The sequence below is a fragment of the Salvelinus namaycush genome, chromosome 20 (genome assembly GCF_016432855.1).
Source record: "Salvelinus namaycush isolate Seneca chromosome 20, SaNama_1.0, whole genome shotgun sequence".
In the NCBI taxonomy this organism is placed as follows: Eukaryota; Metazoa; Chordata; class Actinopteri; order Salmoniformes; family Salmonidae; genus Salvelinus; species Salvelinus namaycush.
The window spans coordinates 55,980,557-56,043,015 of record NC_052326.1 but is presented as its reverse complement, the minus strand read 5'-3'; the positions used below and the strand labels follow the sequence as shown (position 1 = coordinate 56,043,015).

At 44.3% G+C, this 62,459-nt stretch overlaps 1 protein-coding gene across 1 annotated transcript; it reads left to right on the top strand.

Annotated features, from left to right (window-relative positions):
* Window positions 1-19,196: 19,196 nt before the first annotated feature.
* LOC120065514 (acid-sensing ion channel 1-like) lies at window positions 19,197-44,429 on the top strand. The gene is made up of 2 exons (XM_039016571.1): window positions 19,197-20,325; window positions 44,113-44,429. Exons 1-2 carry the CDS (start codon window positions 19,958-19,960, stop codon window positions 44,363-44,365), a joined length of 621 nt encoding a protein of 206 aa, XP_038872499.1. The 5' UTR covers window positions 19,197-19,957; the 3' UTR covers window positions 44,366-44,429.
* Window positions 44,430-62,459: the final 18,030 nt, after the last annotated feature.

Here is a 62,459-nt window from a genome sequence, read left to right as displayed (position 1 = left end):
TGGAGAGATGACAGTTGCAGGGTCATTTATGTCTATCAGAGCAGAGAGAGGCGGAGAGATCATAGAATGTAAATCTCGTTCGAGAGACACAGGCGGCAGCTCACACAACCCCGTGTTGGTCCCAAACATAGGTTACAATGTTGCACACACCATAAACCCCGGCAAGAGGCTACTCGAATGAACTTTGATCACTTTTATTCACATTTTAACAATGCAAAAATGTACAATTTATTGTTCATGCCATGAGAGGTACCGGATCTGGCGAAATAGATCCCTGTACAAAACAGTACAAAAAGGAGAGGTGCAGGATCATGTTCCAGCAGGGTCCACCTCAAATGAAGCACTGGGTATAGCTGACTCTGCTCATTCCTGATTAATTTACTATTTTAGACAAAACAGAGTTGACCAAATCTCCAGACATCTTTTACGTTTTGAGAGAAATATAATTATTAATTGCTCAAGGGCACAGCGACAGATGTTTCAACAAGTCAGCTCGGGGAGTCAAACCAGCAACCTTTTGGTCAAACACTCTTAACTGCTAGGCTACCTGCCACCTGCAGTGCTCAGTTGTCTCCACCAAGTCTGTCCTCAAACAATTTGATTTGCTGGTTTTAAGCATTAAGCTTTCAAATAGATCTTTGTTGACTGGTGCTGGGTGTTATCGTCCTCCATCAACACCGGCCTGTACTCTACCTGCCCTAAGCTCTCTCCTGGCCCCTTACACTAAGTCTGAATGTGTCCTGCTAGGTGACCTAAACTGGGACATGCTTAAACCACCTGACCAAGTCTTAAAACAATAGGACTCCCTAAATCTCTCCTTGAGAGATTATTACCAATCCCACAAGGTATGACTCCAAACACCCAGAAAAGTCTACTCTCCTTGATGTTATCCTCACAAATAATCCTGATAGGTATCAGGCTGGTGTTTTCTGTAATGACCTTAGTGATCACTCTTTTACAGCCTGTGTTCCTAATGGCTGCTCAGTTAAATGACCTGTCCTGATTTGTCATAGACGCTTGCTGAAAAACTTTAATGAGCATGCCTTCCTTCATAACCTGGACTCTGTAAATTGGCATAGAATCAGCTTGATCACCTCTGTCAAAGATATATTTTCAGTGGTATTGTTACCAAACACGCCCCCATAAAGAAAATTAGAATTAAAAACAGGTTCAGTGCCTGGTTCGGCCGTGATCTGGCAGTGTTACTCCACCTCAAGAACACAATTTGGCGAAAGGCTCTGCACACCAATACTCAGATTGACTGGCTGTCATTCAGGCATATGAGAAACAATTATACTCAGGCTGACTGGCTGTCATTCAGGCATATGAGAAACAAGTATACTCAGGCTGACTGGCTGTCATTCAGGCATATGAGAAACAAGTATACCCAGGCTGACTGGCTGTCATTCAGGCATATGAGAAACAAGTATACTCAGATTGACTGGCTGTCATTCAGGCATATGAGAAACAAGTATACTCAGGCTGACTGGCTGTCATTCAGGCATATGAGAAACAAGTATCCTCAGGCTGACTGGCTGTCATTCAGGCATATGAGAAACAAGTATACTCAGATTGACTGGCTGTCATTCAGGCATATGAGAACCAAGTATACTCAGATTGACTGGCTGTCATTCAGGCATATGAGAAACAAGTATCCTCAGGCTGACTGGCTGTCATTCAGGCATATGAGAAACAAGTATACTCAGATTGACTGGCTGTCATTCAGGCATATGAGAACCAAGTATACTCAGATTGACTGGCTGTCATTCAGGCATATAAGAAACAAGTATACTCAGGCTGACTGGCTGTCATTCAGGCATATGAGAAACAAGTATACTCAGGCTGACTGGCTGTCATTCAGGCATATGAGAAACAAGTATACTCAGGCTGACTGGCTGTCATTCAGGCATATGAGAAACAAGTATACTCAGATTGACTGGCTGTCATTCAGGCATATGAGAAACAAGTATCCTCAGGCTGACTGGCTGTCATTCAGGCATATGAGAAACAAGTATACTCAGATTGACTGGCTGTCATTCAGGCATATGAGAACCAAGTATACTCAGATTGACTGGCTGTCATTCAGGCATATAAGAAACAAGTATACTCAGGCTGACTGGCTGTCATTCAGGCATATGAGAACCAAGTATACTCAGGCTGACTGGCTGTCATTCAGGCATATGAGAAACAAGTATACTCAGGCTGACTGGCTGTCATTCAGGCATATGAGAAACAAGTATACTCAGGCTGACTGGCTGTCATTCAGGCATATGAGAAACAAGTATACTCAGATTGACTGGCTGTCATTCAGGCATATGAGAAACAAGTATACTCAGATTGACTGGCTGTCATTCAGGCATATGAGAAACAAGTATACTCAGGCTGACTGGCTGTCATTCAGGCATATGAGAAACAAGTATACTCAGGCTGACTGGCTGTCATTCAGGCATATGAGAAACAAGTATACTCAGGCTGACTGGCTGTCATTCAGGCATATGAGAAACAAGTATACTCAGATTGACTGGCTGTCATTCAGGCATATGAGAAACAAGTATCCTCAGGCTGACTGGCTGTCATTCAGGCATATGAGAAACAAGTATACTCAGATTGACTGGCTGTCATTCAGGCATATGAGAAACAAGTATACTCAGGCTGACTGGCTGTCATTCAGGCATATGAGAAACAAGTATACTCAGGCTGACTGGCTGTCATTCAGGCATATGAGAAACAAGTATACTCAGGCTGACTGGCTGTCATTCAGGCATATGAGAAACAAGTATACTCAGGCTGACTGGCTGTCATTCAGGCATATGAGAAACAAGTATACTCAGGCTGACTGGCTGTCATTCAGGCATATGAGAAACAAGTATCCTCAGGCTGACTGGCTGTCATTCAGGCATATGAGAAACAAGTATACTCAGGCTGGCTGGCTGTCATTCAGGCATATGAGAAACAAGTATACTCAGATTGACTGGCTGTCATTCAGGCATATGAGAAACAAGTATACTCAGATTGACTGGCTGTCATTCAGGCATATGAGAAACAAGTATACTCAGGCTGACTGGCTGTCATTCAGGCATATGAGAAACAAGTATACTCAGGCTGACTGGCTGTCATTCAGGCATATGAGAAACAAGTATCCTCAGGCTGACTGGCTGTCATTCAGGCATATGAGAAACAAGTATACTCAGGCTGACTGGCTGTCATTCAGGCATATGAGAACCAAGTATACTCAGGCTATCCAGAAGTTAGTTACTTTAAGGTTGCTGTTCTCTCTCTGTGGGTCTAACCCCAAGAAGTTCTGGAAAACGGTTAAAGACCTGGAGAATAAACCCTCCTCCTTACGGCTAGCTGCCCATGTCCCTTAATGTTGATGATGTGGTTGTTAATGAGAAGAAGCACATGGCTGAGCTCTTTAAATCACCGCTTCTTGCGGATTAGTGGGACTCTAGCGTCCCATTTCGAAAACTTCCGGTGAAATTGCAGAGCGCCAAATTCAAATTAAATGACTATAAATATTAAACTTTCATGAAATCACAAGTGCAATACATCAAAATAAAGCTTAACTTGTTGTTAATCCAGCCGCCATATCAGATTTCAAAAAGGCTTTACGGCGAAAGAAAACCATGTGATTATCTGAGGACAGCGCCCAGCACACAAATCCTTAACAAATCATTTTCAACCAGGGAGTTGCAACATGAAAGTCAGAAATAGCGATTTAATATATGCTTTACCTTTGAAGATCTTCTTCTGTTGGCACTCCAAAAGGTCCCAGTTACATTACAAATGGTCCTTTTGTTCGATAAAGTCCTTCTTTATATCCATAAAAACTCAGTTTAGCTGGCGCACTTCAGTCAATAATCCACTCGGTTTCCCTCCTTCAAAATGCATACAAAATGAATCCCAAACGTTACCAATAAACTTATCCAAACAAGTCAATCAACGTTTATAATCAAACCTTAGGTACCCTAATACGCAAATAAACTATACAATTTAAGACGGAGAATCGTTATTGTCTTTACCGGAGAAAAATACCAAAGAACGTGCTCTCATTCACGCGCTTGGAAACACTACAGCCAAAATGGGAGCCACCTAGAAAAACTACAATTTCTGGCTCATTTTTCAAAAACCAGCCTGAAACTCTTTCTAAAGACTGTTGACATCTAGTGGAAGCCCTAGGAACTGCAGTCGGGCACGATTTCGCCCTATTATAAAAGTGCCAGCCATTGAAATCTATTTTTTGGGGGGGGATGGTTTGTCCTCAGGGTTTCGCCTGCCATTTCAGTTCTGTTATACTCACACACATTATTTTAATAATCTACCAATTATATGTATATCCTATCTTCTGGGCCTGAGTAGCAGGTAGTTTACTTTGGGCACGCTTTTCATCCGGACGTCAAAATACCACCCCCTATCCCAAAGAAGTTAAGTCAGGATTCCTATTTGACTCAGCCATGCCTCTTTGCCCGTCCAACACTTCCTCATCTCCCACGCCTTCTAATGGGACTAGCCCTGATGCTCCTCCCTCTTTGCCCCTGCCCCGCTACACAGCTTCTCCCTGCAGACGGTCACTGAGTCTGAGGTGCTAAAGGAGCTCCTTAAACGTGACCCCAAAGAAACATCTGGGTCAGATATTTTAAATCCTTTCTTCTTTAAGGTTGCAGCCCCTATCATCGCCAAGCCTATCTCTGACCTTTTTAACCTGTCTCTCCTCTCCTTCCCATTGCTTGGAAGGCAGCCACAGTACATCCATAACTGTTATAGGCCAATTTCTATTTTGCCCTGTTAATCTATTTTAATCCATTTTTTTATATTTTGCCCTGGTTTTCTTGATGTCTATAGTGTTCTCACTGGTATGCAATCTGGTTTCCGCTCAGGTTATGGATGTGTCACTGCGACCTTAAAGGTCATAAATTATGTCACAATTACCCTTGATTCTGAGCAATGTTGTGCTGCTATTTTTATTGACTTGGCCATAGCTTTTGATATGGTAGACCATTCCATTCTTGTGGGCCGGCTAAGGAGTATTGGTGTCTCTGAGGGGTCTTTGGGCTGGTTTGCTAACAATCTCTCTCAAAGGTGCAGTGTATAAAGTCAGAACATCTGCTGTCTCAGCCACTGCCTGTCACCAAGGGAGTGTCCCAAGGCTCGATTCTAGACCCCACGCTCTTCTCAATTTACATCAACAACATAGCTCAGGCAGTAGGAAGCTCTCTCATCTATTTCTATGCAGAAGATATAGTCTTCGACTCAGCTGGCCCCTCCCGAATTTTGTGTTAAATGCTCTACAACAAAGCTTTCTTAGTGTCCAACAAGCTTTCTCTACCCTTAACCTTGTTCTGAACGCCTCCAAAACAAAGGTAATGTGGTTTGGTAAGAAGAATGTCCCTCCCCACCGGTGTTATTACTACCTCTGAGGGTTTAGAGCTTGAGGTAGTCACCTCATACAAGTACTTGGGAGTATGGCTAGACGGTACACTGTCCTTCTCTCAGCACATATCAAAAATGCAGGCTAAGGTTGAATCTAGACTTGGTTTCCTCTATTGTAATCGCTCCTCTTTCACCCCAGCTGCCAAACTAACCCTGATTCAGATGACCACCCTATCCATTCTAGATTATAGAGACGTAGTTTATAGATCGGCAGGTAAGGGTGCTCTCGGGCGGCTAGATGCTCTTATAGGAAACAAAGCGGCACTCTATGCTCCTCTGTAAACTGGTCATCTCTGTATACCCGGTGCAAGACCCACTGGTTGATACTTATTTATAAAACCCTCTTAGGCCTCACTCCCCCCTATCTGAGATACCTACTGCAGCCCTCATCCTCCACATACAACACCCGTTCCGTTCTGCCAGTCACATTCTGTTAAAGGTCCCCAAAGCACACACATCCCAGGGCACTCGTCTTTTCAGTTCGCTGCAGATAGCGACTGGAACGAGCTGCAACAAACACTCAAACTGGACCATTTTATCGCCATCTCTTCATTCAAAGACTCAATCGTGGACACTCTTACTGACAGTTGTGGCTGCTTTGTGCGATGTATTGTTGTCGTTCGTGCTGCTGTCTGTGCCCAAGAATGTTCGTACCATGTTTGTGCTGTTGTGTTGCTACCGTGTTGTTGTCATGTTGTATTGCTACCATGCTGTGTTGTCATGTTCTGCTGCCATGTTGTGTTGTTGTCTTAGGTCTCTCTTTATGTAGTGTTGTGGTGTCTTTCTTGTCGTGATGTGTGTTTTTCCAACATTTAAATGTTTTATCCCAGCCCCTGTGCCCGCAGGAGGCCTTTTGCCTCTTAGTAGGCCATCATTGTAAATACGAATTTGTTCTTAATTGACTTGTCTAGTTAAATTAAGGTTAAATAAAAATGTATTATGCATCTTCACGTAATGCCGTACATTTTATACACCAATGGTAGCGTCTTATAATCTTAACTCATTTAAATATGTATGGTCTTAAAACCGTCATCACATGTGCACATCATACGGCTTTGTTTACAAACTTTAAAATACAGTATCTCAAGCAGAACGTGGCAGAACAATACTGTTAACTAACCCCTTTTTATCCATAAAAAGCACACTGTGTTGTGACTGGATGACATAGTGTTAATTTAATGTTACACTATTTTCAGAAGAATGAAGACATTCGACAGCAGTGGCTGCTTTTCATTCCGGGTGGACAGGCTGCACCGATAATGACTGTCATGTTACGCGTGTGTAGTGAACATTTCCAGCGAAGTTACTTTATCAATTGGGGAGAACATTCCATGGGTCTTGCCAGGACACTAATGTTGAAGACAGATGCTGTACCACCATTAACAGTGGATCAGGGGCCTCTCGAGTGGTGCAGTGGTCTAAGGCACTGCATCGAAGTGCTTGAGGTGTCACTACAGCCCCAGATTTGATCCCAGGCTGTGTCACAGCCGGCTGTGACCGGGAGACCCGTGAACCGGCGCATAATTGGCCCAGCATCGTCCGGGTTAGGGGAGGGTTTGGCCGGCTGGGATTTCCTTGTCCCAGCGACTCCAGGCTGGGCGGATGCAAGCTGACTTCAGTCACCAGTTGTACTGTGTTTCCTCCGACACATTGGTGCGGCTGGCTTCTTGGTTAAGCGAGCAGTGTGTCAAGAAGTAGTGTGGCTTGGCAGCGTCGTGTTTTGGAGGATGCATGGCTCTCGACCTTTGCCTCTCCCGAGTCTGTAGGGGAGTTGCAGCGATGGGACAAGACTGTAACTACCAATTGGATACCACGAAAAAGGAGTAAAAAGTACAATAAAATAAATAAATAAAGTGGATCAGTGGATCTGGCAAGCGCTAACCATAATGTAAGTATCAAAGGTTGATGAGTCTGACATGGTGGCTGTAACTGTGGCTATTTTGACTTGTGAACAGTATATTTTCTGTAACACACCTGATAGTCACTATATGGTTTTGGTTCTTCCATCCTTCCATGGTTCTTCCATCCTAAGCCCCCTAAATTGAGTCTGAGAACTGCCAGCACACAGCTGACACGAAGGAATGTTGTCCACAAAAGTACTTAAGGTGGGTATAGTATTTGTCATTTACCCGTGAAAATTATATTTAGCAATTCCATTGTGTGGGTTGTTGTCTTACAGTTGATGTATTTGTATTTATTATGGATCCCCATTAGTTCCTGCCAAGGCAGCAGCTTCTCTTCTTTGGGTTTATTATGGATCCCCATTAGTTCCTGCCAAGGCAGCAGCTACTCTTCCTGGGGTTTATTATGGATCCCCATTAGTTCCTGCCAAGGCAGCAGCTACTCTTCCTGGGGTTTATTATGGATCCCCATTAGTTCCTGCCAAGGCAGCAGCTACTTTTCCTGGGGTTTATTATGGATCCCCATTAGTTCCTGCCAAGGCAGCAGCTACTCTTCCTGGGGTTTATTATGGATCCCCATTAGTTCCTGCCAAGGCAGCAGCTGCTCTTCCTGGGGTTTATTATGGATCCCCTTTCCTGCCAAGGCAGCAGCTCTATGTGTTCTATATACATCTGATTCTACTGCTTGCATCAGTTAATTTATGTGGAATAGAGTTCCATGTAGTCATGACTCTATGACTACTGTGCGCCTCCCATAGTCTGTTCTGGACAGTCATTGGGGCTAATCATGATGATCAGAGGGTAAGGTATTATTATTGTTACACTTTCCACCTCCTTTTGTCTTTCCACTATCATCAAGCTGCAATGATAGACATTTTAGAACATTTCAACAGCTACTCTCTGTCTGCACAGCTTCTCAGGCAACCACCTCAGCAGGAATGCTGTGGTACAAAATTATCTTTCCCAATGCCAAGAAGAGGGGATATGCTGTGAAGACTGTGAGGACAGACTAAAGAAGGGGGGATATGCTGTGAAACCTGTGAGGACAGACTAAAGAAGGGGGGATATGCTGTGAAGCCTGTGAGGACAGACTAAAGAAGGGGGGATATGCTGTGAAGCCTGTGAGGACAGACTAAAGAAGGGGGGATATGCTGTGAAACCTGTGAGGACAGACTAAAGAAGGGGGGATATGCTGTGAAGCCTGTGAGGACAGACTAAAGAAGGGGGGATATGCTGTGAAGCCTGTGAGGACAGACTAAAGAAGGGGGGATATGCTGTGAAACCTGTGAGGACAGACTAAAGAAGGGGGGATATGCTGTGAAACCTGTGAGGACAGACTAAAGAAGGGGGGATATGCTGTGAAGCCTGTGAGGACAGACTAAAGAAGGGGGGATATGCTGTGAAACCTGTGAGGACAGACTAAAGAAGGGGGGATATGCTGTGAAGCCTGTGAGGACAGACACAACATGCTGTAAGTCATAGTTATTCATTTCAAATCAATTGAGGCTTTCAGGCACACACAGTCCAAATACAAACATTGAAAAGTTTCACCAAAAAGTGCACAACCAAATATTTCATACTTTCCATCGTTTTTTTTTTCAAGCATTCGGACGGGAGATGAGTGTTACAAATTGTACGAATCAATGGGGTCCTTCACACTGTAGGGTGGCCGGGTACCTATATGACTCTAATGAAAACAATTCTGTCAAATTATGTCTCACCATTATTTCTCACCTTTATTTCTCATCAGTGTTCATGCTAATCAATATTTTTGCTATGCTGGCCTATTGTAAATGATAAAAGAAAGGTTTGATCAATACATACAATTGTGAACATATTATCATTTATAATGCTAATGTAGAGGCACCAATAAATTGTCCAGTACACTTATCGTATGCTGTTTTCGTGTACATTCCCTTATGTGTAAACTTGTAAGATGACTCAGGCTTTACTGATGTGTTGTGAAGAAGTGCATCAGTGATCTGTATTCTGTATTTAGTTACAAAACAATAGAAATACAATTGTGTATTTCTGCTGTTTGTCTGATATCCAACAGTCCGTGACCAGCTCTGTTGACCATGACAGCATTTTGCAGAGAAAAATGGGTTGAGGCATACTGACACGGTATTCCTATTTACGCTCGGAATGACATGTGGTCTATTATTTACCTTGTTACCTGGCAACGACCACAAGGGTGTTTCAAAGAACTGTCAGTCAAGGCGAACTCATGAATATAAGATCCCCGCCCACTCAGCTTGTTCTTTCAGGCTTCCTGATAATTAGAGATGAGAGAAAAGTTAACATTTCTTAAATTCTGAGCATTTTAATAGTGTACAATTATTATAGGTGTTTTGGTCATTCATATTGACTGTGCGGGAACTTTAATGGACAATCCATTATTGTCCATTTTTAGAATTTTAAACACTTTTTTGAAAAGTTTGAAATTGGGATATTTTTCTCCGGACAAGGGCATTTCCAGGCATAGAGCTGACATGGAAATGACTAATATTTAAAGTACTTTGAAAATTGTAAAAATTAATCTTTCCCTTATAAAATTCCCCTGTACGTAAATTTTAAGCTCAAATAATGCAACAAATTCTGAGTTTTTTTTTTACTATAAAAATGTAGTTTCCCTGCTGGACAATGATTGTCCCGACTTTCAAGAATCTGAGCAAATTTTCTGCTATTCTTCACATTTTGCCATGAGAGAAAATGTTGCAATTTTAAAGCTAACTTCCTGTAATTCTAAACATTTGTTTCATGGCATATTATGTGTTCGGGCTCGACCACTGGGGGGCCCCCAAAGCTTCTGGGTCCCCTGGCCTTGCTGGGACTGCAGGAGTGTCTGCTTTGCCAGTGCTGTCCTTGTGTGTTTGTTGTGATTGAATGGCAAAGACACACCCAAGAAACACCCACATTAAACCACACCCCAAAGACAACTCTTGTTTGTGCTTCAGTAATGGCCGCTGCATTTCTCAATGAGCCCCGGAAGAAACAAGAAACACATACTGAATCGGTGAGTGTAGTTCACCTTTAAGAACTACCTTCACACACACACACACACACCTGTTCCTGATTGAAAAACAATTCCTTCTTTCTATTTACCAGAAATGTAGTTAGCACAAATGTTGACAGCTTTACCTTTTTACTTCATCAAAATATTTCATTTTACTCCTAATATCAGATACAATCTAATTGTATTTGTCACATGCACCGAATACAACAGGTCTAGACCACACCGTGAAATGCTTACTTACAAGCCCTTAACCAACAATGCAGTTTTTAGAAAATAGGAGTTAAGAAAATGTTTACTAAATAAACTAAAGTCAAAACCCACAAAAAAGTAACACCGTAAAATAACAATAACGAGACTATATACAGGGGGTACCGGTACTGAGTCAATGTGGAGGCTATATACAGGAGCTACCGGTACCAAGTCAATGTGGAGGCTATATACAGGGGGTACCGGTACCAAGTCAATGTGGAGGCTATATACAGGGGGTACCGGTACTGAGTCAACGTGGAGGCTATATACAGGGGGTACCGGTACTGAGTCAATGTGGAGGCTATATACAGGGGGTACCGGTACTGAGTCAATGTGGAGACTATATACAGGGGGTACGGGTACCAAGTCAATGTGGAGGCTATATACAGGGGGTACCGGTACTGAGTCAATGTGGAGACTATATACAGGGGGTACCGGTACCAAGTCAATGTGGAGGCTATATACAGGGGGTACCGGTACTGAGTCAATGTGGAGACTATATACAGGGGGTACGGGTACCAAGTCAATGTGGAGGCTATATACAGGGGGTACCGGTACTGAGTCAATGTGGAGACTATATACAGGGGGTACGGGTACCAAGTCAATGTGGAGGCTATATACAGGGGGTACGGGTACCAAGTCAATGTGGAGGCTATATACAGGGGGTACCGGTACCAAGTCAATGTGGAGACTATATACAGGGGGTACCGGTACCAAGTCAATGTGGAGGCTATATACAGGGGGTACCGGTACTGAGTCAATGTGGAGACTATATATAGGGGGTACCGGTACCAAGTCAATGTGGAGACTATATACAGGGGGTACCGGTACCAAGTCAATGTGGAGACTATATACAGGGGGTACCGGTACCAAGTCAATGTGGAGACTATATACAGGGGGTACCGGTACCGATGTATGATGTGAATGGGGGCCTGTTCGGCCCTCCATTTCCTGTTGTTTATGATCAGCTCCTTTGTCTTGCTGACATTCAGGGAGAGGTTGTTGTCCTGGTACCACACTGCCAGGTCTCTGACCTCCTCCCTATAGGCTGTCTCATCGTTGTCGGTGATCAGGATCTCCACTGTTGTGTCGTCAGCAAACTTATTGATGGTGTTGGAGTCGTTCGCGGCCACGCAGTCGTGGGTGAACAGGAAGTACAGGAGGGGACTAAGCACGCACCACTGAGGGGTCCCCATGTTAAGGGTCAGTGCGGCAGATGTGTTGTTGTCTACACTTACCACCTGGGGGCGGCCCGTCAGGAAGTCCAGAATTCAGTTGCAGAGGGAGGTGTTCAGTCCCAGGGTCCTTAGCTTAGTGATGAGCTTTGAGGGCACTATGGTGTTGAACGCTGAGCTGTAGTCAATGAACAGCATTCTCACATAGGTGTTCCTATTATCCAGGTGTGAAAGGGCAGTGTGGAGTGCAATAGAGATTGCATCATCTGTGGATCTGTTGGTGCGGTGTGTGAATTGAAATGGTCCAGGGTTTCCGGGATGATGGTGTTGATGTGAGCCATGACCTTTCAAAGCATTTCATGGCTACAGATGTGAGTGCTACGGGTCGGTAGTCATTTAGGTAGATGGTTACTGCTGTTCGTTTTATTAACCATTGACATGACGATGTGAGTGGAGTAAGAGCTACAATCTTAAAGCAAATACTATGTTGAATTTGAAAAGAAATACTGTTCGATCAAATCAACGTTTTACTTTCTTCTAAAATCGTTGTAAAATGGTTCAATTATTGCTGAAATAACGAATGGCAAACACTGTGACAGCCAACCACATATTGTGTTACAACAAACCCCGTTATGGGGCTGGTTCTCACAAGTGGACAGAATGTATTTGACGATGTATAACTCCATGTTGGAATAAGATATGAGGATAAAGGGTTCCTATTTCAAGTCCTTGGTCTTTCTTCTAATATTGAAAATTGGTCTTGGAAGAAATACTGGGGCTGAGAAATACACAAATTAGTCAAAAGTGTGACAACCAACCCAGGTCTCCCCTACCTCCTCTACAGGGACTGGAGTCTAGGTCTAGGGGTAGTTTCTGGACAGGGCCTAAGGATCTTGAATGTCAGTGTTACCTCCATCCTCCAATCTTTCCTTTCAGCATATCTACAGGGAACCTAGGTGGGCATGAGAGCTAATAGTCCATCTGTCCAGGTATATGGGGCAAGCGAACCCTCTGACAATCTTGTGTGTGTGTGTGTGTGTGTGTGTGTGTGTGTGTGTGTGTGTGTGTGTGTGTGTGTGTGTGTGTGTGTGTGTGTGTGTGTGTGTGTGTGTGTGTGTGTGTGTGTGTGTGTGTGTGTGTGTGTGTGTGTGTCCGTGTGCGAAGACAAACAGTTGTTTGGAAGCAGGTGTAGGCTCCACAGTTAAATCAATGGGAGGGTTAGTGGGGACAGCTTAGCAACAACATGAGGTCAAGGAGTGCCTGAAGCCTGAAGAGAAAGGTACGACCTGGCTGTAGAGAGAGGTACAAACTGGCTGTAGAGAGAGGTACAAACTGGCTGTAGATAGAGGTACAAACTGGCTGTAGATAGAGGTACAACCTGGCTGTAGATAGAGGTACGACCTGGCTGTAGATAGAGGTACAAACTGGCTGTAGAGAGAGGTACGACCTGGCTGTAGAGAGAGGTACGACCTGGCTGTAGATAGAGGTACGACCTGGCTGTAGATAGAGGTACAACCTGGCTGTAGATAGAGGTACGACCTGGCTGATAGAGAGAGGTACAACCTGGCTGTAGAGAGAGGTACAACCTGGCTGATAGAGAGAGGTACGACCTGGCTGTAGAGAGAGGTACGACCTGGCTGTAGATAGAGGTACAACCTGGCTGTAGATAGAGGTACGACCTGGCTGATAGAGAGAGGTACGACCTGGCTGTAGATAGAGGTACAACCTGGCTGTAGATAGAGGTACAACCTGGCTGTAGAGAAAGGTACAACCTGGCTGATAGATAGAGGTACAACCTGGCTGTAGATAGAGGTACGACCTGGCTGATAGAGAGAGGTACAACCTGGCTGTAGATAGAGGTACGACCTGGCTGATAGAGAGAGGTACAACCTGGCTGTAGAGAGAGGTACAACCTGGCTGATAGAGAGAGGTACGACCTGGCTGTAGAGAGAGGTACTACCTGGCTGTAGAGAGAGGTACTACCTGGCTGTAGAGAGAGGTACTACCTGGCTGTAGAGAGAGGTACGACCTGGCTGTAGAGAGAGGTACGACCTGGCTGTAGAGAGAGGTACGACCTGGCTGTAGAGAGAGGTACGACCTGGCTGTAGAGAGAGGTACGACCTGGCTGTAGAGAGAGGTACGACCTGGCTGTAGAGAGAGGTACGACCTGGCTGTAGTGAGAGGTACGACCTGGCTGTAGAGAGAGGTACGACCTGGCTGTAGATAGAGGTACGACCTGGCTGATAGAGAGAGGTACGACCTGGCTGATAGAGAGAGGTACAACCTGGCTGTAGAGAGAGGTACGACCTGGTTGTAGAGAGAGGTACAACCTGGCTGATAGAGAGAGGTACGACCTGGCTGTAGAGAGAGTTACGACCTGGCTGTAGATAGAGGTACTACCTGGCTGTAGAGAGAGGTACTACCTGGCTGTAGATAGAGGTACTACCTGGCTGATAGAGAGAGGTACAACCTGGCTGTAGATAGAGGTACGACCTGGCTGTAGATAGAGGTACAAACTGGCTGTAGAGAGAGGTACGACCTGGCTGTAGAGAGAGGTACGACCTGGCTGTAGATAGAGGTACGACCTGGCTGTAGAGAGAGGTACGACCTGGCTGTAGAGAGAGGTACGACCTGGTTGTAGAGAGAGGTACAACCTGGCTGATAGAGAGAGGTACGACCTGGCTGTAGAGAGAGGTACAACCTGGCTGATAGAGAGAGGTACGACCTGGCTGTAGAGAGAGGTACGACCTGGCTGTAGAGAGAGGTACTACCTGGCTGTAGAGAGAGGTACGACCTGGCTGTAGAGAGAGGTACGACCTGGCTGTAGAGAGAGGTACGACCTGGCTGTAGAGAGAGGTACGACCTGGCTGTAGTGAGAGGTACGACCTGGCTGTAGAGAGAGGTACGACCTGGCTGTAGTGAGAGGTACGACCTGGCTGTAGAGAGAGGTACAACCTGGCTGTAGATAGAGGTACGACCTGGCTGTAGATAGAGGTACGACCTGGCTGTAGAGAGAGTTACGACCTGGCTGTAGAGAGAGGTACGACCTGGCTGTAGAGAGAGGTACGACCTGGCTGTAGAGAGAGGTACGACCTGGCTGTAGAGAGAGGTACGACCTGGCTGTAGAGAGAGGTACGACCTGGCTGATAGAAAGAGGTACGACCTGGCTGTAGAGAGAGGTACGACCTGGCTGTAGAGAGAGGTACGACCTGGCTGATAGAAAGAGGTACGATCTGGCTGTAGATAGAGGTACGACCTGGCTGTAGAGAGAGGTACGACCTGGCTGTAGAGAGAGGTACGACCTGGCTGATAGAAAGAGGTACGATCTGGCTGTAGATAGAGGTACGACCTGGCTGTAGAGAGAGGTACGACCTGGCTGTAGAGAGAGGTACGACCTGGCTGTAGAGAGAGGTACGACCTGGCTGTAGAGAGAGGTACGACCTGGCTGTAGAGAGAGGTACGACCTGGCTGTAGAGAGAGGTACGATCTGGCTGTAGAGAGAGGTACAAACTGGCTGTAGATAGAGGTACAACCTGGCTGTAGAGAGAGGTACAAACTGGCTGTAGAGAGAGGTACGATCTGGCTGTAGATAGAGGTACAACCTGGCTGTAGAGAGAGGTACGACCTGGCTGTAGAGAGAGGTACGACCTGGCTGTAGATAGAGGTACTACCTGGCTGTAGAGAGAGTTACGACCTGGCTGTAGAGAGAGGTACGACCTGGCTGTAGATAGCGGTACGACCTGGCTGTAGAGAGAGGTACGACCTGGCTGTAGATAGAGGTACGACCTGGCTGTAGATAGCGGTACGACCTGGCTGTAGAGAGAGGTACGACCTGGCTGTAGATAGAGGTACTACCTGGCTGTAGATAGAGGTACGACCTGGCTGATAGAAAGAGGTACGATCTGGCTGTAGATAGAGGTACGACCTGGCTGTAGAGAGAGGTACGACCTGGCTGTAGAGAGAGGTACGACCTGGCTGTAGAGAGAGGTACGATCTGGCTGTAGAGAGAGGTACGACCTGGCTGTAGAGAGAGGTACAAGAGGTGCTAGACTGACTGACTACACAGAGACTGGACTAGTAGAAGGCCTAGAGTCTGAAGACTGACTACACAGACTGCACTAACAGAAGGCCTAGAGTCTGTCTATTCATCTCTCTGGCAGGCTGCCAGGTCCCAGGGAGTTGGCACACCATAGCCTTCTCTCTCTCTGTCTCTCCCCTCTCTCTGTCTCTCTCTCTCTCTCTTCTCTCGCTCTCTTCTCTCTCTCTCTTCTTTCTCTCTTCTCTCTGTCTCTCTCTTCTCTCTCTCTCTTTCTCTCTTCTCTCTGTCTTTCTGCCCTCTTTTTCTCTCTGTCTTCTCTCTCTCTCTGCCCACTCTCTCTCTCTCTCTTCTCTTTCTGACCGATGGTGAGGCCAATCGGCACACATATCCTGGCAGAAATGACTCCCTGAGTCAAACCTATGCCTGTGCTCAACTCCCATCAACATTTGTAAACCCATCCCATGCCATGCCACTCTGGCTACACACTGTCATCCCAATGAAATATTAAACAGTGTTCTGCTCGCCATGCCAGGTATCAGCAACAGACGGATAAACAGTAACAGCTATACTCCAGAACTAACCATGACACTTTTCAGCTCCCTGTCAATGACTTACGTGTCTTTCTATCAAAAGGCAATATGCACACAGAGTAGACTATAATTTTGAATATACTGAATACAGAAATGGTTTCTCCCAACAGATTGTATGAATGAAACGACACATTCTAAAATGCATTTCCCTATTGGAACGGAGAGACACCATCATTCTGGAATCCTACAATTCCAGAACTAATTTCCAACATAGCTGCATCTACACAGAATTCTCATAATGGTATTGGATTGAAAACACTGCTCAAGTTACCAACATACTGTTGATAAATGATATAGATAATAGATGACTCCAACACATACTAGTCACACACAGCCAATACTAGAACAAATGGGGATAATAGAGCATTATGAGCAATTTCATGGGTGAGTCCCCTTGGCTCGTGGCAATAGGTTTCTCTAACTGCTTTGACAGTCTGCAACACTATAGGGGAGCCTGTCTCCTCTTCACATCTTTCCCTTCAATATTTGGATGTTAGGCTACATTCCATTCCAATCTCATCAAAAAGTATTGATAAGGTTTCAGAATGAGATATATTATTTGGGCCCTGTTTCCTTAGGCTTAGGTGTTGCCAAGCAGTGGTGGAAAAAGTACCCAAAAGTCATACTTGAGTAAAAGTAAAGATACCTTAATAGAAAATGACTAAAGTAAAAGTGAAAGTTACACAGTAAAATACTACTTGAGTAAAAGTTTTTAAAAAAAAAACGTATTTGCTAAAATATACTTAAGTATTAAAAGTAAAAGTATAAATAATTTAAAATTCCTTATATTAAGCAAACCAGACAGCACAAATGTCTTGTTTTTTTTAAATGTATGGATAGACAGGGGCACACTCCAACACTCATTTACAAACAAAGACATAATTTACAAACAAAACATTTGTGTTTAGTGAGTCTGTCAGATCAGACGCAGTAGAGATGACCAGGGATGTTCTGTTGATTAGTGTGTGAATTACACCATTTTCCTGTCCTGCTAAACATTCATAACGTAACTAGTACTGCCATTATGTGGCTGAGTGATGAGGAGAAATTGAAATGTTTTTTATTTATTTGCAGAATATTTAGATAAAGCCTGGACTAAAAGAAAAAGGGCTGCCTATAATTAAATAATACACATATTTAGCTTCTATGTGGTAAATGGTATGTGTGTATATAGATTGTGAATAGGCTTGTCTCCCAGATGAATCTGGGAGACAACTGGGTTGAAGGGACTTCTGTTTCTTTATTTTCTGTATTTATTTGTCTGTATATTGTATGTATGTATGTATGTATGTATGTATGTATGTATGTATGTATGTATGTATGTATGTATGTATGTATGTATGTATGTTTATATATATATATATATATATATATATAATGTTACTGCTCTAGGGATGTAATTATTTTTTGGATGACCTTATTTACTATTATGTATAGATTTGTTTCACTCTTTATGCGATGCGCAATGCAGAGAACACCGGAAGAAGAATGATCGTTTAATTACCATAGTGAATCATTGTAATGTTTGTTTATGTGTAAATTAATCCCGTAAGGGATGGGTTGCCAAATGGCGATTTGACACGAAAATAAAATTGTATTCCTTTAATTAATTCAGTACTTTTGGGTGTCAGGGGAAATGTACGGAGTAGAAAGTACATTATTTTATTTAGGAATGTAGTGGAATAAAAGTAAAAGTTGTCAAAAATATAAATAGTAAAGTACCTGATACTCCAAAAAACGACTTAAGTCGTACTTGAAATATTTTTACTTAAGTACTTTACACCACTTTTTCCGATCGAGGCTGGTGGGTAATCTATTCTATTATTTTGACATGTGTAACAGTTTTGTCCGCAGCCAGTCCTCGTTTAGCTCACATCAGCACTAAAAAACAGTTTCTGAGACTGTTCAGACCATCGTTCAGGGTGTACATATACAGCCTTACACACTTTCTCTCCTTTTATCTCCAATTTATAGGCCAAAGGGTAGGCTACCATTGTGACAGATCGTGAAATGCGCGTTCAAATACATTTTTACCTAGCCAAATGAGAAATACAAGCCGACGGATTTTTTTGCACTGCAAAAAATGAGCGTAAACCAGATTGACGTGCTCTCCCCACTATGTATTGTTTATGCAGTGAGGATTCACCCTCTTTAGATAATTATTGTGTAACTTATCTGCAGAAAAACGTTGTTTTGAGCTGAAAATAAATAGTAGTAGCAGTATGCAAATCAGGGGGCCAAATGAACGGCTCTTTCACCGATGCGATTCGGTTCCCAAAGGTTCACCAAAAAGAACTGTTCAAAATGAGCCGTTCGTTCGCGAACGACCCATCACTACCTTCTTGCCTCGGCGTCACTGTCCCTGTTTTCTACCACTGATGAATGTTGCTTACAAACAACACACACACATTTTGGTGAATTTGATACACGCTGCCTTGGTTGTTAAGGACAGGCAAGAATCAGTCGGAGACTCGTGCGGGTCTTACATGTCTGTATTTTCCAACCGACTTCGTCACCCGATGTAAAACACGTGCCATCCTATCCATGCTCTCCTCCTATTCGGACATCCAAGTTAATCGATCAGGGAAACGCTGTTTTCGGTCGACAGCTTCCGAGGTTCCCTCTGCGTTTCACCCCGTGATGTGTTGGAATTGGATTTACACATTTAGCTGATTATTAGCCTACGCGTGATTTAATTCAGACGTTTTTCATCCTAAATCGTGTTTCCTCTTATCCCAGTAAAAAAGGGGAGTTTATGATGATTGCATTGTTGTAGTAGGTGCCGTTCTAAAGAGAGAGAGGATGCAAGGCAGCGTGTATGCGGTTGATGCCTGACCGAAGCGTCCGCTCTCACCAGGAATGTAACAAGACAGTCTCTCGTACAGTTTCCGCTATTTGACAGGATGCAACCGCATGATCTGTACTAAAACGGCCAGAGCAGGCTTAATTGACAATGGTTTTTTGAGGTTTGTACAAGTGGGAGCCGGTGGGAAAGGACGCCGCGTGTTATATGGGCATATAACCAGCAGCGTCTCCCGAGAAACAGCGTTTGTTGTATTCCAATTGCATATGGTTGAACCGCTCGTGAACCATCTCCTGACACCAATACATTCAGTTCTTGCTGTGGTTTTGCTGGGAGTTTTTCTTTTGCAAGCCTGTAAGAGACACCAACTTGTGTTGCGGGAATCGCTCCTGAAGTATATGGGAGAGAAGATATTGGCATCTATGCGCGTAAATATGGGACTATATTGGACATATGTTTGAGTTATTACATTGACCGTCTGAAGGGAAATTGTGCACGAAATAGTAGAGTTTCTTGTCAAATAATCCGAAGAATGTACTGGTAGCCTGGATAGATGGTGTTATTTTGTTGGGTGTCCAGTGACGCAACATTTCATACGGCCTGGATGAGGAACATAGAAATCCATGTGTAGAAGGGCGTGAACTCACAGACTCACAGTTGGTACCCTCCTTCCTTCTCTAGTGTCAATAGCGTTCCCTTTGCTGCTAGTACTTTCCCATTCTTCCCCTTCACACTGATACCATATAGCCTCGTCATGGATCTCAAAGCGGAGTCAGAAGAGATGGTGGACTCCTTCAAGCGACCGGTGCCTATCGAAGTTTTCGCCAGCAGGTCCACACTGCACGGCATCTCGCACCTGTTCACCTACGAACGGATGTGCATCAAGCGGTGCCTGTGGATCTTGTTCTTCCTGGCTTCTCTGGGGTTCCTGGTGTTGGTGTGTGTAGACCGGGTCCAGTTCTACTTCCAGTACCCTCACGTTACCAAGCTGGACGAGATAGCGACCCCGCTGATGATATTCCCCGCTGTCACCTTCTGCAACCTGAACTCTTTTCGCTTCGGCAGGGTGACGCGCAACGATCTGTACCATGCAGGGGAGCTCCTTTCACTACTCAATGGAAGGTTTGTGGGGATAAGTGTTGTTTGTGTGTGTGTGACTGTTTGTCTACATGAGATTGCATAGGTACAATCATTTGCATTAGAAGTTTCTACCATCTGCTTTCATAATGTGTCATAACATGGTTTGAGACATGGATGCCTGTCCGGTGCTAACTGGGCACACACATTGTGCAACATTAGCTGTGTCTATCTGCCGCTTACTTGTCCGTTCATGTTCTTCTCATGTTTATCCAAAACATATTCAGGTTTTATTCTAGCCTCAGTCTTTTCCCCACAAGATAGTTCAAAAGAGTAAGGCAAAGAAATTTATAAAGTTGTCAAGTTAGTAATGTCCATTCGGTTTTCATAGTGTTTTCATAGTTATTTCTGTTAAAACCCTACTGATATTTAGGGTCAAGTAATGGAACTAATGTACACTACTTTGTAGAAATGTTAAGTTATCTGGAAGTGAGCACACTAGTTCAATTTTGATCAACTTAACCTGCCTGGCACTATCCTGCTACTGTACACAAACAACATGGTGGAGACATGCAAGACATTTTACAGCCTGTTGTACTTCTAACCCTGATATGGCTCACGTAGGCAACACAGGTGAAATGGGTTTGAGGAAATAGAGGGTTATACTCTTTATGATAACTTTCATAAATAAGACATGAATAAACTGGTTATACGTTAGTATTACATGATTTGTAAACATTGAGAGCATAAAGATTGAATGAAGCCATTATTAGGCCAAATATACACTCTGTGAATCATATGATACCCACCCTATGTATCATGTGTGGATGATACAGTGCAGAGAAGACATGATACATACAGATGGAGAAGTACTGAAATAATCTCATTCTATGCTACTAAACGTGATGTGAGCCAGGCTCTGTTTTAACCATTAATCTGTATGGCAGCGATGTAGTCCCATACGGCTGGATCTGTATGTCAGTCACTTCATGTGTATTTTAGCGTATTGATCCACACAGCTGTTTTGCTTAAGACCCTGTTAGAACACCTACCTCTGTGGTAGCAGACTACACATGCTGTCTGTCTGTCTGTCTGTCTGTCTGTGTCTCTGTCTCTGTCTCTCGCTCTCTCTCGCTGTGATCTCTCTCTCCCTGTGATCTCTTTTCTCTCCCTGTGATCTCTTTTCTCTCCCTGTGATCTCTTTTCTCTCCCTGTGATCTCTCTCTGTCTCTGTGACCTCTCGATGTTCACATTACTGCTAGCCTGGGAGAAATGTTGAATGTATTATATTGCTTGGTCGCAGATGTTTGTACGTCTCAGCTATAATACAATCCTTCAAGGGAGGCCTAAGCAAGGAAGGAAACCTCTTTGCTTTAGAAAACTCATCTCGTGTTTAGCACTAGATCCAGAAAACCCTGTCTGCATCAGTTTTCCAGAGCTCCTCCCAGTCCCGTCAGTCAGTTCATTACGTGCTGAAAAACAAGCGTTGTTGCTGCACAAACATGAAAACCAAGTGGTTGTGTATAAAATGAGAAAGGTAAGCAGAGAACAGCAGCAGTGGCCCCTCTAATTTAGCGAGAGAGAGAGAGAGAGAGAGAGAGAGAAGAAAGTCACATCAAGGGAGGGATGACAAGCAGAAGCAATTAACCAATGTCTGGTACGCTGTGTGATAAATAAGCCTTTATGCCAGACCTTTAATTAGTGGTGTTTGTGAAACAACAGGCTACTCGCCAAATACCACACTATTCCCTACATAGTGCAGAGCCCGATGAAGCCCTATGGGCCTTGGTCAAAAGTAGTGTACTACATAGGAAACAGGGTGCCATTTGGAACGGGGCCACAGTGTTGTTGTGCTGAATAAAACAGGCTCCCTACACCTCCCTTCCTCTGAGTTTCCCCCTGAACTCCCTGGACTGTTTGGCTGTGGACGCATCAAGTCCTTATGTTACGCTCTGAGTGGGGGCGTGTGAGGGGAGTGTGTGTGTGTGTGTGAGAGAGAGAGAGAGGGAGTCAGTGTGTGTGAGGGGGTAAGGGGGTCTCTTTAGAAGACAAGAGAAGAAACTGACTGTCAGTTCGGTGGGAATGCTGTGTCAAAACATTAATTGTGTCGCTCCTATATTTGTCTATCAAATACCCAGTCAACTAACAGCTGTGACCTTCCTCCTCCTCCTCCATGGAAGGCTAGATGCCTGTCTGACTTGCTGAGGCAGCAACATGGGGCGATGAGCTCCAGTACTGTCTCAGTAGAATACGTTCTACCCCTCTGTCGAATCCCTTTGGGCTGGTTTCCTGGACACAGATTCATCCAAGTCCTGGACCTACAGTAAAAGCATACTCAATGTTCTCCTCAAAAAGAGGGTTTGAGTCTAAAGTCAGGCTTCACAGTGTAGAACAATTGGACTCAATCCAGTTGATAGTGAATCTAATTAGAGGATGATTTAATGGGAGATAGATCTGCTTCCATAATAGAAGCTGGCATGTGCTGCTAGAGTCATCGACTATTCTTCTGCTGACACAAATCATTTCTCATCTAATTTGCTTCCTAATTCTATGCAAATATGATTAGGCCTATATGATTGTAAAAAGGACTCAAGGTTTCGATGACTGCGTATGTTTTGTCTATGCTCTTTGTCATAGCAGGTTGATGTAATCGGGTGTCGTCTAGTCCAGTGGTTCTCAAACTTTCTCAAAATTCATAAGGGACCCGTCATAATCAGAACACAACTTGAGTTAGATAATACATAGCATACAAGGGGTTTTAATATGACTTCGGCAGTACATGGCCGGATGAACCAAGTCTCAGGCCCTGCAGGAACAGTTTAAAGGCGTCTTGGCATCGGAGAGAACATTTAGCAGTTTTCGCTGCAATTCTTCACATTTCCTCATGGGGCAGAGAAATGTCTTGTTGTTGTAGCTTTAAAGATAATATCCTGCATTTCTGCACATTTTGGCAGAGAGAAAACTTTGCAGTTTTAAAGCTTAAATTACAGTGCATTTAAGTAAAGAAAAATATCCCATTTACATAAGTATTCAGACCCTTTACTCAGTACTTGGTTGAAGAACCTTTGGCAGCGATTACAGCCTCAAGTCTTCTTGGGTATGACGCTACAAGTTTGGCACGCCTGTATTTGGGGAGTTTCTCCCATTCTTCTCTTCAGATCCTCTCAAGCTCTGTCAGGTTGGATGGGGAGCGTCGCTGCACAGCTATTTTCAGGTCTCTCCAGAGATGTTAGATCGGGTTCAAGTCCGGGCTCTGGCTGGGCCACTCAAGGACATTCAGAGAATTGTCCCGAAGCCACTCCTGCATTGTCTTGGCTGTGTGCTTAGGGTTGTTGTCCTGTTGGAAGGTGAACCTTTGCCCCAGTCTGAGGTCCTGAGCTCTCTGGAGCAGGTTTTCATCAAGGATCTCTCTGTACTTTGCTCCGTTCATCTTTCTGACTAGTCTCCCAGTACCTGCCGCTGAAAAACATCCCCATAGCATGATGCTGCCACCACCATGCTTCACCGTAGGGATGGTGCCAGGTTTCCTCCAGACGTGACGCTTGGCATTCAGGCCAAATTGTTCAATCTTGGTTTCATCAGAGGAGAGAATTTAGTTTCTCATGGTCTGAGTGTCTTTAGGTGCCTTTTGGCAAACTCCAAGCGGGCTGTCATGTGCCTTTTACTGAGGAGTGGCTTCTGTCTGGCCACAACCATAAAGGCCTGATTGGTGGAGTGCTGCAGAGATGGTTGTCCTTCTGGAAGTTTCTCACATCTCCATAGAAGCTCTAGGTCTCTGTCAGAGTGACCATCAGGTTCTTGGTCACCTCCCTGACCAAGGACCTTCTCCCCCAATTGCTCAGTTTGGCCAGGCGACCAGCTCTAGGAAGAGTTTTGGTGTTTCCAAACTTCTTCAATTTAAGAATGATGGAGGCCACTGTGTTCTTGGGGACGTTTAATGCTGCAGAAATGTTTTGGCACCATTCCCCAGATCTGTGCCTCGACACAATCCTGTCTCGGAGCTCTACGGACAATTCCTTCAGCCTCATGGCTTGGTGCTTGCTCTGACATGCACTGTCAACTGTGGGACCTTATATAGACAGGTGTGTGCCTTTCCAAGTCATGTCCAATCAATTGCATTTACCACAGGTGGACTCCAATCAAGTTGTAGAAACATCTCAAAGATGATCAATGGAAACAGGATGCACCTGAGCACCTGAGCTCAACATTGAGTCTCATATCAAAGGGTCTGAATACTTACTGTATGTAAATAAAGTATTTATCTTTTTTATTTTTAATACATTCTCAAAGATGTCTAACAACCTGTTTTCGGTTTGTCATTATGGGGTATTGCGATGTCAGTATGGGGTATTGTGATGTCATTATGGGGTATTGTGTGTAGATCGCTGAGGATTTGTATTTATTTAATCAATTGTAGAATAAGGCTGTAACGTAACAAAATGCGGAAGAAGTCAAGGGGTCTGAACACTTTCCGAATGCACTGTGTATCTATTTACTCATCCCCCTCTCCTGAGGTGGACAGAAAGAGAGAGAGAGAGACACCATGCAGATGCTCTCTCCTTCATTCCTCTAGCTATCCTAACCGTTAGCGGCGTCTGAAAATTGAAGTGCTTGTGGCTTGTAATCCAATTTAACTTCCTCCCTCCCCACTTACAGAGAGAGCTGTGATTGCTTTCGGGAGAGTAGAGCAGTGGCAAGGCAATATAAAAAATAATCCACACATACACTACATGACCAAAAGTATGTGGACACCTGCTCGTTGAACATCTCATTCCAAAATCATGGGCATTAATATGGAGTTGGTCCCCCCTTTGCTGCAATAACAGCCTCCACTCTTCTGGGAAGGCTTTCCACTAGATGTTTGAACATTTCTCTGTGGACTTGCTTCCATTCAGCAACAAGAGCATTAGTGAGGTGTGGCACTGATGTTGGTCGATTAGGCCTGGCTCCCAGTTGGCGTTCCAATTAATCTCGAAGGTGTTTGATGGGGTTTAGGTCAGGGCTCTGTGCAGGCCAGTCAAGTTCTTCCACACCCATCTCGTAGTAGTGTTAAGATTTCCCTTCACTGGAACTAAGGGGCCTAGCCACGTTGAACATCACTGAGTTCTTCAGTAAGTCCATTCTATTGCCAATGTTTATCTATGGAACGTTTTTGTTTATTTCATTCTATTTACGAGTTGTCAATTTATTCATTGTGTTTAGTTCCTAGCACTCCTGTCAATCTTGAGTACGGACATGTACCTGATTACACATAGAAGTAGGCCTAGGCTACCTGGCCTGCACGCAAATGTAGACTCATACATTTGTCCAATTGAGGATCTGATACTATTTCTGATTGTCTTAACTCACCGTCACTGTGAACCTTCTCAAAGTAATTTTTTCTTTCTTCCTGAAATGTAAACTAAGTCACTTGGCACTCCAAATGGAAAAGGTTGACCACCTTTGGTGTAGCCTATTACCGGCAACTTCAGGAGCATAATGGGAGAATCTGCTAAGGTCAGTGGGCAGTGGGAGGATACGGAGGGTCGGGTCGTTTTTCTTTTCTTCCTCTGGTTATATTTGTTCTCTGGCTCCCTCTTTAGTAATTTGTATCTTCATTTTTAATCACAGTGCTTAAAGCAGTAGCCTACATATAGTTTACTTTATTCAAACATAGGGTGTGTCTATATGGAAAAATACACGTTTTAACATTTTGACCAATTGATTGGTCGAACCAGATATTTTTTGTCGGGGACAACCCTAAAAACAACAGTAGCGGCTTTTTAAAAAACTGCCTTTGTTCCGCAATAGCATTTTGAGCAATGGTTATAATACTTGTGCTTCTCAGAATGCATCTCTCCCTCCTCCATGCTCACAGTGGGGAGAGGGAGTAAGAGTGGCCCACTCACACAGCTGCCTACTGACAAACAGGGACAGGCAGACGCTTTCATAGCAGGAATCAACATAATGCATAGGCTACTACTGTGGACCAAAAAATGGTTTTAGAACAAAAAAATCTGCAGGAACATTGTGTAGCAAAATCACTGAAAGTAACTGAGCTAAGCAAAATGCTTCGGTAAGAGGAGGGCACTGTCAGTGTCAGTAATTTTGGGTTATCGTCCCAGCTCTACTCTAGCTGAACTCTTGCTGAGCAACAACACAAGGTCTTAAGTGCTCTCCTGGCAGCTCTGTGTTGCTATAAGACGCTTGGTTGGACACTGGGTACAATTCAATTAGGAATACAGTACATCGCACAAAGGCGTTTTGCAGTTATGGAGATGAACCATGACAAGGTATTGATGCGAGGCCGTATGCGCAGCAGTTGAGCCATATCTTAACTATGTTCAAATTTGAACCACAATGTAAAGTTGTAAACCATGTCTAAACTTTCTCGGTCGTTACTTGGCCTATGGCGGTGGTTACTTGGACAACTGGTGGTGGTTTAATTTGGACCCCCAAGTTTTCTGAGCAAATTTTTTTATAAATAAATATATTTTTTATTGTTGGACTGTATAGCGCTAGGACATCTTCTCCGAGTGATTTTAATTTGGGAAAACGATTCTCAAGTATTCCCACGCATAATAGAAAAACACCTGATCATATACACATTTTAAAGGTTTTAAATTATTATTAGCCAAATATTACATCTGTATATCTTGCGGTCAATTTGTAGTCTAGAAATGATTTGTAATTATGTTCCGGCCTCCCGACCATCTGCTCAAGAACAAATCGGCCTGCAGCTGAATGTAGCTGATGATCCCAGGCCTGTGGTTTGTTAGGGTTTGTTTTGCCTATTACTGTATGTACAAAATGCATAATAAAATAAAAAAATGAAAATGTGCAATGTTATTTGAAAGTAATTTGAAGTGTAGGCTGTTTAGTAGCCAATATGGTTGTTATATACCCCTGTCCTGTGTGGTTTCACTACTGTCACAGCAGTAGCAAAAAGTAGCAAAACAAATATTTTTCTGTCTGCACTGTCGATGACGTAAATCAGCACATCAGTGTTCTCAAAGTAGTTTCTCCAGTAGGGTCTGATCTTCCTCTGTCCCCCAATTACCAGGAAACTGAAACCGTTGCGCATGTATTGCTACAGTGCGAGAGGGACAGAGCAAGACTGCGTTCTAGTATGAGGGAGAGGGGGATACAGGAAATTCGTTTAAAGAGTATATTGAGTAGAATTTTATATATATGTTTCACAGCAGTAGTGCAGTGACCCAATACACTGCTGTAGCTTATAGAAAATAACATCAAGCTAAAGTAGCATTTCCTTGAAAAGTATACAGTTGTAGAACCAAGCTTTTTAATTGGTCCCTGACCATGTCTGACTTATCCTTCTGCGATTGTTGAGGACTGAGAAGTGATTCCCATTTCACAGTCTGACGTTGAACTTGACCCTGAAAACGTCACTGTATTCAGACTCATAGCCAGGGCAGTGTTGCCATGCACATGGCATAATTGGCCATGTGCATGTAATTTACATTTACATTTACATTTAAGTCATTTAGCAGACGCTCTTATCCAGAGCGACTTACAAATTGGTGCATTCACCTTATGATATCCAGTGGAACAACCACTTTACAATAGTGCATCTAACTCTTTTAAGGGGGAGGGGGGGGTTAGAAGGATTACTTTATCCTATCCTAGGTATTCCTTAAAGAGGTGGGGTTTCAGGTGTCTCCGGAAGGTGGTGATTGACTCCGCTGACCTGGCGTCGTGAGGGAGTTTGTTCCACCATTGGGGTGCCAGAGCAGCGAACAGTTTTGACTGGGCTGAGCGGGAACTGTACTTCCTCAGAGGTAGGGAGGCGAGCAGGCCAGAGGTGGATGAACGCAGTGCCCTTGTTTGGGTGTAGGGCCTGATCAGAGCCTGAAGGTACGGAGGTGCCGTTCCCCTCACAGCTCCGTAGGCAAGCACCATGGTCTTGTAGCGGATGCGAGCTTCAACTGGAAGCCAGTGGAGAGAGCGGAGGAGCGGGGTGACGTGAGAGAACTTGGGAAGGTTGAACACCAGACGGGCTGCGGCGTTCTGGATGAGTTGTAGGGGTTTAATAGCACAGGCAGGGAGCCCAGCCAACAGCGAGTTGCAGTAATCCAGACGGGAGATGACAAGTGCCTGGATTAGGACCTGCGCCGCTTCCTGTGTGAGGCAGGGTCGTACTCTGCGAATGTTGTAGAGCATGAACCTACAGGAACGGGTCACCGCCTTGATGTGAGTTGAGAACGACAGGGTGTTGTCCAGGATCACGCCAAGGTTCTTAGCACTCTGGGAGGAGGACACAATGGAGTTGTCAACCGTGATGGCGAGATCATGGAACGGGCAGTCCTTCCCCGGGAGGAAGAGCAGCTCCGTCTTGCCGAGGTTCAGCTTGAGGTGGTGATCCGTCATCCACACTGATATGTCTGCCAGACATGCAGAGATGCGATTCGCCACCTGGTTATCAGAGGGGGGAAAGGAGAAGATTAATTGTGTGTCGTCTGCATAGCAATGATAGGAGAGACCATGTGAGGTTATGACAGAGCCAAGTGACTTGGTGTATAGCGAGAATAGGAGAGGGCCTAGAACAGAGCCCTGGGGGACACCAGTGGTGAGAGCACGTGGTGCGGAGACAGATTCTCGCCACGCCACCTGGTAGGAGCGACCTGTCAGGTAAGACGCAATCCAAGCGTGGGCCGCGCCGGAGATGCCCAGCTCGGAGAGGGTGGAGAGGAGGATCTGATGGTTCACAGTATCAAAGGCAGCCGATAGGTCTAGAAGGATGAGAGCAGAGGAGAGAGAGTTAGCTTTAGCAGTGCGGAGCGCCTCCGTGACACAGAGAAGAGCAGTCTCAGTTGAATGACTAGTCTTGAAACCTGACTGATTTGGATCAAGAAGGTCATTCTGAGAGAGATAGCAGGAGAGCTGGCCAAGGACGGCACGTTCAAGAGTTTTGGAGAGAAAAGAAAGAAGGGATACTGGTCTGTAGTTGTTGACATCGGAGGGATCGAGTGTAGGTTTTTTCAGAAGGGGTGCAACTCTCGCTCTCTTGAAGACGGAAGGGACGTAGCCAGCGGTCAAGGATGAGTTGATGAGCGAGGTGAGGTAAGGGAGAAGGTCTCCGGAAATGGTCTGGAGAAGAGAGGAGGGGATAGGGTCAAGCGGGCAGGTTGTTGGGCGGCCGGCCGTCACAAGACGCGAGATTTCATCTGGAGAGAGAGGGGAGAAAGAGGTCAAAGCACAGGGTAGGGCAGTGTGAGCAGAACCAGCGGTGTCGTTTGACTTAGCAAACGAGGATCGGATGTCGTCGACCTTTTTTTCAAAATGGTTGACGAAGTCATCTGCAGAGAGGGAGGAGGGGGGAGGAGGGGGAGGAGGATTCAGGAGGGAGGAGAAGGTGGCAAAGAGCTTCCTAGGGTTAGAGGCAGATGCTTGGAATTTAGAGTGGTAGAAAGTGGCTTTAGCAGCAGAGACAGAAGAGGAGAATGTAGAGAGGAGGGAGTGAAAGGATGCCAGGTCCGCAGGGAGGCGAGTTTTCCTCCATTTCCGCTCGGCTGCCCGGAGCCCTGTTCTGTGAGCTCGCAGTGAGTCGTCGAGCCACGGAGCAGGAGGGGAGGACCGAGCCGGCCTGGAGGATAGGGGACATAGAGAGTCAAAGGATGCAGAAAGGGAGGAGAGGAGGGTTGAGGAGGCAGAATCAGGAGATAGGTTGGAGAAGGTTTGAGCAGAGGGAAGAGATGATAGGATGGAAGAGGAGAGAGTAGCGGGGAAGAGAGAGCGAAGGTTGGGACGGCGCGATACCATCCGAGTAGGGGCAGTGTGGGAAGTGTTGGATGAGAGCGAGAGGGAAAAGGATACAAGGTAGTGGTCGGAGACTTGGAGGGGAGTTGCAGTGAGATTAGTGGAAGAACAGCATCTAGTAAAGATGAGGTCAAGCGTATTGCCTGCCTTGTGAGTAGGGGGGGAAGGTGAGAGGGTGAGGTCAAAAGAGGAGAGGAGTGGAAAGAAGGAGGCAGAGAAGAATGAGTCAAAGGTAGACGTGGGGAGGTTAAAGTCACCCAGAACTGTGAGAGGTGAGCCATCCTCAGGAAAGGAACTTATCAGGGCGTCAAGCTCATCGATGAACTCTCCAAGGGAACCTGGAGGGCGATAAATGATAAGGATGTTAAGCTTGAAAGGGCTGGTAACTGTGACAGCATGGAATTCAAAGGAGGCGATAGACAGATGGGTCAGGGTGGACGCTAGATTGTGATAATTGTGATGGACGCTGTAGGAGAGAGGAATAACGTCGTGGGAGAGACAAAAAGTGAGTAAAAAACACCCTAAATATGTTTAGAACTACAAATGAACTTTCTTCTGTCGATTCTTGTTTTTTTTAATGTCACAATTCCAACCCTCCTCCTTTATCCGGGCTTGGGACTGGCAAAAGTGACCCAAAAGAGACACTGGCGGAGTTACTTCGTTTTTTATTTTAAAAATTATATCTTTTTTTTGTTTTTTAGTTTAGTTTTTTACATTTACATCCCGCCCTAAATGTAAGCCAGGGTGGGATCAGTCAGCGGCGGCTTCCCGCATGCGCGAATCATTTGCAGTCTGGACGTGGAGGGGTGAACATCTCCTGCTCTGACTGCAGCTGGGAGGGACTGCTGCGCGAGGACTGGTCCGCCTGTGAGTGCTTTGGGATGGGGCTGGGGCCCACGGCAGCACCCGCTGCTCGTTGAGAAGAGTAAGAACAATATGTGCTTTCACGTCAGAGTCTCCAAAAGTCTCCAATAACACCAGAAAAAGTCGCTAGATTTGTCGCTAAGCCCTTTTTTGAAAATGTGTCGCTAGAGGGGTCTGAATACTCGCTAAATATAGCGACAAAGTCGCTAAGTTGGCAACACTGAACCAGGGATGGAACTTAAAGATGCACTATGCAGAAATTCCGCTGACATTTCCTGCTTGCTAAAACTTCTATTAGTTTGCCTATGTTGATGAATCGTTACTTGAGAAATGAGACCAAGTTAAGACGCTGGACAGGGTGGACTTAGATATAGTAAAGGCAGTTTATTCAAAGGTAAAGATATCTGGCAAAGCGTGCTGCACGGACTCGTTCGTCTAGTTCTTAGGGAACTATCGGAAGAGAGCCCCGAAACATAGTGTGCAGTTACATTTTATACATTAAAATGACGTAGGTAGATTCTGGGAGTCTGTTCGTCGGATTGGTCGGTCTGGGTTGTGGGTGGTCCTGTTCGGGCCTGGTGTCGACGTTCCATTGGCTCTTAATATTGTTCTTTGTCTTCGAGTCCCAACCTTGAAAAGAATGTGTGTGCGTGTTGTTGTTGCAGGGGCCTGTTCTGGGTGTGGGTGTGTGTGTCTGTGGTTGGTATCTAATGAGAGCAGAATGTGTCTAAGAGAAAAAGGGGGGTTGGGTGCATGTTGTGCAAAGAATAGCTTATGTTGAGAAGTTGTTATAACAAGTTTCCAGTATCTATTACAATATCTTACACCTAATGTCAGTTTATGTGACAAAACTACTAGTCATTTTGTAAAGAATCATTGTACTATTTAAACTGCTGTGAAATGTCTTTTCCATAACCAAAAATATTGTATTTTCAGTTGTTTGAAGCTGGTGTACAAAACCGAAAGTAAAAGACGCAAAAACGAAACTTAGGAACGTGAATCATAGAAATAGTGCACATAGAACAGATCTACCGCTTATTAGACCTGCTTTCAATGAGAACGACAGATCTATAACTCACATTTCTATGTGAATTTGGTCATGTTTCCTAGAAAAGTTATATATTGTAGCTTTACGGATGTTGGGCACTGGCCACCCAGGCTAGTAGACTGTAATTTCTAGTAGTCCGGGTCCAAAATCTGTGCCATGCAATATTTTCAAATACAACATTTCAATAGCCAGTGGGCTAGTTGGACACGTTATGTTTTACTAGCCACAGGCTAGCGGGCTAGCTTAATTTTCATCCTTGCTCATAACAACTGAACTTTGAAGTTATCTCTAAGAATTGCAGTAAATGAACCAACAGGAATTTATCAACTAGCTGCATTGTTTGAAACCTACATGGTATACTCCTACACTTGAATTAGGTTCTATATATGATATACTGTATATGATATGTAATTAACCTGTTTGGGCTGCAGGGGGAGTATTGAGTAGCCAGATAAAAGGTGCCCATTTCAAACGGCCTCGTACTCAATTCTTGCTCGTACAATATGCATATTATTATTACTATTGGATAGAAAACACTCTCTAGTTTCTAAAACCGTTTGAATTATATCTGTGAGTCAAACAGAACTCATTTGGCACAAACTTCCTGACCAGGAAGTGGAAAGTCTGAAATCGATGCTCTGTTCTACTTCCTGCCTATACATGGGCATGATACGTAAGAGTCTACGTGCACTTCATACACCTTCCCCTGGATGTCAAGAGGCGGTGAGAGAAGAAATTTCGTGTTTATCTTGGTCTGAGGTGGAATAAAAGCTCTTTGTATGACGTGACCGTCCATTTTCTGTTTTCTGGAGCGCGCGAAAGGGGACATGGATTTGCCTTCTGTTTAGCTGTCGTTATGGACGACTAATATCTCCGGCTTTGATTTTATTTGATACATGTGACCATATCATCGTAAAGTATGTTTTTTCAATATAGTTTCATCAGATTATTGAAAATTTTTCGGGAGTTTTGCCGTGTTCCGTTCTCTTCCGTTTGTTGACTTGGAGAGCTTTGTGCCACTTGGCAAGTGCGTGTGCTAAATCGAGAGGGGAAATGAACGTTCTAAATCCAAACAACGACTGTTCTTGACAAAGGACACCTTCTACAACATTCTGATGGAAGATCACCAAAAGTAAGAAACATTTTATGATGCTAATTCATATATCTGTCGTGCATGTGAATTAGTCGTGGGCGCCCAACTTTGGGGTACTCAGCTATACCGAAGCTGGATGTCGTAATGAAGTTATTTTTTAGAATTCTAACACTGCGATTTCATTAAGAACTAATGGATCTATCATTTCCTATACAACATGTATTTTTTACTTATGTTTATGAATAGCTATTTGGTCAGAATATGTGTGTCAGAAAACGTGTCAGAAAAATATCGTTGCTGTTTAGACGTTGTGGGAAAAAGATGCTACGTTAGCACAATGTGTAACCACTGATTTCAGCTCTAAATATGCACATTTTCGAACAAAACATAAGTGTATGTATAACCTGATGTTATAGGACTGTCATCTGATGAAGAAAATCAAGGTTAGTCAAAAATTATATATCTTTTGCTTGTTTGTTACGATCGCTAACTTTTGCTACTGGGAAATTGCTTGTGTTTTTGGCTATTGTGGTAAGCTAATATAACGCTCTATTGTGTTTTCGCTGTAAAACACTTGATAAATCGGAAATATTGTCTGGAATCACAAGATGCCTGTCTTTCAATTGCTGTACACTATGTATTTTTCAGAAATGTTTTATGATGAGTATTTAGTTATTTGGCGTTGGTGTCTGTAATTATTCTGTCTGCTTTCGGTGCAATTTCTGATTGTAGCTGCAATGTAAACTATGATTTATACCTGAAATATGCACATTTTTCTAACAAAACATATGCTATACAATAAATATGTTATCAGACTGTCATCTGATGAAGTTGTTTCTTGGTTAGTGGCTATTTATATCTTTATTTGGACGAATTTGTGATAGCTACTGATGGAGTAAAAAACTGGTGGAGTAAAAAAAGTGGTGTCTTTTGCTAACGTGGTTAGCTAATAGATTTACATATTGTGTCTTCCCTGTAAAACATTTTAAAAATCGGACATGTTGGCTGGATTCACAAGATGTGTACCTTTCATATGCTGTATTGGACTTGTTAATGTGTGAAAGTTAAATATTAAAAAAAATATATCTTTTGAATTTCGCGCCCTGCACTTTGAGCTGGCTGTTGTCATAAGTGTACCGGTGTCGGGCTGCAGCCATAAGAAGTTAAACTAAGATGTGACTTCTCACATAATCCTCTTGTTATGCTGTAGTGCAAACTGAAAGCATGTAGGAACAGCAGACTGGGATAGGGATTGATTGAATATGTCCGTAAACACACCAGCCAGCTGGTCTGCGCATGCTCTGAGGATGCGGCTAGGGATGCCGTCTGGACCGGCAGCCTTGCGAGGGTTAACACCTTTAAATATTTCAGAGTAATAGTCATATTTCAGAGTAATAGTCATATTTCAGAGTAATAAAGTCATATTTCAGGTTTGGCCGAGGCGTTCCGCTAGCGGAACTCCTCCCACATTCCACTGAAAAGGCAGAGCGCGAAATTCAAAAAATATTTTTTTGAAATATTTAACTTTCACACATTAACAAGTCCAATACAGCAAATGAAAGATACACATCTTGTGAATCCAGTCAACATGTCCGATTTTAAAAAAATGTTTTACAGCGAAAACAGCACGTATATTTATGTTAGCTCACCACCAAATACAAAGAAGGACAGACATTTTTCACAGCACAGGTAGCATGCACAAAGCCAACCTAACTAACCAAGAAACAACTTCATCAGATGACAGTCTTATAACATGTTACACAATAAATCTATGTTTTGTTCGAAAAATGTGCATATTTGAGGTATAAATCAGTTTTACATTGCAGCTACCATCACAGCTACCGTCAAAAATAGCACCGAAGCAGCCAGAGTAATTATAGAGACCAACGTGGAATAACTAAATACTCATCATAAAACATTTCTGAAAAATGCATCGTGTACAGCAAATGAGACAAGCATCTTGTGAATCCAGCCAATATTTCAGATTTTAAGTGTTTTACAGCGAAAACACAATATAGCATTATATTAGCTTACTACAATAGCCTACCACACTTCCGCATTCATTCATCAAGGCACGTTAGCGATAGCAATAGGCACGTTAGCGTTAGCGAATAAACCAGCAAAAGATATTAATTTTCACTAACCTTCATAAACCTTCCTCAGATGACAGTCCTATAACATCAGGTTATACATACACTTATGTTTTGTTCGAAAATGTGCATATTTAGAGCTGAAATCAGTGGTTATCCATTATGCTAACGTAGCTTCTATTTCCCAGAATGTGCGGATATTTCTATTAGACTCTCACCTATTCTGACCAAATAGCAATTCATAAACATTACAAAAAAATACATGTTGTATAGGAAATGATAGTAACACTAGTTCTTAATGCAATCGCAGTGTTAGAATTCAAAAAATATCTTCATTACGACATAAGGCTTATGTTATAGCGAGGAGAGTGGCCAAAACCTCGGCGCAAAACTACTAGTACACAGTTCGACACATATATGAAATAGCATCACAAAATGGGTCCTACTTTTGGTGATCTTCCATCAGAATGTTGGACAAGGGGTCCTTTGTCCAGAACAGTCGTTGTTTGGATTTAGAACATCGTTTTTCCCTCTTGATTTAGCAAGCACACTGGCCAAGTGGCGCGAAGCTCCCCATCGTCAACAAACACAGACAACGCAACACGCCTAACGTCCCGAAAAAATTTCAATAATCTATTAAAACTATATTGAAAAAACATACTTTACGATGATATTGTGACATGTATCAAATAAAATCAAAGCCGGAGATAGTATTCGCCTATAATGACGGCTTTTCAAAAGGCAATTCCAGGTCCATCTGCGCGCTCTCCAGAAAAAAAAAATGGATGACTCGTCGTGCCAAGATGATTTATTCCACCTCAGACCAAGATAAACACTTCCTTTCTTCTCTCACGTCCTCTTGACATCTAGGGGAAGGTGTATGACGTGCTTGTATACTCATACGTGTCATGCCCATTTATAGGCAGGCCCTTGAACAGAGCATAATTTTCAGACTTTCCACTTCCTGGTCAGGAAGTTTGTGCCAAATGAGTTCTGTTTTACTCACAGATATAATTCAAACGGTTTTAGAAACTAGAGAGTGTTTTCTATCCAATAGTAATAATAATATGCATATTGTACGAGCAAGAATAGAGTACGAGGCCGTTTAAATTGGGCACGTTTTCCCCCCAAAGTGTAAATAGCGCCCTCTATCCTCATCAGGTTAAGAGGGCCACCATTGTTCCTGTTCCCAAGAAAGCTAAGGTAACTGAGCTAAATGACTATCGCCCCGTAGCGCTCACTTCCGTCATCATGAAGTGCTTTGAGAGACTAGTCAAGGACCATATCACCTCCACCCTACCTAACACCCTAGACCCACTCCAATTTGCTTACCGCCCCAATAGGTCCACAGAAGACGCAATCGCAATCACACTGCACACTGCCCTAACCCATCTGGACAAGAGGAATACCTATGTAAGAATGCTGTTCATGGACTACAGCTCAGCATTTAACACCATAGTACCCTCCAAACTCGTCATTAAGCTTGATACCCTGGGTCTCGACCCCGCCCTGTGCAACTGGGTCCTGGACTTCCTGATGGGCCGCCCCCAGGTGGTGAGTGTAGGAAACAACATCTCCATCCCTCTGATTCTCAACACTGGGGCCCCACAAGGGTGCGTTCTCAGCCCTCTCCTGTACTCCCTGTTCACCCATGACTGCGTGGCCATGCACGCCTACAACTCAATCATCAAATTTGCAGACGACACTACAGTGGTAGGCTTGATTACCAACAACGACGAGACGGTCTACAGGGAGGAGGTGAGGGCGCTCGGAGTGTGGTGTCAGGAAAATAACCTCACACTCAATGTCAACAAAACAAAGGAGATGATCGTGGACTTCAGGAAACAGCAGAGGGAGCAGCCCCCTATCCACATCGACGGGACAGTAGTGGAGAAGGTGGAACGTTTTAAGTTCCTCGGCGTACACATCACAGACAAACTGAAATGGTCCACCCACACAGACAGCGTGGTGAAGAAGGCGCAACAGCGAAGTGAAGAAGGCGCAACAACCTCAGGAGGCTGAAGAAATTCGGCTTGTCACCAAAAACACTCACAAACTTTTACAGATGCACAATCGAGAGCATCCTGTCGTGCTGTATCACCGCCTGGTACGAGAACTGCTCCGCCCACAACCGTAAGGCTCTCCAGAGGGTAGTGAGGTCTACACAACGCATTACTGAGGGCAAACTACCTGCCCTCCAGGACACCTACACCACCCGTTGTCACAGGAAGGCCAAAAAGATCATCAAGGACAACAACCACCCAAGCCACTGCCTGTTCACCCCGCTATCATCCAGAAGGCGAGGTCAGTACAGGTGCATCAAAGCAGGGACCGAGAGACTGAAAAACAGCTTCTATCTCAAGGCCATCAGACTGTTAAACAGCCATCACTAACATTGAGTGGCTGCTGCCAACATACTGACTCAAATCTCTAGCCACTTTAATAATGAAAAAATGTATGTAATAAATGTATCACTAGCCACTTTAAACAATGCCACTTTATATGTTTACATACCCTACATTACTCATCTCATGTATATACTGTACTCTATACCATCTACTGCATCTTGCCTATGCTGTTCGGCCATCGCTCATTCATATATTTTTATGTACATATTCTTATTCATTCCTTTACACTTTTGTGTATAAGGTAGTAGTTGTGGAATTGTTATGTTAGATTACTCGTTGGTTATTACTGCATGGTCGGAACTAGAAGCACAAGCATTTCGCTACACTCGCATTAACATCTGCTAACCACGTGTATGTGACAAATAAAATTTGATTACTCTGAAATATGACTTTATTACTCTGAAATATGACTTTATTACTCTGAAATATGACTTTATTACTCTGAAATATGACTGTAATCTACACAAATAGAAGGGAGAAGAAGTGTAACCAAACTGTAACTGATGCTCTGTCTGAATAACATCAAATGAAAGCCATGAACAACTGAATGAATCACCCCATTACAAGACTGAAATAAGACTCCAGACTGTTCAAAACGTAGCGCTGGTACAGTAGTTAAAACTAGATCAGTGTTAGAGAGAGAGCGTTCGTTCAGTCATTGTCATCATGATTGTTTTGTTGAAATAATGTTTTTATAATGTTGCTTTGTTGGAATGATTCCACAATTTAAATTCTTGAACACAGGAAACCGATAAACTCTCTAAAACTCTGTATTAGAACATTTTCAAATGTTTTCTGCATTTAATCACGTAAATCTATTTTCACTTCGGTGGTTTTAAATAATTGAAGTTCACCCACAAAATTGCTTTTATGATATCTCAGTGGATTTTGCATGTGATAAAATTGTCACCTGAGTGCCATACAATTGTCGTCCTTATTTACTTTAACCAGTCTTCTTGAGGAGGCTTTGTTGGTTTTTCTGTTCCTGCCTGGGTCTAAACACAAATATACACAATTCTGTATGATAATTGTCACGATCGTCTCCTGGTGAAAGAGTGGACCAAGTCGCAGCGTGATATGAATACATCTTCCCTTTTATTTATAACGAAGATGAACACGAAACGAAACACTTTTACAAACTATACAAAACAACAAACGACGTGAAGCTACAAAACGAAAGTGCACACACAAGCTACTAACGTTTAGACATAGACAATTACCCACAATCACCTAAAGCCTATGGCTGCCTTAAATATGGCTCCCAATCAGAGACAACAATAAACAGCTGTCTCTGAGAACCAAACCAGGCAACCATAGACTTTCCTAAACCTCTATACTGAACACAACCCCATACACTATACACAACCCCCTAAACAATACACACACCCTAAACTAGACAAAACACACAAACATCCCCCATGTCACACCCTGACCTAACTAAACTAATAAAGAAAATCAATATAACAGAGGCCAGGGTGTGACAGTACCCCCCCCCCAAAGGTGCGGACTCCGGCCGCAAAACCTGACACAGAAGGGGAGGGTCCGGGTGGGCCTTCCTATGGTGGCGGCTCGGGTGCGGGACGTGGACCCCCCTCCACCATAGTCACTAACCGCTTTGGTGGCGCCTCTGGAACGGCGAGTCCCGGACTGAATACCATCCCAGAGGGCGCCACTGGACTGAGGGGCAGCTCCGGACTGAGGGGCAGCTCCGGACTGAGGGGCAGCTCCGGACTGAGGGGCAGCTCTGGGCTGGCAGACGGCTCTGGCGGATCCTGGCTGGCTGACGGCTCTGGCGGATCCTGGCTGGCTGACGGCTCTGGCTGCTCCTGTCTGGCGGAAGGCTCTGGCTGCTCCTGTCTGGCGGAAGGCTCTGGCTGCTCCTGTCTGGCGGAAGGCTCTGGCTGCTCCTGTCTGGCGGAAGGCTCTGGCTGCTCCTGTCTGGCTGCTCCTGTCTGGCGGAAGGCTCTGGCTGCTCCTGTCTGGCGGAAGGCTCAGTACAGACGGGCGGCTTTGAAGGCTCAGTACAGACGGGCGGCTTTGAAGGCTCAGTACAGACGGGCGGCTTTGAAGGCTCAGTACAGACGGGCGGCTTTGAAGGCTCAGTACAGACGGGCGGCTTTGAAGGCTCAGTACAGACGGGCGGCTTTGAAGGCTCAGTACAGACAGGCAGTTCATGCGGCGCTTGGCAGACGGACTGTTCAGACGGCGTTGGGCAGACGGGCAGTTCAGGCGCCGTTGGGCAGACGGGCAGTTCAGGCGCCGCTGGGCAGACGGGCAGTTCAGGCGCCGCTGGGCAGACGGCAGACTCTGGCCGGCTGAGGCGCACTGTAGGCCTGGTGCGTGGTGCCGGAACTGGTGGTACCGGACTGGAGACACGCACCTCAAGGCTAGTGCAGGGAGAAGGAACAGGGCATACTGGACCCTGGAGACGCACATTAGGCCTAGTGCGTGGTGCCGGAACTGGTGGTACCGGGCTGGGGACACGCATCTCAGGGCTAGTGCGGGGAGCAGTAACAGGACGCACAGGACTCTGGAGACGCACAGGAGACTTGGTGCGTGGTGTAGGCACTGGTGGTAATGGGCAGGAGACACGCACCATAGGGCTAGTGCGTGGAGGAAGAACAGGGCTCTGGAGACGCACAGGAGGCTTGGTGCGTGGTGTAGGCACTGTCTTAACCAGACGGCTAGCACGCACCTCAGGACGAGTATGGAGAGCTGTTCCCGGTGACATCAAATCCCGCACACGCTCCTTCAAGCGGATGCGGTGCTTTATGCTCCACAACAGCAAATCCCTCTTCTCTCTCTCCTCCAATTTCCCCATTAATTCATCCACAGTCTCAGCTTCGTTCCCATTGCTCACCTCTAATATCAGCCCGACTGTCTCTGGTTCTTTCTTCGGCTCCTCACGAGAAGCACGGGGAGCTGGATCAAGTCTCCTACTTGACCCAGCTACACTCCCAGAGAGCCCCCCCCAAGAAATTTTTGGGGTTGCCAGCCGTTCTGCCGTGCTAGCTCCTCATACCGGCGCCTCTCTGCTTTCGCTGCCTCCAGCTCTGCCTTGGGGCGGCGATATTCCCCTGGTTGTGCCCAGGGTCCTCCGCCGTCTAATATTTCCTCCCAATTCCCATAGTCCTGCGATCGCAGCTGCTGCCTTGTATCACGCTGCTTGGTCCTGGTATGGTGGGTAATTCTGTCACGATCGTCTCCTGGTGAAAGAGTGGACCAAGTCGCAGCGTGATATGAATACATCTTCCCTTTTATTTATAACGAAGATGAACACGAAACGAAACACTTTTACAAACTATTCAAAACAACAAACGACCGTGAAGCTACAAAACGAAAGTGCACACACAAGCTACTAACGTTTAGACATAGACAATTACCCACAATCACCTAAAGCCTATGGCTGCCTTAAATATGGCTCCCAATCAGAGACAACAATAAACAGCTGTCTCTGATTGAGAACCAAACCAGGCAACCATAGACTTTCCTAAACCTCTATACTGAACACAACCCCATACACTATACACAACCCCCTAAATAATACACACACCCTAAACTAGACAAAACACACAAACATCCCCCATGTCACACCCTGACCTAACTAAACTAATAAAGAAAATCAATATAACAGAGGCCAGGGTGTGACAATAATTCTTATTGTTTAATGGCATTTGCCACTTTTTATGTGGATGTTTGTATTTACTAATTGTTTATTGCTTTGTTATCATGGCTTTTGAAATGGACCGCCTACCTGGTGGGTGAGGATGCTAGTGTTAATGAAGGTTCATTAGTACCTGTGTGTGTCTGGTCGAGACTCTGTGATGCTAAGCTATCTGCCCTCCACTGGCTACGTGAAACACAGCTCGTGTCTGTAGTACTGTAGCATAGAGCGCAGGATCGATAGGTCTGACCTTTCTGTGATGGATTTATCTGATGCGTCTAATCATCCACTTCAAAGTATTGAGTGATGTTGTAGCGCGTGTAACGGAGGTGGTTCAGTGAACTAGGCTCTCTCCCATCAGTAACCTTTCCTGACCCCAGAACACTGGTGTCACCTCTGCAAGGTCATTTCTAGGCTTTAGGTCAGTGGGCTAACACCGTAAATTGGTGTGCAGGAGACCCACATTGGTTCAAACCCATTTGGTACCACATATACCAGGCAAGTGTTAATGAAGGTTAATTAGTAGCTGTGTGTGTGAACAGAGGAGTTGGGGGTTGATAGTGGCAGGAGGGCAGGCAGGCCTCATACTGATACCTTTGAAAGGTGGGAGGATCTTGGCTTACGGTTATACCTAGAGTAGCTTGTGGACAGTGGTATCCACAATTTTATTTTTATTTAACCTTTATTTAATTACATTGACGTGTGTGTGTGTGTGTGTGTGTGTGTGTGTGTGTGTTTAGTACCGAAATTATACCAGCTGCTTTGTAAACATAGCTTAAGCACACGCGTTGTAATTGCCTCCGTTAATGGAGTATAGGTTGGATGATTTTTTTGGGACACTTTTGGTACAGATGTGCCTTGTCGCAACGCTAAAATTGTCTTTCAAACAAGCTCTACTCAGTGGCTGGATCTACCAGCATCAATGGAGCATTAACGATCCATTCCCAGTTCCTGGACGGATTTCTCTTAGTGAACATTGACTGTCGCAACATGAATGGAAACAATTCCAGACTCTAAACTGCTCCTGGAGAAAACAAACTTAGTCTCCTCTGGAGATCCAGGGAAATGGATGGAGCTTTCTACAGGGAAATGGATGGAGATCGAGGGAAATGGATGGGGCTTTCTACAGGGTAATGGATGGAGATCCAGGGAAATGGATGGAGCTTTCTACAGGGAGATGGATGGAGATCCAGGGAAATGGATGGAGCTTTCTACAGGGAAATGGATGGAGATCCATGGAAATGGATGGATATCCAGGGAAATGGATGGAGCTTTCTACAGGGAAATGGATGGAGATCCATGGAAATGGATGGAGCTTTCTACAGGGAAATGGATGGAGATCCAGGGAAATGGATGGAGAGACAGGGAAATTGATAGAGATCCAGGGAAATGGATGGAGATCCAGGGAAATGGATGGAAATACAGGGAAATGGATGGAGCTTTCTACAGGGAAATTGATGGAGATCCAGGGAAGTGGATGGAGATCCAGGGAAGTGGATGGAGATCCAGGGAAGTGGATGGAGATCCAGGGAAATGGATGGAGATACAGGGAAATGGATGGAGATACAGGGAAATGGATGTGTCTTTCTACAGGAACTCCATCTTTTCTGCAAAACATCGGGACGGGAGACCCTTTGGTGCTGCACTCCTGAAATATGTTGTATAGATCCTGAGAATAGTGAATTCAAAATAAAAGTATTTAAAGTGTGTGCTTAGCAGTGCAATTATACCAGCTGGTTTGTAAAGTGTTTTGTTTTTAAATAGCACGTGTTACATTCCCCCAATAAGCAACAAAAAATTGCTGCTCAACATGAAAAGAGAACAAATGAATCACTGACAACCAAAACAAAACCAGGTGGGTTTTTAAAACAGGTTCTGAAGCTCATCCATGGGGGCCTACTGAATGCTAGCCAAGCAAACTTGAGAAGGGTCTTAAATGATGATACATTCTCACCTTGATGAAACCTCCTGTGTGTGTGTGTGTGTGTGTGTGTGTGTGTGTGTGTGTGTGTGTGTGTGTGTGTGTGTGTGGGACCTTCTGCTCCCTTTGCTTGACTTCAACGAACTAAACACAACAGTTTTGAGCTGACAAATTAATCCCATAAAATATCCCAGCCGGTACGGTTGAGGTCAGAACGAAAGTGTTTTTAAAGGGTATTGCAGTTAATAAGAGGATAATATGCTGTGAGTTAACAGCACATGGCTTTGAGTGTTGTACTGACATGTTCACATATCACAGAAGAATTCCCCCTCTAGTCTCTCTTCATCTGAGATGCTTCTTTCTTCAGTTTTTACCCTGTCAGATAGAAAGTATATATTTTCTTCAGAACAAACCCCAAGTGCTACATACCGTAACTGTTCCTCAATAGACCTACAGCCGTCCATCCCTCCTTGGTCGCTAGGACTCCCGAAGGTTTTCCTTCAAAGCACTGATTTAACTAATCTATGTATGAAAGTATAGTAAGGGAATGTTCTTTTAAAAGCCTCCTGAGTGTTCATTAACATAAATAATGATGTCGTATTGACACCTCTGAAAATACAAAAACAGACATGGCGTCCAGGAGAGTCCGGGAGACTTCAGAGTTTTTTAAAAATGACCCATATCAGAAAACACTGTGCAAAAGGCAGACAGACCGTCAGACAGGTTTAGAGCACATTGGGGATTATAATGTAAAATATGAATAAAGTAGTGGGGTTTTGGAAACAGTCTATGTATGTATGTATGAGTTGTTACAGAAGATCTGAATGGTTAGCAAATTGTTGAGGCTGACCTAAACACTCTGATCTGTCCAGGTATGAGATGGGACACCCACCCAAAGCTGACTTCCTCTGTGTCCTAACCGCTAACCCTAACCTCTAGTCCTATTTGTAACAGATTCTATAACTCTCCCTCTCTGTTCCTTTCTCAGGTACGAGATCAGAGACACTCACCTGGTTGAGGAGAGCGTTCTGGAGACCCTGAAGATCAAAGCTGACTTCCTCAACTTCAAGCCCCGCCCCTTTAACATGCGAGAGTTCTACGACCGGACGGGCCATGACATCAAGGACATGCTGCTGTCGTGCTACTACCGCGGGATGGAGTGCAGCGCTGAGGACTTCACTGTGGTGAGTGAGACAATGGTGCATGTGAAGACTATACATACCTGTAAACTAGCGTTATAGGCTCCCATAGATACGTTTCTCTGGGATGCTAAGCTAGTTGCTGTCATGCTACAACTGCAGGGTGGAGTGCAGCGCTGAGGACCTCACTGTGGTAAGTCACAATAAAGACTGCAAATGTTTTAAAGGTGCTACGCGTAGGTTTTTTTTTTGTTTGTTTGTTGAATTTTTGCATTGTAATTTTAGGAAATGCTCATAATTTATCTGCAGTAATAGTGGAATGATAGTGTTTCAAAGTATAACTTACCCGCCAGTGTTGTGATTGACTGGGATATTCGCTTATTGCTTTCTCCCGCCGGAGCGGCGTCTGTTGTCACAATGGGAAAGCTGTTTTGACTTTGTGGCTGTGTTATCTAGTGGAAATCGGGTCAAGCGGCCAATGTAGAAATCACTCTGTCATTTCCTGGTTGCTAAAATTCTACACTGTTCGCTCAATTTCAGTTAATGTGAGAAAACAATCACTGAATAGTGTAGGGAATCATTCTACCATCTAATCTAATATATTTTCAATAATATATTTTCAATGGACCAAAACCGATCTAAAAAGGCTCAAGCCCGAGTCTCTGCCATGTTACGAGGAAATGGAATGCGTGGAGATTTGTTTTGAATGTAGCCTAGTGCTGTTGCAATTCACCTAGCTTCTGCATAGGGGACACATTCTGAGAAATTCTATATGTAGCACCTTTAATGTTTCTCTGTTATGCTACGCTAGTCATTCTCTGTGATGCTAAGCTAGTCATTCTCTGTGATGCTAAGCTAGTCATTCTCTGTGATGCTAAGCTAGTCATTCTCTGTGATGCTAAACTAGTTATTCACTGTGATGCTAAGCTAATCATTCTCTGTGATGCTAAGCTAGTCGTTATCTGTGATGCTAAGCTAATCATTCTCAGTGATGCTAAGCTCATCATTCTCAGTGATGCTAAACTAGTTATTCACTGTGATGCTAAGCCAGCTGCTGTTCTGCAATTAGAGTGGTGATTGGCAATGAAAGCATGTGTAGTGGAAGTGGTTCAGGGATGTCCTGGAGACTTGTGTTAGCTCCCTGGGGCACTTACTTTGGCCTAACACAGTCTTATGGCAGGCTGTATTGTGTAGGGCAGATATGACTACCGCGGGGTGTATTGCAGCACTGAGGACTTCACTGTGGTGAGTCACCATGTAGCATGTGTAGCATCTGCCCTCCACTGGCTACGTGAAACACAGCTCGTCTCTATAGTACTGTAACATAGAGCGCAGGACCGACAGGTCTGACCTTTCTGTGATGGATTTATCTGATGCGTCTAATCATCCACTTCAAAGTATTGAGTGATGTTGTAGCGCGTGTAACGGAGGTGGTTCAGTGAACTAGGCTCTCTCCCATCAGTAACCTTTCCTGACCCCAGAACACTGGTGTCACCTCTGCAAGGTCATTTCTAGGTTTCAGGTCAGTGGGCTAACACCGTAATTTTGTCCCACATTGGTTCAAACCCATTTGGTTCCACATAGACCAGGCAACTCGCTCCTGCTTTTTGTCTGAGTAGGATATTACAGTGAGAAATATTGCCGTCTGCTCCAATATATTTAAAGTGATGCTACAGAGGTTTTGTATAATTTCAGCACGTAGTTTTGAAAGTAGCGCTAAAGAGCCAAAACTGGTCCAGGAAAATTGTGTACAACTTCATCAGTTTCGTATGATATGTCTCTAGGGCTGTCAAATGATTAAAATAATTGATCGCGATTAATCACATGATTTTCTGTAGTTAATCATGATTAATAAAAAATATATATTTGCTCAAATTTGGCCCTAAAGAAAGATTTTTTCATTTATAAAAGCAGTGCATTGAGTAATAGGCACACTATGCTTTGATTGTATGTGACAGAAACACAAAATAATCTGTTAATGGCATTTTCACCAGAACATAAACCTGCCACCATTCACTTCAGTCCTCCTGTTACTTCCCACTGAGCCAGCTGCTCAGACAAACAAGTGTCTTGACATTTTCAGATGATAAAGCTTCTCTTTTGTTCTTTGCGATATGCCCAGAGAGTGAAAACAACCTCACACAAGGTACTGTTGTGGCAAGTGTTACCAGGTAGCTGCGTGCAATGCAGACCAGCCTGTTGTAGGGCCTTGGCGACAGACGGGCGGCTCAGACGGCGCTGGACAGACGGGCGGCTCAGACGGCGCTGGACAGACGGGCGGCTCAGACGGCGCTGGACAGACGGGCGGCTCAGACGGCGCTGGACAGACGGGCGGCTCAGACGGCGCTGGACAGACGGGCGGCTCAGACGGCGCTGGACAGACGGGAGACCCTGGCGGCGCTGGACAGACGGGAGACCCTGGCGGCGCTGGACAGACGGGAGACCCTGGCGGCGCTGGACAGACGGGAGACCCTGGCGACATTGGACAGACGGGAGACCCTGGCGGCGCTGGACAGACGGGAGCACCTGTAGTGAGGAGACGGGGAGACAGCCTGGTGCGGGGGGCTGCCACCGGAGGGATGGTGCGTGGAGGTGGCACCGGATAGACCGGACCGTGGAGGCGCACTACAGGTCTCGAGCACCGAGCCTGCCCAACCCTACCTGGCTGAATGCTCCCCGTAGCCAGGCCAGTGCGGCGAGGTGGAATAACCCGTACTGGGCTGTGCTGGCGAACCGGGGACACCATGCGTAGGGCTGGTGCCATGTACACCGGCCCGAGGAGACGCACTGGAGACCAGATGCGTAGAGCCGGCTTCATGGCACCTGGCTCGATTCCCACTCTAGCCCGGCCGATGTGCGGCGCTGCTATGTACCGCACCGGGCTATGCCTGCGCACCGGGGACACCGTGCGCATCTCTGCATAACACGGTGCCTGCCTGGTCGCTCTCTCTCCACGGTAAGCACGGGGAGTTGGCTCAGGTCTCCTACCTGGCTTAGCCACACTCCCCGTGTGCCCCCCCCCCCCCCCCAATACATTTTTGGGGCTGCCTCTCTGGCTTCCAGCTGCGCTTTCGTGCAGCCTCCTCATACCGCCGCCTCTCCGCTTTCGCTGCCTCCAGCTCAGCTTTTGGGCGGCGATATTCAACAGCCTGTGCCCAGGGTCCCTTGCCGTCCAGAATCTCCTCCCAGGTCCAGGAGTCCTGCGATCGCTGCTGCTGCTGCTTCTGCCCGTTACCACGCTGCTTGGTCTTAGTTTGGTGGGTGGTTCTGTAACGGAATTCGTCCTCCTCATCTGACGAGGAGTAAGAAATGTCAAACCAATGCGCAGCGTGGTAAGTGTCCATAATGTTTTAATAATAAAACTGAACACTGAAACAAAAAACAATAAACCGACAAACGAACAGTCCTGAAAGGTGAAACACAAAAACACTAAACAGGAAATAACCACCCACGAAACCCAGGTGAAAAAAGGCTACCTAAGTATGATTCTCAATCAGAGACAACTAACGACACCTCCCTCTGATTGAGAATCATACCAGGCCAAACGAAAAAACCAACATAGACAAACGAACATAGATAACCCACCCAACTCACGCCCTGACCACACTAAAACAAAGAAATAACAAAAGAACTCGGGTCAGAACGTGACAATCTCATTGATTTATAAAGACCAGTCTCCGTGCTTGTCTCAGAACAGTGCGAAATGGTGCTAAAATAGTTATAGGCCATTGCTTTGAATCCTATTGCTTATAGCTTCAATATGCTGTTTAAATAAACAAGACCTGCACCACTTTTCATAGAACATTACTCAACACTAGTGAGACTCATGGTAGGCCTACAGTATATCAAAAAATATGACGTGACTCTCCGCCAATAATTACGTATGGAGGATTGGGAGGATATTTCTGTAATTCAGTGATATTTATTCCCATAATAATTAGTTAAGGATCCATAACTAAATAAACATCTGCATTTTGAAAGAGCATTTTTATCATTATTTTATTAATGAAAGCGTAAAGATGCTATTATTAGTTACATTGTTTTATTTTGAACATGCAGACTGGCACTAAGAACAGAACAGTGGGAACGTTTCCCTAGTCAGCGCCATTATTAGTGCAATGCCCCTTAAAGTGTTGCCAGTGTGGCGGTCCACCCCCCCTCCCCTTCCTTCTCCGCCCTTCCCCGTGGGCTAGGTCGGTCTTGTATGTGCGGCTCTGCGGCCCATCCCATGCCCCTGCCCTCGTGCCTTGAACCTTGCACGCTTTCAGTGGATACAGCTGGAGAACTGCAAGGCAATCCCATTGTGCGCCACTCGGGAGCCATGACCAATATGACCAATATACAGTATATTGTCCTGCTAATAACAGGGATAATAATATATCTGTGAGAATATTCAACGGGCTTTTATATAATTCTAAATTAATAATAATAATAATAATAATAATTTCTTTGTTTTAAAAAATAACAATATTTTGGCGAATATTTCAATTTAAAATAACGTAAAATGAGGCAGAAAAAGGCCATTCTTGAACATGGGGTGAGACATTGTTATTAATTTGTAAATAAAGCCAGTTTGTTATTTCAAATTATTTATTTCTGATTTTAGAGGGAAAGAAACCAAAAACTTACAATCATCTCATGGGTTTCCCAGTCAAGGGCGGCACAGTTATTGAACCAGCATCTGTAGCAACACAGCTTGCACTGCTATACAGTGTCTTAGACCGTTGCGCTGTTCAGGACACACACACACACACACGAACACACGAACACACACACACACACACACACACACACACACACTTATTATTATAACAGTGTGATAATGATGATTATTACCTACAGGGCTCCAGTAGTGTCTCCACCTTCTACAGTTTCTCCAGTTCAGCTGTGGTTGGCATGGTGATGTTGGTTTTCTGTTGGGCCAGAGCATCTCTCGGTGGTTGTTGGTTTCTGTGCACACCCTTGACCATTGCCAGAGTGGAATTCCATGTTATTGTGACGTCTTGTACGAGGGATTCTTTTTGTTGCCCATTTGCAACTTGCTGTTTTCCTAACTCTGCAGCATTTGGTGGGCTGTGTTTAAAATGCCCAACAACTTTCTGGCATTTGACTAGAGCATTGTCAAACCCGCTGTTCTGTAGGGACACTGTGACGGGCTTTTGACTAGAGCATTGTCAAACCCGCTGTTCTGTAGGGACACTGTGACGGGCTTTTGACTAGAGCATTGTCAAACCCGCTGTTCTGTAGGGACACTGTGACGGGCTTTTGACTAGAGCATTGTCAAACCCGCTGTTCTGTAGGGACACTGTGACGGGCTTTTGACTAGAGCATTGTCAAACCCGCTGTTCTGTAGGGACACTGTGACGGGCTTTTGTAGGATGTGCACAGTGCAGGGCATGTCTTCAAAAGGCAGGTGTCTCGCAGCTGGAATCCTGTTCTGTGCACTGTTAGTACCAAGTGTTGTAACTTTCTGTTAAATGTCGCACTGCTTTGCTGCATCCGTGAAAGGCTCAGCGCACGTTTCAGCGTTCAGTGTCTTCTGCTTTCATTACAGTCAGAGAGAGAGAGAGTGAATGCAGTTTCCAATTTTCATTGACGTAGTGCTCTGTAGTTGTGTTTTACTCACCAAAGTCCAATGTTCTCCTGTGAGAGCAACAGCCGTTGCATGTTTCACCTTCTCCGCTTTCGTAGCCCTCACGTTTCCATTCAGTTAGTGTATTGTTGTAACGATGGTGAATCTCGAGGGTAAATCATACGTTGAGTCCATATGTAAAGAATTCCAATTGGTACAATATGTTACACATTTGTAAGTGCGATCCCTTTAAAATACAGCATTTCTCAGTCTGGTCTGTAAACTCTGTGAAGCTAGGTGCCCTCTGCTGGCTACATCAACACAGAGCATCCCTGTACTGTAGCATAGAGCACCAGACTCTACCTTCAGGTTACCTGTAGTCTCTGTACTGTAGCATAGAGCTCCACTCTACCTTCAGGATACCTGTAGTCTCTGTACTGTAGCATAGAGCACCAGACTCTACCTTCAGGATACCTGTAGTCTCTGTACTGTAGCATAGAGCACCAGACTCTACCTTCAGGATACCCGTAGTCTCTGTACTGTAGCATAGAGCTCCACTCTACCTTCAGGATACCTGTAGTCTCTGTAGTCTAGCATAGAGCACCAGACTCTACCTTCATAATACCTGTAGTCTCTGTACTGTAGCATAGAGCTCCACTCTACCTTCAGGATACCTGTAGTCTCTGTAGTCTAGCATAGAGCACCAGACTCTACCTTCAGGATACCTGTAGTCTCTGTAGTCTAGCATAGAGCACCAGACTCTACCTTCAGGATACCTGTAGTCTCTGTAGTCTAGCATAGAGCACCAGACTCTACCTTCAGGATACCTGTAGTCTCTGTAGTCTAGCATAGAGCACCAGACTCTACCTTCAGGATACCTGTAGTCTCTGTAGTCTAGCATAGAGCACCAGACTCTACCTTCAGGATACCTGTAGTCTCTGTAGTCTAGCATAGAGCACCAGACTCCACCTTCAGGATACCTGTAGTCTCTGTAGTCTAGCATATAGCACCAGACTCTACCTTCAGGATACCTGTAGTCTCTGTACTGTAGCATAGAGCACCAGACTCTACCTTCAGGATACCTGTAGTCTCTGTAGTCTAGCATATAGCTCCAGACTGACAGCTCTGACCTCTGTGTATTACATGACCTTTAAGCTGTAATGGATTTATCTGATCCTCAGAAGGTCCTGTGGTGGAGCTGCACTTTAAAACATCCTTTTTACCTCAGTGTTGGTGCACTTTAAACCATCTTCTATATACAGTGCTGTGAAAAAGTATTTCCCCCCCCTTTCTAATTTTCTCAACTTTTGCATATTTTTGATTTTTGACGGAATATTACCAGATCTTCAACCTAATATTAGATAAAGGGAACCTGAGTGAACAAATAACACAACAATTACATACGTATTTCATTTATTTCATGAACAAAGTTATGCAACACCCAATGCCCCTGTGTGAAAAAGTAACTGCCCCCTTACAATCAATAACTGGTTGTGTCTCCTTTAGCTGCAATGACTCCAACTAAACTCTTCCTGTAGTTGCTGATCAGTCTCTCACGTCTCTGTGGAGGAATTTTGGCCCACTTTTCCATGCAGAACTGCTGTAACACAGCGACATTCATGGGTTTTCATGCATGAACTGCTCGTTTCAAGTCCTGCCACAACATCTCAATTGGGATTAGGTCTGGACTTCGACTAGGCCATTCCAAAACTTTTTGTTGCTTTTTAACCATTTTCATGTAGACTTGATTGTGTAACCATCGCACATTGACTCGTTACCGGTACCCCCTGTATATAGCCTCGTTATTGTTATTTTATTGTGTTACTTTTTATTATGTTTTACTTTAGTTTATTTAGTAAATATTTTTCTTAATTCTTTCTTGAACTGCATTGTTGGTTCAGGGTTTGTAAGTAAGCATTTCACGGTAAGGTTTGTTCACCTGTATTCGGTGCATGTGACATCAGTTGATTTGATTGGATCATTATCTTGTTGCATGGCCCAACAGCGTTTCAGCTTCAGCTCACAGACGGATGGCCTGACATTCTCCTGTAGAATTCTCTGATACAGAGCAGGATTCATGGTTCCTTCTATTAAGGCAAGTCGTCCAGGTCCTGAGGCAGCAAAGCATCCCCAAACCGTCACACTGCCACCACCATGCTTGACCGTTGGTATGAGGTTCTTACTGTGGAAGGCAGTGTTTGGTGTTCGACGGGCGTAATGGGACCTATGTTGTCCAAAAAGTTATACTTTTGAATCATCTGTCCAAGATTCTTGATGATCATCCAGGTGCTTCCCGGTGATTTTTGGCAAACTTGACTCAACTTTTTGGACGACATTGGTCCCATTATGCCTATACATTTTTTGGGGGTTATTTGTAAACTCAGGTTCCCTTTATCTAATATTATGTTGTCGTTAAAGATCTGACAACATTCAGTATCAAAAATATGTAAAAATAGAGAAAATCAGAAAGGGGGCAAATACTTTTTCACTGCACTGTTAGCTCATCGTTGGTGCACTACACTTTAAAATATCCTCTTTACCTTGTCGGATTGGTGTGGCTCATATTTATCCTTTATTTGACCTGTGTTTATAGACGTTGCAGAAACACCTCTCTCAGTGGAATGAAGCAATCTGCATAAAGTAACACTGTCTTCTTCTGATGCTTAAAGTAAAACAGTAAAGTGATGTGAAAAGGGATGTGATGAATGGGGTCGTGACACGTTTCAAAATACTTGTTGACTTTGAGATTGGTGTCATTGCAGTAGTGAAGAGATCTGCAGTTCGCTTTCCGTTTGAATGAAGACAACCAATTACCTTGATTTGGCTTGATATTATTGTCAGAGCTTCGTTGAGTGCTTCCCCTACTATGAATAAAAATACATTCAAATGAAATGATATGACTGATGTGAAATGCAAGCCACGCAGGTGTATCTTTCATCTAAGAGCTGTACCACTAACTTGTTTAATCAACTGCCAAAAGTATCAGCCCACATCAAGTGACCTAACATGACTTCCTGTGTCTGCTACAATGATACCGCTGTGGCTCTCCTCTTCCTCCCTCCCTCTCCTCTTCCTCCCTCTTCTCCTCTTCCTCTCTCTCCCTCTCCTTTCCCTCTCCTCTCCTTCTCCTCACCTTCTCCTCTTCTATCCCTGCCTTTCACTGTCCCTCTGCTGAGGTAAAATCCCACAGTCTGAACCACACACTTCTCCCTATGGCCCTTAAAGTGTACTGCCAGGTACCATAATGTAGTCTTTAGTCTGATGTATGGGTCCCAGTAGTAATGTGCTGATATGATGTGTCTGTGTTTGGTTGTGCTAACGGGGAATGTAAGGTATGGCTAACAGTTCAGCAGAGAGCACTATGTGTCCCGAATGGCACCCTATTCCCTACATAGTTCACTACTTTTGACCAAAACCCTGGTCAAAAGCGGTGCACTAAAAAGTAGTGCACTTGTGTTAGTGAATGTGATGTGATTTGGGACGTTGGCCTAATGTTGTGGAAAGAGTCATCCTTTGCTGCCTAACCTATTCAGTATCCACTGGGGCTCATAGAAGCAGTGAAACTTCTGCATGCTTATGCAAATGTATGCGCACATGCACGCACGCGCACACACACACACACACACACACGTATAGATGTGTGGTTTTCAGTGTAAATCGATTCCATCAGCTTGACAATTACAGCAACTGAACTGAAGAAAAATAAACTGTAACGGCAGGTTTCCTCCTCTTCGTCTGAGGAGGAGGTGTAGCAGGGATCGGACCAAGACGCAGCGTGGTAAGTGTCCATGTTTTAATATAATAAACTGAACATGACACAATACAAAATAACAAAGAGAATCTAACCGAAAACAGTCCCGTGTGGCACAAACACTGACCCAGGAAACAATCACCCACAAAATACCCAAAGAACATGGCTGCCTAAATATGGTTCCCAATCAGAGACAACGACAAACACCTGCCTCTAATTGAGAACCAATCTAGGCAACCATAGACTTACATAAACACCTAGAATGAACACAACCCCATAAATCTACAAAAAAAACCTAGACAGTACAAACACACTAGACGAGACAAAAACACACAAACCACCCTCGTCACACCCTGACCTAACCAAAATATTTAAAGAAAACAAAGAATACTCAGGTCAGGGCGTGACATAAACATATTATTTGTTTTAATTTACCATTTTGTATCTGCTATCTTTTTTGTATGTTTTGCCCTTTCAAACTGTGTATACTTCTATATGATAGTGATTGTACTTTCCCTTTAGCATCAGTCCTCCCATGTTGCTTGATGATACACGAGGCCAGTAGGTTTAAGTCTATATATAAATGTCCATTTCACGTCCTACTTAAAGTTAGCAGCAGCATTTTGGTGAAGTGGTCTCGTCCTGATTTATATGTCCTTGGATGTCTGTGTGGTCCATCCATCTCTCCTCTATAACCACTTACACACTGACTTTGTTCATGAAACCGACAAGACACACTTACATTCCCCTGATTCCCCTGATCACAGCCAACAAACATATTTTATAGTAAGAATTAATATAATGAATTATAACAGAATAAAATAGAATTCATTAATATTTTTCCCTCAACTTGAGTTTCACAGAACGTGTGGAACCGCTGTCATATAACAAAAACATTTTATTGAGAAACAGAGCCCCTGTCCTCATTTTTAAGCCCATGTCCTCATTCGCTATAAAAGCATTAGAATCTTCTCTTTCCGATCGTGTAAAGAAATAACAAATCTGACCTGGATGAACCGTTGTCGGAGGGTTCTAGAAAGTACCTTTATTTCTCTAATCCAGGTTGGATGTGACCATCGCACTCGCTTCCTCTCCCTTCAAACTCCCCAGCAGTTATTTTGGCTGAAGACAGACAGACTCCTAGCCATGTGATGTTTTTAAGTTAGAAACGTATGCGTATTAACCCATGTATTCACTTAATATAAGGGCCTGTAGATATTTACCTGTCAAAATCCAGATTAAACTATGAGATGGAATTTCCCCCAGGCTAAATGAGATGGAAGTTCCCCCAGGCTAAATGCTAAGCAGTTCTACATCAGTCGACTAGAACAGCTCAAGGACAGAACTACACATTTAAATGGAGAGGATAAATACATTTAAAGCATTTCTGTGAAGCTTTGTGATTGACAAGGAGAAGTTTGAACATTCTATTGTTGTCTGACATCAAACTTCTCCTTGTCAATCACAAAGCTTCACAGAAATGCTTTAAATGTATTTATCCTCTCCATTTAAAAATGTGTAGTTCTGTCCTTTGAAATTGTTTTATGTTGACGTTTATATTTTTGTTCAGTATAAATAACGTGTACACAAGTGATTATGAAATGTTTTCATAGAAGCTTCATAGAAACAGAGACAGCATGGACAGCTAGCTACAGCTACAATAAAATACAACAAGGCCAGTGTGTGTGTGTGTGTGTGTGTGTGTGTGTAGTACCCCTTTCAAATCAAGCCGGCGATTCTTTGCTGCCTTTTCTTTATACCTGAAAGGTATTGCCGGCAACAAAACCTGTGCTTTTATTTCCGCCAACCGACCTAGTCATGATTGTGGTAATGTATTTAAATGTCCCTCCGTATAAACGCCGCCTTTCATCTGACCGGCTTTGGCACGTCAAATTCAGTAAAACGACATTGGTGGCAGGTTATGGATTATCTTGGCAAAGGAGAAATGCTCACTAACAGGGATGTAAACAAATTTGTGCACAGAATTTGAGAGAAATAAGCTGTTTTTTGTATGGAACATTTCTGGGATCTTTATTTCAGCTCATGAAACATGGGACCAACACTTTACATGTTGCGTTTATATTTTTGTTCAGTGTATGTACAGTCGTGGCCAAAAGTTTTGAGAATGACACAAATATAAATTTTCACAATGTCTGCTGCCTCAGTTTGTATGATGGCAATTTGCATATACTCCAGAATGTTATGAAGAGTGATCAGATGAATTGCAATTAATTGCAAAGTCCCTCTTTGCCATGCAAATGAACTGAATCCCCCAAAAACATTTCCACTGCATTTCAGCCCTGCCACAAAAGGACCAGCTGACATCATGTCAGTGATTCTCTCGTTAACACAGGTGTGCATGTTGACGAGGACAAGGCTGGAGATCACTCTGTCATGCTGATTGAGTTTGAATAACAGACTGGAAGCTTCAAAAGGAAAGCGGTGCTTGGAATCATTGTTCTTCCTCTGTCATCCATGTTTACCTGCAAGGAAACACGTGCCGTCATCATTGCTTTGCACAAAAAGGGCTTCACAGGCAGGGATATTGCTGCCAGTAATATTGCACCTAAATCAACCATTTATCAGATCATCAAGAACTTCAAGGAGAGCGGTTCAATTGTTGTGAAGAACGCTTCAGGGCGCCCAAGAAAGTCCAGCAAGTGCCAGGAAGGTCTCCTAAAGTTGATTCAGCTGCGGGATCGGGGCACCACCAGTACAGAGCTTGCTCAGGAATGGCAGCAGGCAGGTGTGAGTGCATCTGCACGCACAGTGAGGCAAAGACATTTGGAGGATGGCCTGGTGTCAAGAAGGGCAGCAAAGAAGCCACTTCTCTCCAGGAAAAACATCAGGGACAGACTGATATTCTGCAAAAGGTATAGGGATTGGACTGCTGAGGACTGGGGTAAAGTCATTTTCTCTGATGAATCCCCTTTCCGATTGTTTGGGGCATCCGGAAAAAAGCTTGTCCAGAGAAGACAAGGTGAGCGCTACCATCAGTCCTGTGTCATGCCAATAGTAAAGCATCCTGAGACCATTCATGTGTGGGGTTGCTTCTCAGCCAAGGGAGTGGGCTCACTCACAGTTTTGCCTAAGAACACAGCCATGAATAAAGAATGGTACCAATACATCCTCCGAGAGCAACTTCTCCCAACCATTCAGGAACAGTTTGGTGACAAACAATGCCTTTTCCAGCATGATGGAGCACCTTGCCATAAGGCAAAGGTGATAACTAAGTGGTTCGGGGAACAAAACATCGATATTTTGGGTCCATGGCCAGGAAACTCCCCAGACCTTAATCCCATTGAGAACTTGTGGTCAATCCTCAAGAGGCGAGTGGACAAACAAAAATCCACAAACTCCAAATATTGATTATGCAAGAATGGGCTGCCATCAGTCAGGATGTGGCCCAGAAGTTAATTGACAGCATGCCAGGGCGGATTGCAGAGGTCTTGAAAAAGAAGGGTCAACACTGCAAATATTGACTCTTTGCATCAACTTCATGTAATTGTCAATAAAAGCCTTTGACACTTATGAAATGGTTGTAATTATACTTCAGTATTCCATAGTAACATCTGACAAAAATTTCTCAAGACACTGAAGCAGCAAACTCTGTGAAAATGTATATTCGTCTCATTTTCAAAACTTTTGGCCACGACTGTACATATATTTGGATAAAGAAATTAAATCAATTAACAAACTTTTAAATCCTGTTTTATCCAAGGTCTTTACAAGTAATATTTGTGTCTTAGGATGTGGATATTTGTGGTTGTAAGGTATTTTATATGTACAGTATTTCTGTATCTAATCCTATGGGCAAACGGCATAACACACTATAAAGTATCTTAATACGTGAGATATGGACCAAAAAACTGTCTTGGGATAGTGTGAAAACAGATACACATATCTTCCTTTAAGTGGTGGGTTTGCTTTTTCCTGAAACACAAACTGCTGATTGTGGCTTAAAGTAAATGACATTGGGTTTATACACACCATTTTTATTGACAAACCCTACTTAAACAAATAACTGTTGTTTTACAACAACAACAAAAAATTCAATAAGGTTAAGAAGTGGTCCTAATAATTAAATACAATTACCAACACAGCACACCCATTGGCTATAGATTAGAATTAGCTCATTATAATTACCGAAATTAAGATTCTCATTACCGAAACTGACCTAAATATGATGTGGTAATGATAAATGTGTGTTTCGATAATGAGGCCCTTAGCTCAATCTGCAAATAATAGGAGACTGCTATTATGATTCAACAAACGATTGACCACACCGTTAAAGCCCATTCATGTCTCCATGTTGATAAGGTAATGGTTCGCTGACTTTTTCCCAATTTCATTTTTTTTTGCCGTTTCGGTAATGAGAAGGCCAAGTGGGGTAAAGGGGTTTTTTGAGAATAAGACCCTCTTTCTGAAGGCGTAGAAGTAAATACCTTCGCTTAACGTTTGCTCGTCTAAGGACTACTCCTCTAGTTGTATAGAATGACCTGAGAATTTAATCCGGACGTATTTCGCTAATGAGAATCTAATTTTGGTAATGAGAATTTAATTTTGGTCATGAGAATTTAACTTCGGTAATGAGAATTTTGGGGTGAAAATGTATGAAATTTCAGGTGAAAATGTAAAAAAAATATTTAAATATTTAATAAGACACTTTGCCATAAACTCATAAACTTTGTCTTTAGAATGACAGTTGATTTTTTGCAGATGCATCGTGATTTTTCTAACTGAATTTGCAACAGACATGTTTAAAACGGGTTTCATGAAAATCACCCAAGTGCCTTACAAAACATTTGACATTGTATAGAGTGAATCCTCATCATTCACTATCCATGTGTTGCGTTCACCTGGGTGATGCCAAGTGGCTATAGTGTTACACATAATACAGGCATAGATGCTTTGGCCTCTCTCTCAAATATCTCTCATGTTGGAGTGTCGGAATTGCTAGCTCTGCAGGGTCTAGGCCAGGTTACTGTAAAGCACTGACTGTATTTATACAGGCAGTCTATTTCTGATATTGTATTCATTAATATTGGTCTTTTGACCAATCAGATCAGCTCTGAAAAAGATCTGATGCGATTGGTCAAAAGACCAATTAATGGAAAAAATATCAGAATTGGGCTGCCTGTGTAAACACAGACTTTGTGACAAAAGGGCTGCTGATTTAAAAAAGGGCTTTATTGATTGATTGATTGATTGATTAATGTGTTCTTGTGTTCATGTCCATCTTCAGGTGTTCTTTTGGTCACCTTTATGTGTCCTCCAATCAGATAGGCAGACAGCAGTTCCTGGTGGGACCTATCACTCTCAAGGCTTTGGCATTTAGTGGACGTTAAAGTAGCAATAGCCAATAAGCAATGTCCAACTACTATTTATATTATTTCTGTGCAGGCTCGTCAGTTGATCTCTCTTCTCTTTCTCTCTCTCTCCTCTCTCTCTCTCTCCCCCCTCCCGTCTCTCTCTCCTCTCTCTCTCTCCTCTCTCTCTCTCCCCCCTCCCGTCTCTCTCTCCTCTCTCTCTCTCCACCCTCCCGTCTCTCTCTCCCGTCCCGTCTCTCTCTCTCCCCAATCCCGTCTCTCTCTCCCATCTCTCTCTCCCCCCTCCCGTCTCTCTCTCCTCTCTCTCTCTCTCTCCCCCCTCCCGTGTCTCTCTCCTCTCTCTGTCTCTCTCCTCCCTCCCGTGTCTCTCTCCTCTCTCTGTCTCTCTCCTCCCTCCCGTCTCCTCTCTCTCTCCCCCCCCTCTCTCTCCTCTCTCTCTCTCTCCCCCCCCTCCCCTCTCTCTCTCTCTCTCTCTCTCTCTCTCTCTCTCTCTCTCTCTCCTCTCTCTTTCTCTCTCTCTCCCCCCTCCCGTCTCTCACTCGCGTCCTACCCCTTTTAATCTCTCCTCCCTCCATCCTTCCCTTCCTCTGTTCTCTCTCCCTCCCCCACTACGAGGCATTTTCCAGGGGGCTTTTTACCTCTTTTACCTGTTAATGAAGAACAGCAGGAAAGAGAAATTAGCACCAATTAATATTAATCAGAGGCTGAGCGCTGGTGAAATAGTGCCCGCTGGAGATACAAACTGAATAAAAGATGACAAACACAGCACTGATTTCATTTCATGACCTTGTATTTAATTACAGAGGCAGAGGCATTACACGTTGAAAACTCATCCACCTATAGACTTAGACATAATGTATTATATTTGTATTAATGCACATGTGAATAAGGTTATTTTACAAGAAAATGTTGTAGCAACAAACTTTTTTGGAAGATCGTGAATATGGGTGAGGACAAAGACTATAGGCTTAATTCGTCTTTCCGCGAATCCTTGCATCCCACTTCCTTGCATCCCACTTCCTTGCATCCCACTTCCTTGCATCCCACTTCCTTGCATCCCACTTCCTTGCATCCCACTTCCTTGCATCCTTCTCAACCTTATTGTAGAAGAAGGTCCAACGTCCCTCCCTTTCTCCTCAAGGGATTTGTGAAGGAGGAGAGAGGAGGTGAGAGGATGTGACTATTGAGTTAGATCTACATAGTGAATAGGGTTAAGGGCAGCGAGAGACACAGCAAGGTAAGGTCATGTAAAGTATGGTATTAAGGTAAACTGATGTGCACTCTGCACAGACCAAAGTGTATGACCTAGTAGTTATAGAGTAGTTACAGTAGTATGTACATCTAGTATACATGTCTGCAGAAGGACATTAGATGTTAGCTAAATCTGGTACAACACATATTTTCTCAGTGTACTGAGTCTTATGTTTTTGTTGAACATTGTCCCTGTTCAAATAAACTTAATAGATAAATAAATACATTTGCACTAATATGCATTTCTAAACTCAAGAATCCAGGCTTCCCACTAGCTGAATTTCCAGGCACGTCTAGAATAATGAGCGGGTGACTATGATTCATCTTCTCAGCTCTTGTAAAGAGCATGTATTGCTTCCACCCCCTGCCAGGAACACCGGTACATCATTTCCATGCTCCCTGTTTGATCCATTTCACAACTCCCTCTCAGTCCTCTCTGGGCTGGTGCTCTAAAGCAGTATCCTCTCAGTCCTCTCTGGGATGGTGCTCTAAAGCAGTATCCTCTCAGTCCTCTCTGGGCTGATGCTCTAAAGCAGTATCCTCTCAGTCCTCTTTGGGCTGGTGCTCTAAAGCAGTATCCTCTCAGTCCTCTCTGGGCTGGTGTTCTAAAGCAGTATCCTCTCAGTCCTCTCTGGGCTGGTGCTCTAAAGCAGTATCCTCTGTCCTCTCTGGGCTGGTGCTCTAAAGCAGTATCCTCTCAGTCCTCTCTGGGATGGTGCTCTAAAGCAGTATCCTCTCAGTCCTCTCTGGGCTGGTGCTCTAAAGCAGTATCCTCTCAGTCCTCTCTGGGCTGGTGCTCTAAAGCAGTATCCTCTCAGTCCTCTCTGGGCTGGTGCTCTAAAGCAGTATCATCTCAGTCCTCTCTGGGCTGGTGCTCTAAAGCAGTATCCTCTCAGTCCTCTCTGGGCTGGTGCTCTAAAGCAGTATCCTCTGTCCTCTCTGGGCTGGTGCTCTAAAGCAGTATCCTCTCAGTCCTCTCTGGGATGGTGCTCTAAAGCAGTATCCTCTCAGTCCTCTCTGGGCTGGTGCTCTAAAGCAGTATCCTCTCAGTCCTCTCTGGGCTGGTGCTCTAAAGCAGTATCCTCTCAGTCCTCTCTGGGCTGGTGCTCTAAAGCAGTATCATCTCAGTCCTCTCTGGGCTGGTGCTCTAAAGCAGTATCCTCTCAGTCCTCTCTGGGCTGGTGCTCTAAAGCAGTATCCTCTCAGTCCTCTCTGGGCTGGTGCTCTAAAGCAGTATCCTCTCAGTCTTCTCTGGGCTGGTGCTCTAAAGCAGTATCCTCAGTCCTCTCTGGGCTGGTGCTCTAAAGCAGTATCCTCTCAGTCCTCTCTGGGCTGATGCTCTAAAGCAGTATCCTCTCAGTCCTCTCTGGGCTGGTGCTCTAAAGCAGTATCCTCTCAGTCCTCTCTGGGCTGGTGCTCTAAAGCAGTATCATCCCATTCCTCTCTGGGCTGGTGATCTATAGAATAATTTTGGCGTGCAACGGCAGTTGCCCATATCCATATTAGTGACCAGAAAGCACTTCTTTCATTTTCTACAGTTTTGCCTGGCAAAAACAGCGTAGCCTACGTTCATATTATCCATATATAATACAGTTTAGCAATCTGCTACGGACACATCTTTGCCGATATTGTAGTAGCAAAGGGATGTGAATGACGTAAATGAGATATTTCTGTAATGGCCTACTACTATCATGGAGTTGGAGCTGTGTGAGGCCACGCAGTTGTGGGTATACAGCAAGGGGGGGGCTACGTACGGCACGCACTTCAATCCGTCCCGCTAGACATTTAAAAAGAAATATATATATATACTATATATATATTATATATACAGACAAACAAAGGTTTCTGTACCAAATATTAAGTTCTGCTTTTCTGATGTATCAAATACTTATGTCATGCAATAAAATGCAAATTAATTACTTAAAAATAATACAATGTGATTTTCTGGATTTTTGTTTTAGATTCCGTCTCTCACAGTTGAAGTGTACCTATGATAAAAATTACAGACCTCTACATGCTTTGTAAGTAGAAAAACCTGCAAAATTGGCAGTGTATCAAATACTTGTTCTCCCCACTGTATATACAGTGTATATAAAATAATAATAAAAATGTGCCCTTTTTCTCCCCAATTTCGTGGTATTCAATTGATAGCTACAGTCTTGTCCCATCGTTGCAACTCCCGTACGGACTCGGGAGAGGCGAAGGTCGAGAGCCGCTTTATCCGGAAGCCAACCGCACCAATGTGTCAGTGGAAACACCGTACACCTGGCGACCATGTCAGCGTGCATGCGC

Coding starts and splice junctions, on each gene's coding strand:
- LOC120065514 (XM_039016571.1), top strand. CDS start 19,958: ATGGATCTCAAAGCGGAGTCAGAAGAGATGGTGGACTCCTTCAAGCGA. Junction 20,326..44,112: donor CTTTCACTACTCAATGGAAG/GTTTGTGGGGAT, acceptor TTCCTTTCTCAG/GTACGAGATCAGAGACACTC.